The sequence below is a fragment of the Phoenix dactylifera genome, chromosome 18 (genome assembly GCF_009389715.1).
Source record: "Phoenix dactylifera cultivar Barhee BC4 chromosome 18, palm_55x_up_171113_PBpolish2nd_filt_p, whole genome shotgun sequence".
Taxonomy (NCBI): Eukaryota; Viridiplantae; Streptophyta; class Magnoliopsida; order Arecales; family Arecaceae; genus Phoenix; species Phoenix dactylifera.
The window spans coordinates 4,430,992-4,502,020 of NC_052409.1; the positions used below are offsets into that span (position 1 = coordinate 4,430,992).

Below are 71,029 nucleotides of genomic sequence, written 5' to 3' on the forward strand. Positions count from 1 at the left end.
AGAATGCAGATGGTGCCACAAAGATATGGATCAAAATCCAAGACATTGCATCCCCTTGTGGCCATCCAAGCTAATCCATTTCATTTGTGTGGCCATCCTCATTCAGCAAGCCAACGCCACAACCTCTTGCAATAAATATTGAACAGAAACATAAAAGCATAGAGCAGTTGAACCTTGGATCCTCTTCTGCATTTGACCAAACAATAACAACCGAGAGGGACTGCTCGCTTCACATGCTGTCACCTCTCCATTAAAAGCTTTCATGGATGGATGGTGGGATGTGAGGTCATTTAGGTCCCAAATGACCATGATTTCCACTAAACTTTGTTTGGAGTGCAACTTAAAAGAAGACTCAATGGCTTTTAATGCCTTAAATTAATGAGTTAGCCCCACGGTACAGCTGCTTTTATTTCTTTCGGTGGGCAAGAAGCTTCCTTGCAACCTCGAACACTTTATTCTGGTTGGCAACACTTCACATGATTAGCTTTATTTAATGGTCACAAAGCTGAGTCTCGGGCTTTGGCCTTTGGACCATCACATGGTAAATATTTAGTACAGCATAAAAGGTAAAACGAGAGCAAGTACATGAAACTGGTCAGGCGATGAGAATCTTGTCCTGTGCCTCGTAATTTAGATTTCCCAACATAATTTTTTAGAGAGACTGCTTAAATACATTGGATGTAATTAATGTGATAAATTAATTTCTGCAAATATTTTTGATAAGTTTGGACTTGTTATCTAGCTTTTGATTTGATATTTCTTTAAGCAAAATAATTTGGCTCAAGTGGCAAACCAAAATGCCCATGCATATGTGTATATATTGTAGATTGTTTGCAGCCCTGCTGATTTGATATAGAAAATCATTTAGATTTTCTGAAAAGAAAAGAAATAATTGGTAGCGAAAATTATTTGGATGGAGTTGAGAGCAGACATAGATAAATTTGTGTGCGGCCTATGTTGCTATTGCCTATGAGGATTATCATCTATTGTTCAACAAAATAAAATAATAATAATTAAAAAAATTAACCTTGAGATAATTGATCCACAATAGAATGAGTTCAAGTTTCTACTAGAGACTGAATTCCCCATTCTAAGTCTTGATGATCAACATCGCACTTAACTGACAATTTGTTAGTAAATTTTCTGAATTGCTTTTCCTTATCTTCTTCCTTTGGGATGAATGGAAGAAGAGAAAGTTGATGATGAGTGGGGAAAAAGTAAGAAAGTCGGATGCATATCACATGAAAGAGAGAAGGGAGATAGCAAGCAAAAGGGAAGTGGACAAGCGTCCTCTTGTTTTATCATCCAAGGATCTGCTCATGGGAAAATGATGACTAAAAGCTTTCATCGTACCATCAAATTAACTTTAGTAAATGGGTTGAGTTGAAAATTGTTTTCGAAAATATTTTATATTGCACTAGCTTGCTTGATTGCTGATCTTCTCAAACTGTTGATGTATTAGAAACAAATATTCTCCACATGTAGATTATTTTTTTTATATTTATACACCTTGCTTCTTGCAAAACTTATATTAGAATTAGATTTGATGTGATAAAATGAAGAAAACAATGATTGAGATAGGAATTAAGACCTTATAGTTGTGTACTTGTGTCAAGATATAAATGAGCAAGAAGCAAAAGCAGGACATATGTAACCAAGTTTATAAACTAGATCTTGGCATTATATTATTTTGATTTTTTAATGGGACCCAGTAGCCAAAATTTTGGAGCATCAAAATATTTTTTAGGAACTACAGAAACAACTTACTTTTTTTTTTCTAAACAATGTAATTATTAACATTATTGCATGACCATCATATACATCTTTAATTATGCACATTAATATCAAGATGCACTAAACTTTTCTTAAACTTCATCCTAATAACATACCACAGAAATTCTCCCTCGGGGAAGATGATCAAAGATATACAAGATGAAAAATACGATTAATACAATCTCTCGACACAACAATTGCACCCGAAATGTAAGCACGATAGATCTTGGATCCCCAAATCAATCATCAATCTAAGATATGAATTCTCTTGGGTCTTTATCAAGCTTGCTTTGCTTGAGCAAGAGATCAACCACCTCACTTCGATCTAAACGGCTAAACCCAAAATCATTCATTAGCTGGAACACTAGACAACAAAACACAAATGTTACAATCAAGTAGAGTGAATTATAAGTCTTGTGTAGGATTCTCATGATCTCAACAAACAGGGGATGCATTCAATCCTTTCATCAAACCTCAATAGGTTGCTCCATGTATCTTGCCTTGGGGTGCAACTAACCATCATTTCTTTAGATAGCGACCTAATCTTTATAAATATATATATATTTGGACTGGCCAAGTGCCCAACGACGATAAATCCCCGAAAAAAACCTCTAAGAAATCCAAACTCCAAACATCCGCATTAAACCTTCCCTCCATTGCATTCAATTTCTGAAGAACTCGCAAGACATCCTCCACTCTCTCTCTCTCTCACCCCTGTTTCATTTTTTCTTTTTTTTAAAGCCTAGGGTCCCTGGTCTTCTTTTCTTTGCCGATCCTCTGCTCGCCACCTGCTCTACTCTGTAGCACATGTGGGTGCTCTCCTTCTACCGTCTCCTCCTCTCCAATGAGAGATTTTTCGCTCATATTCTCTGCTTTCTTGATCCGTTCTGGGTGTTGGGGAGTGGGAATCCGAGGCTTTTCTATGGGAGGATTTGAGTGCAGCGTGTGATCAATATGATGAGACCGGTTGGGTTTCCGCTGCTTCTTCTTCTTGCCGTTAAATGCGGTGTTTTCTTCGTGTCTTCCGAGTCCTTTTTACACGATGAAGGTATGTTTCTATTCTACTTCATTTCTGTTTTTCACCCGTTTTTCTAAGTTTTTGTTCTTTTTACCAATTCTTGGAGAAAGTTGTGATCTTGTGCCTGGATTCGAGGGTATGGGACCATTTCTGATTAAGAAGGTTATGGGTTATTTGGTTTCTGGGATTGCTTTTTTGAGGCGAACGGCGGTAATGGTTCCAGTGGGGCAGCTTCAAGTTTTTGATTTTGAAGTGATTCTATCAAGTGGGTTCTTTGCATACTTGGCTTTCTTCTTGCATCGTTTTTGTAAAGTTTAGTCCTTTATCACCTATTCTTGATGATGCTCTTGGAAGTTAGGGCATCTGAATCTTTTTGGGCTTCTGAATCCTCGGAGTTTCCAGCTGTGCAATTGCTTTTTTAGGAAAAAGAATTGCATTTTGGGTTGACATAGGCAACTTCAGGTTTTTGATTTTTGAAATGATTTTTGAAGTGCTCTAATTGAGATGAACTTATGGAGTGGGGTCTTGATTCTTTGCAGTGTCGGCACTGGCTGCTTTCAAACGGGCTATACTTGAAGACCCTCTTTCGGTTCTATCTGACTGGAATACCCTAGATGGAGATCCTTGCAACTGGACTGGTGTGATCTGCTCAAAGCCTCAGAATCATGTGATCTCTCTGTAAGAAATGCCTGGCCTTTTCCATTTCTTCTTTGGCCACCTCTCTTACAGATCCCAGTACTACTGCTTTAGTACCAGAGTTACCAATCTAATGGATTTGTTGATAATTATAGATGAATATAGACAATTTGTTAGTATCAACTGATGTTGCCCGTATAACCATTTATTATGAATAGTAAAACTCCCCGAAATGTTGTTTCTCCATCATCTGATGAAGTATAATGATACTATAGTCAGTACTTATTTGGTTTAAGTTCTGCCATACATGAACATGGAGGATATGTTATGTCACGGTACCGTTATATGTTAAGTTTCTGAAGCATGGAAACTGGGTTTTTGCAGAAATATTTCCAGTTCATCCTTGAAAGGATTCCTTGCACCAGAACTTAGATCACTGAGTTCTTTGCAACAACTGTATGTGTTCTGTTACTCTATACTGCCTTATTTTTAGTTTTACTTGTGTGATTTGGATGATATCTTCCTATTCTGCAGAATTTTGAGGAACAATTCGTTTCTTGGGACAATACCTAAACAAATTGGCATGCTGAAAAGTCTCACCGTACTGGACTTGAGCTTGAATAGGCTCACGGGCTCTATTCCTCCTGAGCTTGGAGACTTGACCAGCATTACAAAAATGTAAAAAGTGAATAGTTTCTAAATTTATTCAGGTGTTATTTCTTTGATTGCTTATTTATTTTCTCTGACCTTTTTTTTTATATTTGCATGCGTGCGTGCGTGTGCATGTGCCTTTTTGCCCCTCAGAAATCTCCAATCCAATGGCTTGACTGGCAATATACCCCCTGAACTTGGTAAACTGAAGAATCTTATTGAGCTACGGTTGAGTAGGAATAGACTCAAGGGATCAATTCCTGGAAGCAGCAATTTGAGTTTTTTTTATGGCATGTAAGTGGTGCTTTCTGGTATTGTAGTATATTGGGATCTTTGACATGCGAATTTTCTTTGGGTAAATTTTTGCTGTCAAACACAAGATTAATTATTTATCATGCGATTTTCTGAATTCCTACTGAGCCGCACATATTATGAGCTTTGAAATTTCACCACTTTTTCCTTGAACATTTTGTTGACAGTTTTGAATGAAGAAGGGACATCAAGCAACCTCAGTGAAGTATCTCATAATCTAGAGCTCTAGATAAAATAAATGAAACCTTTTTATTCAAAAAAAAAGCACTTACTAAATCCATATATATAAAAAAATATCTGTACTATGGTACATATTGCCAATGATACTGCATTAATTCCAGTAACATTTGATCCGCCCAATAATGTTCACATGGTTCTTTTCAATAGTCCATTTATAATCCTTAAGTTTCAAGCATGCAGTTTTGACAAACTTCATATATCAAGGGCATCACAGTCTGAAGATGTTTTCCATCTACTTCACCTCAAACTGTCCATATTATTTATCTAAATAATGTAGTAGTTATCTAACTAAATTTTTTTCTTTAATGGACTGGAATAAAGTGAGGAATATTAATCCCCACTGGTTCAGTAGTGGCATGCCAATTATGGTTACATGACAAAATAAGTTGGTGAGAGAGATTCTTAATAGTAATACATCTTGCTTTCACTGGAAAAATTCATCTGGACCATTGTAGATTCAGAACTTATTTTTGCATCTGCAGAAGTGATTTAATTGTATTTCCTTGCTTGCTGGGAATATTTACATGAAACCGGAGCTGGTACTGCAGACTGCCTGAGCAGTTCCATCATCTCTCCCTACCTCCCTCCCCTCTCCCCCCCCCCCCCCCCCCTCCTCTCTCTCTCTCTCTCACACACACACACCACAGAGACACACACACATAATGGTGGGAGCACCACCAATTGGAAATACTTTGGCCAAACTCCAAAACACTCCCTAAGGAAGGTCTAAACCAAGGGCCTCTTCCACTTGGGAGGAGGGATGCAACTCCTACACTATAGCCCAGTTTGCGGTTCTGTCGTAGCTATCCTCATGTATGAAGCTGTTTAATAAGGAAATAGTCTCTTTTATTAAAAAAATATATATATAGTTTTCATCTCATGGTCTGAATGTGAAGTATGCTTTAACTTTTATCTGCAATATCTTTTTTCTGCTTCTTTTTGCCACTGAGTAGTTTACAAGTGGATGGAGCACTCATGATTTTCGATCCTTTTTTTGTGCTTTCTATTACTAAATTGCATAGAACACTTCTAAAGTTGAAGCTCTGGGTAAACAATGTTCAATCTTTATTTATATATTTCAAAATCTTGGATATTTGCTGCTGTTTTTTTTTTTTACTCTTAAATGGTTTTGATGGTTATTTTATATTAATTCAGGTTTTCCTCTCGCAACAATATCACTGGCCTGTGCCAGTCATCTCAGTTAAAAGCTGGAGATTTCTCATACAACTTTTTTGTTGGAAAAATACCACCATGCTTGAAGTATCTTCCAAGGTTGAATTACTTGCATCTTAAAGCATTTCTTCAATATGTTTCAGCTGAACCTCATCAGCCTTCTTTGTATCTATCTACAGGTCAAGCTTCCAAGGAAACTGCTTTCAGGATGGCTACTCTGTCTTGCAGCGGTCTTCTCAACTTTGTCGTGGTACCTCAACCCTTTTCAGAGCGCATAATTTTAGCTTGTGTTACCTCGCTAGCATGTTTAACTACCGGTACAAGAATTAATGAAATAAGCAGTTTGCAACCATAAATGCTCGTGAGGTCATGCAACATAGATAGCAGATCAGAGAAGGAATCTGTATGATTTTGACATAAATTAGAGGTCATACTAATCCTACATAGTAAAAATTGTTTCCATTTCTCGTGTATTAGTACTTTATAAATGTTTATTTACTTAAATTATCACTGCATGTCTATATTGCATCCCTTGAACTTCTTGTCTAGATTTTTGCATATTAGTTTCATTTCACGAATTACCTTTTCTTCCTTTGGGTTGGTTCCTTTTAGGGCATGTTTGGTTGGGGCCTGTTGGACTCTGGAATGGGAATGGGAACGAGTGACTCCCATTCCAGCCATTTGGTTGGAGGGAGTACCATTCCCATTTCTATTCCTGAGGGAGTGGGGATGCCCCAATCTCCCAAAATCCAATCCTTATTCTTCCCTAGTATTCAAAGCTGATTTTGATTCCGGTCACGAACCAAATGCATTGGGGGATACGGCCATTCCACTTCCCATTCCAATTGATTCCGATTCTGGTCACGAACCATAGATTCCCTTAAAGTCTTACACATTCTATAATCCGTATAAATGCAATCAATCTTCCCTATAGTTTCACTGGTGTGAAGTGTATAATTTGATGAACCAGCTTGTAATTGGAAGGTATTGGTTAGAATGACAATTAAATGGTCTTAGCAATTTCTAGACGACCGAACAGAACTTGATCAGGTCTATCTGTAGAACTCTTCTTTTAGATGATTAATGTTCATATTGTTGTCATAATATTTTCACTTGTCATGCTTGATTAATGATCAATCATTGGATGCTCTACTTTAATGACTTGATGCATCATTACATTGGTTGAAATAATATGTTTAAGCATACGTAAACCCTAGTTCATGCATTTTACCCATTGAATACTCTAACCTACAGCTGCATTCCATAAAACTTATATCCATGAAAAGCAGACCAGCACTTTATATCTTCTTTTTAAAAGTTTTAGGGTTAAGGCAACATTATCATTAATAAATTACAGTCTTGACATTCAATTTACAAATGTTAAAGGATTAATATGTCATTATATCTTAACTTGATCTGCTTCTGTGTTGGTTGGTTAGCCATCATCTGCATTTTATGTATTCCAATAGTATAGGGGCACATGCCAATTACACCTCTTCATCCTTTTTCTGTCACAGTCCTTTCTATAAATGTGAAGATTATCTCTGATTCAGTCACTAAGAAGTTGAATATTGGATATCTAAATTTTTGCATCTGCATGCACAAAGGGGAAGCTTGCTGCAAGCTCAATTGAAAAAGAAGATGAGAGCAAAAATGATACCACATGGCTATGGAGATCAGCAGCTGTTGTTTTTAGACTGTGATGTAATAATATGAAACGAGATTCTTTTATATGATATTCCTTCTTTTTTTTTCTAAATTCTCTTTGAAGCAAATGTTGATTCAATCATCGTACTCTTCCATTATTTGGTAGATATGAAACATCAATTAAAATTAACTCATGGATTCTGTATATTAGTTCCTCAATATGTTCTGTTTTAAATGTTTCTGAAATTATAATCTAGTTTGTTTGCTATGTAGGTGGTTCTGCAAAAAGCCAGGGGGTAGCCAGAGAAACATCTAAACAGTATCATGAGGGCAACAAACATCAAAATCTGCAGCAACCAGTATGGCTTCTGATTTTGGAAATTACTACGGGAGTTCTCGTGGTAGTTTTCCTCACAACTGGTGCTGTGACTGCTGTAAAAAGTTGTAAACTAAAAACGTCTGTCAAAATCCCTTGGACAAGAACCATGACATGGAAAGATGAGATAGCAATATCAATAGGTTAGTGCTAAGATTAGCTTTTTTGACTTTTCATCAACTGTAGGGCTGCATTGTGCGATCTGCAATAATCAAAGGTAGTGACAGTCTTTATTGGATGTTTCTGCAAACAGATAATGAAATGCTGAAAAATGTGTCAAGGTTAACAAGGCAGGAACTGGAAGTTGCTTGTGAAGATTTCAGCAACATAATTGGCTCTTCTCCAGACAGTATAGTCTATAAGGGCACCATGAAGGATGGACCAGAAATTGCTGTCATATCATTATGCATCTCAAAAGATCAGTGGACAGGCTACCTCGAATTTTTCTTTCAGTCTAAGGTATTTAGTTTTTGCAAGATCAACATCAGTTTACAGGAAATGTTCTGCTAGAATACTGAGACAGAATGGTAAGGATTTCAGGTTGTGGATTTGGCACGGTTAAATCATGAGACCACAGCAAAGTTACTGGGCTATTGCAAAGAGAGTGATCCATTTTCAAGGATGCTTGTTTTTGAATATGCATCTAATGGGACACTGTATGAGCACCTTCATTGTGAGTCAAAAAGTCTTTATTTTCACTAATGATGATCGCACAGATTTACTTGCTTTGGGATTTCAAATATACATGTTACTTTTTCATTTTAGATGGTGATGGATGCCAATTATCCTGGCTTAGACGGATGAAAATAGCAATTGGAGTTGCTCGTGGACTTAAGTATCTACACACAGAGTTGCAGCCTCCTTTTCCTATACCTGAATTGAACTCAACTGCAGTATATCTAACTGAAGATTTTTCTCCAAAGGTATGGGCCAATACGTATATTGAAAACATTGTATCGTCTATCTCTTTGATATTTTCGAAGTTACAGAAAAAAATAGTAAAATCAGTATTTTAAAAGGTAACTAGGTGAAGAAGAAATTGTCTTTGATTTCTTCCTAATATGTTATCATATTCACCTTGAATCCACTACTGTTTTTTCTGGGCCTCTTACTATGTTGCTTCTGAAACCCATGAGAGAATTGTGCCAGATTTTTTTTTCCATCTGGCACCAATTACCTACAGATATGTTTGTTCCTATAATGGTTACCATGTGCAACAGATTTATTTGGAATTAACGAACTGTAGCTTTTCTTTTTTCCTCCACAATCCTATATGCACTGCTCTATAATTAATTAAATATGACTTCCGAAGTGTTCAGTTGAAGGCCATACGTGACTGCATTGCAAATGCAAGTTCTTTTTAATTTTGGAGAACAAACATTTTGAAGTTTTGTTACAGACCCTTTCAGTTTAAGAACTGGTTGGAAAAATAAGCATTTACGAGCACAGTGAGGCAACACATGGCAAAACGTATTGATGAAAAAGTTTCACAAAACCAATGTTAGAGGGAACAAGTATTGTTGTTGATACTAAAAAAATTTAAAAAAAGATATTGTTGCTTTTGTTCAGGCCTTTTTGGGTAAGATTTTAGGTTCATGCTTTACTCACTCATGCTGCTGCTGCATCACTTTTTGCAGGTATATATTATCTGTAGTATAAGAGACTCTATGTCCCCTAATCTGAGTGCTTTAATCTTTACACTTAATGCCCTCCCACTTTTCTAGTACTGGACTATTTATTTTCCTCTATTGAAGAGTAACTTCAGAAGATACCTGGTACCTGCTTTTTGCTACTGACTTCGATCTGTTAGATTGATGGCTTGTGTCTGAGCTATTTTGCAGTGTGCTCAGTCATAAGATTGTAATGAATGCAGTTTCTGCCCCTGGCCTGAGTGGCTATTTTTGTTCCTATTTCATGTGCTTTGTTGATGTACTTTGTCTTGTATGGGTACCCGGCTTTGGTATTCTCCTTTGTAACTAAATTCTTTATTCACAGCAAAAAAACGAAGTAGAAAATCTAACCACATGTTCACATATGCAGTTGGTTGATTTTGAGAGCTGGAAAATGATATTCTCAAAATCTGGAAAGAATTCTGGTTACATCACCGGTGGTGGTTCTTTTCATGGATATGTGGATTCATTAGAGCAACTGAATATGGATGTCCAGGGCAACACACATGCTTTTGGAGTGCTTTTACTGGAACTAATCAGCGGAAGACCTCGATTTTGCAAAGATAGAGGTTATTTGGTGGATTGGGTAAGGCATCCATCCATTTATGCCATTACCCTTTGGACATTGACCCAGGATCATGTTTGTCGTCTTTATTATGAAGATTAATTAGTCTTTTTGCAAAAAGAGACTAGAGGCACATGTTCTCTTCACTGCTTATGCATCCTGAGAGGATAGTTATCGTGTCTTATGGATCGATTCTTTTGTCCGTTAAAGGTCTAGTAGCTGCACCTTAGATCCAAGGGCCAAGCGGACTTGGTACAAGTACTATCTACTCTTCGGTATTTTATAATATATCATACCAGCAAGTCCAGTGAAAAACATAAGCTAATGTCTCTGGAACTTGGTGGCAATAGTTACATGTATTATCCTTTGCATGAATTGGAGCTCAGTTTTTTTAGATGCTTTAGTTAAGCATACCCGTGGAATAGAACTGATCATGGGCTGGGCCTTGGGCCTAAACTTTTTGTTTTTAGTCGGGAATTTGACATTTTCTATGCCCAAGCCTGGCCCATAATCAGCTCTACTACGGAATAGATAGCTTGCTCAGTAACTTAATACCATTGGGTCCTTGCTGTCTTTTTCCTTCAAAAAAGCAATGGTTACTGCCCATTCAAGAAATAGAAATCACTTTACACATAAAAAAAACAACTTAAGGTAGGTCAACTTTATTTGTTAGAATGCTATAATTTTTTTATTCCTACAGTCTGTGTATCCATTGACACAGAAGCCAGAGTCTGTTCGGTTCAATTTATCCACTGCTGCGTGAGAACACTCTACCATCTATAACATTATTCTTTTTCTTGCAGGCTTTGAAGTATCTTCAAAATCCAGAAGAGAAAAGCAAGCTAATAGATCCTGAACTGGAAAATGTCAAGAGTGATGACATTGATGTAATATGCAGTGTGGTGAGCCTTTGCATTGAACCTGATCCTTCTAAGAGGCCGTCAATGCAAATAATAACTGCCATGCTGGAGAATGGAATTGACTTATCAGCAGCAGCCCTTCTCAAAGAGTCTCCTTTGGCTTGGGCAGAGCTAGCCTTATCCTCATAATCATAGATCATCCACACTGTAAATTGATAACATACACATGAAATATCTTGTTTCACATTCTTTTGATGTTTTCATATCTTTTAGTCCTTGTTTACAGCAGTTGCTTGCATTCTGAAGCTGCAGAGGTGCATACAGGAAAGTGCCGGCTTTTATTGTATACTTTTGATTGTTTAGTTAACCAGTCAAACTATTCACCTTATGAAAGCCAAGGAGCTGTTTTCTGGATTCTTGCCAGTCCATTTGAATGTTATGAAATAAGTTGTCTGCTGTTTGTTTGTGCTATAAATATAGAAACTGAAGGTGGCTGAAAAGATAGGCAAGCTAGTATGTTCTAAACTGAAAAATGTCAAGCTCCGAAGACTGTGTTGTAATATGCTGTGGCGAGTCTCTGTGTCAAACCTGATACCCCAAAAGGCCACTCATGCAAACAATGTTTATGGAAAACTTAACTTCGCTGCGGCTTCCCTTTTCAAGGAGCCTCTTTTATCATAGGCATTGTTAGTTTTATTATTGTAACTATTAGCTTGCACGCTGCAAGCTTCATAACTTGCACATGAAAGACTTTTTTCACCTATTAAACCTGTTTTCTCTTTGTTGTAAAACTATTTTTTTGCAGTGTGAAACCATAGAGATGCATGCATGGGGACCTGGATTTTTATTGTATCCATTTGATTATTTGCTGGCCTTTGAAAAGCATTTAAATAATTTTAGAGGGCAATTCTTAATAAGATACGGGTGGCTGTCTGTGCTTCCTATGTATGAATTCTTCTTTTTTTTAAAAAAAAAAAAAAAAAAAAAAAAAAAAACTTTACATGTGAAAGGTAGAAAAAAACAATGTAATTACTGAGATTGGAGGCGTGCTTTATGCTCAGAAGTGAATGATAAACTTTTCTTTGGAAATTATGAGACAGAAATGCTATGTTATCTAGTGCAAAGCTCCAGAATCACCTTATCCAATAATTTCCACCTAGCTGAGAATGTAAGCTAGATGACTCATCTTGACCATTTAGTGGATCTAAAAACCTGATTTATCAACCTAGGATTGGAGAGACAGAAACTAATGTTAATGTTGCATTATTTAAATATACCAACAATAAAATCAAGATTAACTGAATCTTTACAATTAGCGGCAACAGACTGTTGTTTCAGTCATAAAAATTCACGCATTTAACTAATTCTTCAGCCCAATAATCTTATTTTATACTGAACAAATGAGATGGGAAATAACACTTTCATTTTATCATACAAGTCATGAGATCATCTTCCCAAAATAAGAATGTATTCAAAATATATTCAAAAATAAGATTCTAGAAGTGTTACGACATACAGGAAGAATAATGAAACAAAAACAAAAAAGAGAAAAGAATAAAAGCACGCAATATTTATGTGGTTTTATCAATTAACCTATGTCTACTACGGGAAAAAATGGTGTAAAAGTTTTACTATAGAAAGCTGGAGATTATAGAGTAATAAGATATTCTTACAGATTTTAGCTCTCAATACACCCAATCTTTAAAACACTCAATTACTCTCTTTTTTTTAAGATTACAATAGATATATATAATAGAGTAAGTTGATTTGAACTCAAATTGGTATCCTGTAATAATCAAGTTAGGCTTTTTTTTTTTTTTTTTTGTCATTCTAGAGCTTGTAAACTTAGGATATACTTAACATAGAAGAAATCTAAATCCAATTACAAATCCAAGCACCCTAACAGGGTAAATCCATAAGCATTATTCAAATTTATCACTATCCATATTGCTTGCTAGCGTGGAAACTCCAGATTTTTTTTTTTAACCTAGTAACCTTTATGGTAATGAGCTGCCATAGATTAGGGTTGCTAGCATAAATGGATGGAGCAGTTCCTCGCATAAGTAGGGCTATAACTTTCGGGTGGCAGCTTTGGCTCAAGATTGAATAGGTTGGTTAGGGTTGTAAGGATCAACTCAACCTAATATGTGTATTAAATAGGACGAATTTAGGTTCAAAGTTTGAACTCACTTAATCTATTTTGATTCATTTAATAGTTGGATCTAGTCATAATTGGACTCGTTTAACTTGATTCGACCCATTAATAAACTGGTCATATAGGCCAGGCTTGACAGTTATTTGACCTAACTTGTTCCCATCTTATTCCATATCCGATCCAACTGCCACCCTAGGGGAGTTGGGGCCATGTGAACCCTATAATACCTTTGCTTTCTTTGCAAGCACGAGAAGTCTTGATGGACACGCACATACCATCGAACAGCTAAGAGGCTTTGATGCTCCTTCATGAACACATTCACCCCTCGCATGAAAGAAAAGCTTCGGTAAAACCTTTTCATGCAAACTGGTTACTTTGCTTACCCGTATCGCAAATGCATCACTATTAATTTACAATACATTTCGATGCATCGCGGTGCCGTGGCTTTTGGTTCTTCGTAACTCCAGTCCATAATAAAGTCGTATTTGGACCAGCCCGAGAATTCGTATTGGCAGGTGCTTTGAGGTCACTGGTATTGGATGCGCCTTTCTTTGGTCTTTTGCCCCTCCCACTACCATCTCCTCACGAGTAAAGGACACGACAAAGAAGAGATCAGACCACCGCGGTGGGATCCTTCCACCGGACCGGAGAAGTAAAGCTGAGAGCATCATCCATGCCGTGATAAAGTTGAGAAGCCGATGAAGCTTGAAGTGGAACGGAACGAAAGCGAGGCATGTGGGGGGGAGAAAAAGGTCTTAACAATTATTTAATGCTAAACGGCTCATATTTGTAGCTTGAAATAGATTAAATCATGGATTAAAAAATCAGCATTTTTACTTCAAAATTAGCCCAAATCCTACAACAAAATTCGCCCATACAAACCCAATTTTTCAATCACAGCCTTGGTGTTGTACCTTGCCGAAAAGTTGCCCGTTGCAAACTCATGCCGGGTGCGAATTGCTGGGGAGACTCGACCATAGTGATCAAGTAGGTTCGGAGTAGGAGATGCGCGGCTGAGAGGAGGCTGCTATTTTACGACATCCGCCGACTACTAGAGGAGTATGACTCATTCTGGCCACGCATGTTTATAGAGAAACAAACTCTGTTGCTGACTTGTTTCCTCTTTTGATGTTAATCACACTTAAGATTTTATCTAGAAAACCACTTATTTATATCGGAGCCTCCATGCAACTTTTTATTTTTTAATTTTGTTGGCCTTATTTACATCTCTTTGGGTGTGATCCATCATTGTCCAAAATAATAATAAAAAGAAAGAAAGAGAAAGAAAGGAAGGAGGAGGGGGAGAAGATATAAGAAGAAAAGAAAGAAAAGGCGGGGGGGTTATGGAGCAACTAACTGCAAGTGGAATAGCAATCCTCTATCTATGTAATTTCTTTGAAAGAAGTGCTAAATCAGATAGATAGATCGACAACCATCAATCTCGTCGTGTGCTGTTGGGGATGAATCACTCATTTGTACGATTTTTATTTGTCCACATGGACCTAAATCTTCGTGGATGTACAAGTCCAACTCAATTTAATAAAACCAAAATTCCTGAATAAGAGCGGGAGGGTTTGTTGGAATCTCCGTCGCCACCAAATACCATTTCAAAATTCAAATTCCCCCCTAAAACGAAACGCCCACTACCCTGCAGCCGTCAAGAAACCCCCATCCCGCTCCCCCTTCCACCCAAACGTCCGTCAAGAACCGTCCACCTTCCCATTATATGAACCCCTCCTTGCCTCTCGCTCCTCCACCGCTCCCTCCCAGATCTCTACCCTCTCCTCCCACCGCCATTGCCGACCTCCTCTCTTAGATCACTAGATCTCCTCCGCCGTCCGAACTACTTCAAGATGAGGGAAATCCTCCACATCCAGGGCGGCCAGTGCGGCAACCAGATCGGGGCCAAGTTCTGGGAGGTGGTGTGCGCGGAGCACGGGATCGACGCCACCGGCAGCTACCACGGCGACTCGGATCTCCAGCTCGAGCGAGTCAATGTCTACTACAACGAGGCGAGTTGCGGCCGCTTCGTGCCCCGGGCCGTCCTCATGGACCTGGAGCCCGGGACCATGGACAGCCTCCGATCTGGTCCCTACGGCCAGATCTTCCGGCCGGACAACTTCGTCTTCGGCCAGTCCGGGGCCGGGAACAACTGGGCCAAGGGCCACTACACCGAGGGCGCCGAGCTCATCGATGCCGTTCTCGATGTGGTCCGGAAGGAGGCCGAGAACTGCGATTGCTTGCAAGGTGAGATTTCTTCACTCTCTTTATCGCTAATAATCTCGAATCTTTTATTTCTTTTGAGGTTCTATTAGCTTTTACTTGATTCTTTTCTGGGTTTTCTTGGAGTTGATTACTCCGTCTTGTATTTACATGTAGATTTGGTGCTTAGTTTATTTGTACTTGCTTTTCTGCTTAGATTATAACGCCCCTTGTCCGATCTGTTCTTCTTCCATGAATATTGTGTAAATCTTGAATTTTTTCTTGTTTGTGATGTTCATTACTTACATTTTTTTTTTTGCCTCCGTTCAAATTCCTCGGGAGCCTCAAACTTTCAGTGATACTTCTAAATATGGTTGTATTTCATGCTGAGTGATTTACTAGTGTTGCAATCTTTTAGATTTTATTTACTTTCGTCATATATGTTTCTTATTTCAAGTCCCGAGCTTTGTATTTGGTTATTGACATCAGATATTTTAGTAGAGCTTTGATCTACATGACAGCGCGGAAGAAATTTTACACCAATGCTAGGCGACAGTGGATCACTATGCTAGTTTTGCAGTTATTTATGCGATTTGACTGCACAATAATAAGTCCCAGCTGAATATTTCTTTTCTAATTTATGTGTCTTGTTCTTGTATTTATAGGACATTTATATTCTAGAAAACGTCGAGGTGTTATGCATCTGTTTCTCTCATTTTCTTTTAGCAAGCTATCGTTCTTCTAGGGCTGTAAATCTGAGCACTGTCATGAAAATAACTCAATGGGCAGCTCTTCCATTTCCGAGGTTGGCTTTGGTTTGATCCGCATATTTTTCTCTTCTGTGACAATTCATGTGAATATAGTGAGAATGTCTCTGCAGTTGCAAACCTGTGCTTTCTTGAATGCAGAATCTCTCATCTGAAACTCTATAGCTTTTTTTTTTTTTACCTTGCTGCACAAATGATTGCTCTATTTTCTGATTCAGCATCCAAAAAAAAATTATATATCTCATATGTCGATTGTCTCTGAATGCCCGTCGTGAAGTGCAATGACTTTTAGCATCAAGTGTCCTATAATATTCAGGATTTTGGTGGCTGTCATTTTTACATATGAAGTGCGTGCATGTATTGTTTTTTTAATTTTTCAAGCGTAGGTGAAGGGAAGATATTTGCATATCAGTCAATTGATTTTGTGATTATATTAAAGAAAAAATTATTCATTTAACATGATAACTCTGATGCTTCCTTCATATGAGATGATGTGCTTTGGCTATGCAACAGGAGCCATTCTCAGAAGCTCCTGTTCTCATGCACATCGGGGTTGCTTTTAATCGACTGTTCTCATGTCTCTAGATTGAGTAATGCATGCAATCAATCCAGTCTTAAGATATTTTTTTATCCGGAAGATCCTGAATTGGTAGCTCCTCATGTGTACCCTGCAGTACTGCAGGTTACTTAAAACTGTTCTGTCGCTTTGTTATATCTTCACCAAAGCTCTATTTATACTAAAAAATATTTTATTATGCTCCTTTGCTTTTGTTAATTTGAGGTATGGCACTTTCTCCCCCTCTTACGTAGTCTTTATGATGCAGCAAACTATGCAAAACGGCCTGTGTACTGATAAATTTGTTACTGGTTTACTGAAAAACTGCTAACGTGAGGATGCAACAACACTCTGCTGTTCTCCTTTATATATATTAATAGAAAAAACATCCTTTCAATTGAATTTGTTTCTCATATGTTCGATTGTATAGGACTTTTACTAATGCTTCATTCCATTTGACTTCTTTCAGGGTTTCAGGTGTGCCATTCATTGGGAGGTGGAACTGGGTCGGGCATGGGCACATTGCTCATATCTAAGATAAGAGAAGAGTACCCAGATCGCATGATGCTCACATTCTCTGTCTTCCCGTCTCCAAAGGTGTCGGACACGGTTGTCGAACCTTATAATGCCACACTGTCAGTCCACCAGTTGGTTGAAAATGCTGATGAGTGCATGGTCCTGGATAACGAAGCTCTCTATGACATCTGCTTTCGCACACTTAAGCTTACCACCCCAAGTTGTATGTGCCATTTACTTGATCCCTTCTTCATGCATTTGAAAATTGCATCATTTTGGGCTTCTTTTCAATTCCTAACCATGAGTTCTCGCTGAATGTCAGTTGGCGATCTCAACCACCTTATCTCGGCCACCATGAGCGGTGTCACTTGCTGCCTCCGCTTCCCCGGGCAGCTCAACTCTGACCTCAGGAAGCTTGCAGTGAACCTTATTCCCTTCCCTCGTCTCCACTTCTTCATGGTGGGGTTCGCCCCTCTCACGTCTCGTGGGTCCCAGCAGTATCGGGCTCTCACTGTTCCCGAGCTTACCCAGCAGATGTGGGATTCCAAGAACATGATGTGTGCTGCGGATCCTCGCCATGGACGCTACCTCACTGCATCTGCAATGTTCCGTGGTAAGATGAGCACCAAGGAGGTGGATGAGCAGATGCTCAATGTTCAGAACAAGAATTCTTCCTATTTTGTGGAGTGGATTCCAAACAATGTCAAGTCGACGGTGTGCGACATCCCCCCAACTGGGCTGAAGATGGCATCCACATTCATTGGAAACTCAACCTCAATCCAAGAGATGTTCCGCCGTGTCAGCGAGCAGTTCACTGCCATGTTCCGGAGGAAGGCTTTCTTGCATTGGTACACTGGAGAAGGGATGGATGAGATGGAATTCACTGAGGCAGAGAGCAACATGAACGATTTGGTTTCGGAGTACCAGCAGTACCAGGATGCAACGGCTGATGAGGAGGGTGACTATGAGGATGAAGAGGAGGAAGGTGCTTATGAGGAGGCTTAATCTCCCTCTTGTATGAACCAGGGTGTTTGGTTGGATGCCTTTTCATTGAATGTTCTCTTCATATACTTGGTTTTTATTGGCTTTAAACTGCTGTGGATGTTTAGTTTAGGAATTACTGTCGTTCGTCCCTGCAATTTCCAGTTGCTTCTGTTTATGGGTTTGCTGAATTTGCTAGTTGAAAACGTAGCGCAGTTTTCTGGAATGTAAACATCTGATTTTATTGGATAGTTTGGACCTTGATGTGCTAATGTGATGATGCCATGTTGCCTTGTGTTTGAAAATGTTAATTGTCACTTATCCTGCTTGTGTTATATCGTGTAATGGATGCTCCTGTAGCCCTCTCCATGGAATTATTTGTTTTCTAGTCTTGCTCCAGTATTTCCTCGAAATGCCTGGATCTTTGACAATATTAATGGGCCGTCTTGTGGTTGAAATTTAGGTGTTTGATGTTATGACTTTGTAACTTAACCATTTTGGTTGGCTTAATGTTAACTGTGAGATGATGTTCATTTGTCTAGGTGTTAGCACTCTCAATTGCTTCACCTTCGAGACGCTACCTTTTGGTGAGTGATGATGCAGGTTCAACATTTGACGGTCGTATCATTATGTCTTCTAATCCAGTACCTCATGAATTACTGTCTTTGAACATCACTGGCAACCAAACCTCTGTCACTGCCTTAGCTCTTATTTATTCTTACTGTTTATGCTCTATGATTTGTTGGAAATATGGATAAAAGTAGATCGGATATTCTTCTTATAGATTTGTTTTCGTATTCTAATATTTCATCAAAAAAAAAAAAGAAAGAATATAGATATGGATGCACAACTACTCATTCCGTATTTGAATATTCAATTTTATTTTAAATTTTATTTAATTTTATATAGCGCTCATAAATTTCTAAAAGAAATAAATGATCATATTAATATACTATTAACCTAATTTATCATCAACTTAGTAATAATATCTTTAATTTTATAGTCATAAAGTTTAATTATTCGATTTATATTTATATTTATATTTATATTTATATACATATTTTTAGTATTCGATTTGCATATGTATTTATTTAATATAAATATAAATATAAATTTTTATATTTAATTAATATATGTCTGACTGTATCTTAGTATCTATATTTGTATTCGTAAAATAAAATAAATATATATGAATATACCAATATACGATTCTATATTGACATGTAGATATGACTTGGTTGCCCATATGAAAACACACTTAAGCTTCGTCTCTTGGTTTCTCAATAGTTTGAACTGTCCAGTGAAACAAATATAGTGCAACTTTCAAAGAGGGGCAGAGGAAGCCCAATGTGATTGGCTAAGTTGCCAGATTCGGTCTAGCTGGCGAGAACGTGACATGTCGGATCCCTCCCGCTATGATATATTGATTGATTCATTATTGCAAATGCATTAAAGATAGATTATTTTTCTTTTCCGTTGTTTGGCTTTCCGGTATTTTTCAGGAGTTACCAGTGATTCCGGTAGTTATCATGCGTCGCCAATGGAAAAGGTGGTTATTGTGGTGCCTAGTCATGTATGTCCTGGGTTATGCCATAGGCCCATAGTTAGTTTTCTTGTACTCAATAGGTATTAGGTAAATAACAGTGGACTCCTCGTCTCAATCCATTCTAATTGTTTTCTTTTTTTTTTTTCTGTTGTTTTTAGATTTCATAATGCATAAACTAAGCTTCATTTACAGTCATATAGTATTGTTTATTATCTTATAAAGAACATGAGATGCCATGGGCCATCGGCTGGCTTCCATGGTCATACCATAAATCCATAACAAGAATGTCCTGGAGTGTTCATGGCATGACAATATTGGTGCGGTTCTCTCTCACTGGAATATTTTTTTTTTACTTTCTTTTTTGTTTACTTATCACCTAATCCATTATACATATATACATATACATACATGATCAAATCGCATTCGCACATATATCTGTATACATATATGTTGGTATGTATGTATATATATATGGTCAAATATTTAATATTATGTTATAAAGATTAGTATGTTTTGATAAAAATATTTAGATGAAATAGCAGTGTTTATGTATGAGGTTGGCCACTTTTAACGGTTGACCTTTCTGCTTTCAGAAAGATCAGATCATGTCTGATCACTGTCATTAACCGGTCGACTTCATGTCGCACCATGTTCATGCAATTTCATTATCTTCCGCAAAGGTGAAATGCTTTTCCCACGCTCAAGAGTCCTTCCGTCGTGTTTCCAACGCGAGGATCCAAAAAGCCAAAAGGGGACTTCTCCGAAGACTTGAGTGGGGATGGGGCGACTTTCGGGGTAGGCGTCTCGCGCTAAATAAATAAACTGTAGAAGAAAACGCGGATTGGCCCTTTCACGTGATGCACGCCGTGGGTTTGATGATGATGGTACGGGGTATTGAACTGTTGACTGCATCCTGGCCGTTCAATGTCGACACGCGTACGAATCAGGCCGCCGCACGTTCCAGAAGCGCCGTCCTGGGGCCACGACGAGGCTTCACGTGACTTCCTTCCTTCGATGAACCGCCTCGGTCGGTGCGGGAGGCTGAGGGAAACGGGAGAGTGAATTGACGTGAATACCCTCACGATGCTGGAAGTATCACGAGATTGCCCTCCTGGACGGAGATGCGTTAGCTGAGAGTAATGCCAAGGCCATATAAAAAAATAGATATTTAGGTGAATATATCCAAAAGTATATAAATACTATAATTTTTTTTTATCCTATCTCATATAGGATTATTATTTCTCAATGTTCTTTTTTTTATGTATAGAGCCTGAGGGATGAGATTCGAAACAATAGACGAGAATGATCAATAGAGTCTACATCTATCTCTTATGTAAATTATATTTTTATTTTTGAGAAAGAAGCAAAATATTTTATCTTTTATAGACGAGAATTTTTATATACCCAAGTTTATTACCAATTATCTTTCATGTATTGCTAGCGATGATGTGTGGGAACAAATGCTTTGATATAATTTATACCGCAACTACCTGTGAATCATATAGATTCTCTTATGTTCCATATGTTAACAATGTATGCAGATGCATGTGCATAACCAAACCCATTTGTTGCTCTTAAATATAATTTATTTTATTTTTAGTATCAAGCACTTCAGAGGTGATCATTATTTTAACATAACTTTGGCAAAAAATGTAGACATCAAAATGCTTTAGGGATGATCTGAAAATTTTATTGGGCACAAATTCTAAACAGTTGATTGATATCTTTTGCGCAAAAAAAATAATTAATCTTCTTTTACAGCATCGACTATTAAATTACACTCTATAAAGCTATCAAAATATTCCGAATGACTTCATCCATCAATCTGCAAAAATTCCAAGGCGATTATAGCAATGGTGATTTTATACTAATGAAAATGAATTCTTATTTTCCGCCGAAGATACAACCCTAGAGTCCGGTTTTCATACCCACATTACATGGGATGGAAAAGTATTTTTTGAGTTTCTGACATTTCCATTTTGCGTTTTATTTTGGCAATCTCAGAGAAAGACCTTGCTTACTGGATGCTCCCAAATGCATGTATAGATGGAACATGTCACACTTTTGATGGTTGGCACGTGTCTTCTCGACATGTAATAAAATACAAATGTATCCAATTATCTCATCCCACACAGGTCGGATAGGACTTTCTGTCCAACCAGGGTCTGAGCTGATGTCTCTCCCAAACATCACCATCCACCATAAATAACTCCTCTACGTATATGTCATTGTAGCAAATCCCATTCCCATAAAATCCAATATTATATGGCGACAGATCTACCTCTCCTTTCTTTGGCATACCTGACAAAATGGTCTAATTCGAAGGCTTCGGTCTTATTCGTCCGCTCCATCTTATCTACCAACCAAACAAAAAGAAAGATACTCTCTAGATTCCTTTTCTTTCCGCGCTGGATTGAATAGTATCGTCTTCGGATTTTGACTCCTGACCCGGTTACCCGGCGGCTCGTGCACTGAACCGAACCATCTCCAACTACATCGGTACTTCATCGGAGAAATTGCTTGCAGTCCACCTTGTCCATTTAGTGGATGCAAGTGTTATCAAGTTTGAGTCGATCAAATATGTCGCATGCACATTAAGTCCATAAAAATGTCACAAAAAATAAAACACACACATATATATACATATACATGCATACACACAAAATATCTAATTTGTAATATAATTTTTATCCACTTATATCTTCATACAGGCATATTGTCGTTGCCCTTTCTCTCGTGCAGTTGTCTATGTGAAGCCTTTTACTCAATATCACGAGTAGTTCTGTTTTTATATGCAATTCTAAAATTGTTTCACATAATGATCGAAGTTCTCGTAAAAATTATGTCTTTCATTTTTTTTACCTTGCAAGGTTTTGAAGCTGCAGCAACATGTCGGATAGTCGAGCAAGTAACAGCAGAGATAATTAACTGGTCATTTTTCTCTATGATATATCAAACCACTTCCTCACTATTGCACCTCTTTTTCTGTCTGATGCATTCACTAGGTTTCGGTTCGTGTGGAATCAGATCGGTCGGGTCAACCAAACCGGCGGTTCAACAGTTTGGACCGGGTCCATAAAGGACCGTACAGTGCTAGTTCCGTTATTTGGTAGAAATCTCAGAGTCAAATCCGTCATTTGACCTTTTCTAAATCGCCCTTTTCGTATATTCTATCCGTTTCGAAGAAATTCGCCCTCATTGACTCCGTCAAAAAGTTAAAACGCCATCGTCACGAAACTTAAACTCTAATCCAAATCCTCTCTTCACCAGATCCACCGTCAATTCCTTGGACCCCACAGAAACCATTATAATACAGACGGCCAGAGATCCTCCACGATACTCCCACCGACGGCTTCAGTTTGTTTGTTTTTGAAATTTTCCATATAACGTTTAGAAGCCCCCATTAATATTTGATCCCGCCCTCTAATTCCAGCCGGCCACTCGATAAGAAGGAGAAGAAAAGAGGGGGAGCAAAGGAGAAGTTTTTCTTGTCCACGGAAGCTCGCCACCTGCTTCCCCTGCGGGCCTTCGTTCCTAAAGAAGGTTTCTTTCTCTCTAAAGAGTTTTTCTCCACGCGGCGAGCGGACGCCAAGGCCATGGACGATGACCTCCTGCGCCTTCTCTGACCGGTGTTTCGGCTCGCTTTTGCTGTTGGAGGACGTCTAGAGAGCTCGAGATTTGGTCCAGATCGGGATCTGAAGGGGCGGCAGCGGAGGTGGAGGTGATCAGCTGAGAAGGTGAGGAGGTTTCCGTTGTCGGTTTTGATTCTTTTTGTTTGTTTCGGGTCTTGTTCTTGGCTTGGATTTTCGGGTTGAGGTGGGCTTTTTTATGGATTTAGTGGCTTGGTGTTTGATTTTGAGCCATGTTGTGGTTTGTGTTCTTCAAAACAACGGCGGAAAGGTTGTTTTTTTTTTTTCTTCTGGAGTTTGAGGGTTTAGATCTCGAGAAATTAACAAGTTCCGGTGTTTATTCTCGTCTTGAACTGATATGAGCTAGGTTAGATGCTTTCTTGTCCGCGTTTCTTGTTCTTGAGACGGGGAGTGCGGCGATTTCTTCGATCCATTAATTCATCTGAAGTTGGACAAGATCTTTTCTTTGATAATGTTGATATCCCAAGTTTCATATTTGCACCCAAGTTTCGCTAGTCGCTAGCTTGAAGCATTTGGGTACTTTTCTTTCCCTTACCTTGTTCGTGCACTGTAGTTTCTGTCTCTTTGCTTCTGCTATTTTACTGTGCTGGCCTTCCATTTTGGTCCAGATCTAGCCATAGATGTGAAAATGTGGCATTCTTCTGTTTTTGCATGCTTGCAGGGACTGAAAGTTTGTTGATTTGTTGCTTTGCTGTCCATCCCTGATTCTTCATTCTGTCCCATTGAGACTATAACAAGAAACTTCGCCTTTCTCTTTAATTAGATCTCTTCCTAGAATGATCTTTGAGGTAAAATGTATGTAGAAGCTGAGCTTGAGATCTTTTCTTGGTGTTCCTTCTGGCACTTTGAACTGCCAAACTTAAGTTGGTAAGAGGAACTCAAGCATCAGTTTTGGAAACTCCACCATTTAACTGAATCTTGAACTATGCCAATGAATTATGTTCTTTGATGCCGACTGCCTTGTGAAGTCGCACAATGTAATATGTGTATATCTTTACTATTTGTTCACTTTAGTTTTAGGATGAGGCCTTTTACTATGATTTAGGCATTTTATCAGATTGAATTAATTTTAACTCTAAATAAAAAGCTTATATGTTAAATTTATCTTCTTCTGCTGGGCTTTCTTCAATGCTTCACTTTATGGGTTACTGGTTTTTGCTGGACACTAGTGGAACAAGTTATTGTTACAGAATTTTGTTTTGAATCATAGTCTGCATGTCATGATCTTAATATGCTAACGTGCAAATCAATTTATCTGTTACAAATACAACATGCTTTTATGTAATGAAGTTCCCAGTAATTCTCTGAATACCGGTAACGACTTTTAGATATTTTAGTTCTTCAAATGTCAGTGATGAATTTCCCAGTAATTCTACGAATACCATGATATTTTAGTTATTCAAATGCTTTTGTAGAAGTGCAATAATTTATGTTCTCAACCAAAAGAAAGAAACAAACTTCGAGGTTCTTAAGCTGTGTTGTGCTATAATTAAGTTCGGTTACTATGGTATATCAAACTTATATTCTAGTGAATTTGCTTATATTAATGCTATTTATTTTCGGTTTTACATTACTATGATTGTGGGATCTCTCCATTTCAAAGTAGTTAAAATTGGTAGATAAACTCCATTAGAAACTCATGCTATTATCCTTCACTATAGTCCTACTTTAACACGATGCAACAGAGTTCTTCTATTAATTCCAATAATTTGAGCACAAAATCCTACACTAACTAGATATATAAAACTATTAATTCCAATAATTTGGGTTCCTTGCAAATCCATGATGCTTTCGTTCACACTTTGCCATTATATATACTAAATTAGATTTCGGTCACACTCCCAATCAGAATATAAACTTGAAAATGTGAGTCTAACATCGCATAATACCTTGCCATTCCGTGGTGTTTACTTTTGGATTTAGATACTGCTAAACTGTATATATTTTTGTGAGAAGACTTAACCTGGAGAATCTCCTAGAAGTGTTTAAACGTATTGAATAATTTGTTTACATCACTTTGAATTCAGTTGCAATTTTAAATATTTTTGGCACACCAGAAACTCTGATCATCGTCATGAACTTATAAGCTGTATTCATGCTGTAATGATATGTTAGATACAAAATACTCCAAGAAGATTAGATTTCCATTGTGCTCCCTTTATGTCTGAATGCTGGTTAACATTGGTCCTAAGATGGTCAGACTGTTGGGTTTCTTTGTTTGTTAATATGCTTTTCAACATAGAACATTCTTGGATAATCTTGTACTTCTGGCAAGGGCTTCTCATGGTGAACTTGTTTTCTGCTTATTCACATGGGTTGCTTTGTGCTATCGTCTCAACTTTGGTACATGTTGGTTTATGCTTCTGGCCATCTCTCTCTCTCTCTCTCTATGTTAGTACATTAAAACTTTGAAAGCTACATTTGGTCATACCCTTTTTATTTAGGTAGGAATACTGACATTATTTCCAGTTGTATTTACTAGGAAGAATTATATCACGAAGAGCCATCAAGTTTTAGCGAAGATGAGCAATTATAAGCTGGGTGTGGAAGTTATAAGTGCCCATGACCTCATGCCCAAGGATGGGCAGGGTTCTGCTAGCCCCTGTGTTGAGCTTCATTTTGATGGCCAGAAGTTCCGTACCACCATCAAGGAAAAAGACCTCAACCCTGTCTGGAATGAGCGGTTCTACTTCAACATTTCTGATCCTGCTTCTCTCCATGATCTTGGGCTCGAAGCTTTTGTGTACAACATCAACAAAGCCACGCATTCCAAGTCCTTCCTTGGCAGAGTCCAGATTGCTGGGACCTCTTTTGTGCCCTTCCCTGATGCTGTAGTCCTGCACTATCCATTGGAAAAACGTGGAATATTTTCACGTGTGAAAGGAGAGCTTGGCCTCAAAGTGTTCCTTACTGATGACCCCTCTGTAAAACCTTCCAACCCACTTCCAGCTGTCGATCCTTTCCCAAATAATCCTCCTCCAAGTCAAATGCATCAGATGCCTGCCCAAGTCCTAAATCCAAACCCAAATCCACCTCCAGGACAGAAGTCTGAGTCAAGGCACACCTTTCACAGTATCCCGAAAGAGGACCACCAGCACCATGCTGCAGCTCCAGTTAGTGAGCCAGTAAGGTATGTGGCTGAGCAGATGAAACCTGAGCCCCCACCCCCGAGAATTGTCAGGATGTACTCATCAGCATCATCGCAGCAACCAGTGGACTATGCACTCAAAGAAACAAACCCTTTCCTTGGCGGGGGACAGATTGTTGGCGGCAGGGTCATCCGTGCAGAGAAGCCAGCTAGTACGTATGATCTTGTGGAGCAAATGCAGTACCTCTTTGTGCGTGTGGTCAAGGCACGAGACTTACCAGCCATGGATGTTAGTGGGAGTCTTGATCCTTATGTTGAGGTGAGAGTTGGGAACTACAGAGGGATCACGAAGCACTTTGAGAAGAAGCAGAACCCAGAATGGAATGAAGTGTTTGCTTTCTCCCAAGATCGGATGCAGTCATCAGTTGTTGAAGTTGTAGTCAAAGACAAAGATCTTGTTAAGGATGATTTTGTTGGACTCATACGCTTCGATTTAAATGATGTCCCAACACGTGTCCCGCCAGACAGCCCACTGGCTCCAGAGTGGTACCGGCTTGAGGACAAAAAGGGTGATAAGAGAAAGGGTGAATTGATGCTTGCAGTTTGGATCGGCACCCAAGCTGATGAGGCATTTCCTGATGCATGGCACTCAGATGCAGCAGCGCCTATTGATGCCTCTGCTGTTAGCTCTCACCTACGGTCGAAGGTCTACCATGGACCCAGGCTGTGGTATGTGCGTGTCAATATTATCGAGGCCCAAGATATTATTGTAGCTGACAGAACTCGCTTCCCAGATGTATATGTGAAGGTACGAATAGGAAACCAGTTTTTGAGGACGAAGGTAGTTCAAGCACGGACATTCAACCCTCTTTGGAATGAAGACCTCATGTTTGTGGCAGCTGAACCATTTGAGGACCACCTCATCCTGTCCGTGGAAGACCGAGTGGGGCCGAACAAAGATGAAGTGATTGGCCGTGTTATAATACCATTGGGATCTATAGAGAAACGAGCTGATGATAGGATGATCCACAGTCGGTGGTTCAGCCTTGAAAAGCCAGTTGCAGTTGATGTGGACCAGATGAAGAAGGAGAAGTTTTCTAGCCGGATTCATCTCCGTGTTTGTCTGGATGGAGGTTATCATGTGCTTGATGAGTCTACCCACTACAGTAGTGACCTGAGACCAACAGCAAAGCAGCTATGGAAGCCATCAATTGGGTTGCTTGAGCTTGGCATCCTTAATGCTGAGGGGCTTCATCCTATGAAAACACGAGATGGGAAGGGCACATCAGATACATACTGTGTAGCCAAATATGGTCAGAAGTGGGTACGTACTCGCACCATCATCGACAGCTTGAGCCCAAAATACAATGAGCAATACACATGGGAAGTCTATGATCCAGCAACAGTTCTTACAGTTGGTGTGTTCGACAATTGCCAGCTTGGTGGTGAGAAGGGTCCTGACGGTAATAAAGATGCTAAGATTGGCAAGGTTCGCATTCGTCTATCCACCCTCGAAACAGGACGTGTGTACACCCACTCGTATCCGCTTCTCATTCTGCACCCTTCAGGCGTCAAGAAGATGGGCGAACTCCACCTTGCAATACGTTTCTCATCCACAGCATTCATCAATATGATGTATACTTACTCAAGGCCTCTGCTACCAAAAATGCACTACATACGCCCGCTAACTGTGATGCAGCTCGATATGCTACGCCACCAAGCAGTGCAGATCGTGGCTGCACGAATGAGCAGAATGGAGCCACCCCTTAGAAAGGAAGTTGTGGAGTACATGTCAGATGTTGATTCTCACTTATGGAGCATGCGCCGAAGCAAAGCAAATTTCTTCCGGCTCATGTCGGTCTTCTCAGGCTTGTTTGCAGCGGGCAAATGGTTCAGAGATGTGTGTGCATGGAAGAACCCTATCACGACCGTATTGGTGCACATTCTGTTCATAATGCTTGTGTGCTTCCCAGAGCTTATACTTCCTACCGTATTTTTGTATATGTTTCTGATAGGGGTGTGGAACTATCGGTATCGTCCACGTTATCCTCCACATATGAACACAAAGATCTCTCATGCGGAGGCTGTGCACCCAGATGAGCTTGACGAGGAGTTTGATACATTTCCTACCAGCCGAAGTGCGGAGCTCGTGCGGATGAGGTATGATAGACTGAGGAGTGTTGCAGGGAGGATACAAACTGTGGTGGGCGATGTGGCGTCTCAAGGGGAGCGTATCCAGGCGCTGCTCAGCTGGAGGGACCCGCGGGCCACTGCAATCTTTGTGTTATTCTGCCTGATAGCAGCACTGGTGCTGTACGTGACACCATTTCAGGTACTTGCTGCCGTGGCAGGCTTCTATGTCATGAGGCATCCAAGGTTCCGGCACAGGATGCCATCTGCACCACTAAACTTCTTCCGGCGTCTCCCAGCAAGGACGGATAGTATGCTGTAAATGGGAAACAAAATGGCTGGGTTGCTGCTCTTGTTTCCATCAGTTTAGCTGCTCGTTCGTAATTTACTTGCCCTTATTTCTTTTTTAAGCTGTTGTTCGTGTAGTAGTTGAAGTTGGTGACGATTACTGAAAAGCATAAATAAATTATTAGAAACTTTTGTGGCATTGGCTTACAGGTTTTCAATCCTTTGTTTTCAACCTGCCTGCCCATAAACCTCTTGGTTGGCTCTTCATCATCGAATCCTGACAATAGAGAGTCCACGGAAAGGTTTTTATCAAACTAATCGATGTGATCTATGTAATTGTGAGGGTGAATCTCTAGCTCTGGGTTTAACATAGTATTCAAACAAGCTTACAGTTTCCAGTTGCATCAGTTAGTGTTGCTGCCTTTAGTGTGGCATTATATTTTGATTAAACTCGACTGCGATGATCGAGACCTATTGGATCAGAGCATGTATGAAAATCTACTTACAGGAAAAGTAATAGGTAAGAAGGAAAGCAAGCTGTCCTTATATTGACGTACAAATATCAGTGCTTAATTGAAATGGTCTGTTTTGATGGTTTTTGCTGCAGCAATTGGTGCATAGTTCAATTAAGGCTCATACTGTGCTTCAGTAGAAGCCTAGACGGAGTTTCCGCGGCGTGCAGCGGGCTCTAATCGGATGAGGTATGGAGCAAGGGTTGAATCAACATTAAGATCTTCAGTGCCTTCACTCTCCAGGTTCCTTCCAGACCTGGATTTAAATCTCAAGAGACAGCAATTCATGAAGACATAACTAATACTGCTTTTATAAATCAAATGCAGCTGCAGTTCTTATTTACAAGCAAATACAAGTTTTTATTTTACTGCAGCTACATACCAAAAACTGAAAATATAGTTGCAAATTCAGCAGCCATAACCGCATATAACCCAAGAAAACATATTTCCAAACTGCGTCCAGAGGCATGTTCCATAAAATCTATGAATTTCCAAACTGCAGGTATTCAAACATACACTGATTGAAATCTCAGAAAGTCTTTCCATGCGCAGAAAATACATCCCGATTATTAAATTAATCAACTTTAGTAGAAATAGAAGATATTACCTAACAGATCTTTTTCAATTAATAAAGTTGCAGACGTCAGACAAGCTCTGGAGCTTTAAAATCAATCAGACATTCTGCTGACAATAAGATCTATAAAGTTGTCACAGTTTAGGCAATGATAACATCAAGCCCATAGCGCAAAGCTGCAAGACTCATATAATAACAAAACACAAGTTTTGGAATCTGATGGTTCCCCAGCTGCAAAAAGAAATCAGTACAAAAATGTGAACACGGAGTGAGGCTAAAGCCACAAAGATGGTCCTAGTTTCTCTCCAAGGCTGCCCACTGTCATCAGCAGTGAAACATGCACACGAACTGCATCTATTATATCTATATCCAAGCAAAAGCTACCCACGAGTCAAATCAATATCAATGTGGGTGTTCCTCACGTCCATTTGCCTTGAACCAGTCCAACCACCCATCACTGAAGGAGGGGCCAAATTTTGATTAAACACAGCACTGGTTGTTATACTCTGTAGTTTATCACCCACTGGATGTTCGGACTCGTGGCCTGATTCCTGACCAGTTTTTGTTTTGTTCTTTGTTTTTGAGCCACCATAAATAAAACTTCCAACTATCACCTGCGAAAAGTCCCCATTAAAGGGATAGAGCATTAATAAGCAATACACAAATGAGCACACAAGGCAAGGTCTCCCAGTTTGGTTGTTGCTGACATTTACCTTAACGCACAAACAGCAAATCAGAAAGACTCATACAACAATATTCTTCATTTTTAAGATTCAACTCACTTCGAATCCTACCGAACCAAGAGGACTAGCAACTTAGACAACTCATGAGCCCATCAAAAAAAATATTTAATACAATTTTTTTAGAAAAAGGAAATTGAAACACCTTTATCTTTCAAATCTTAAAAAAAAATTAAAACTAAAAGAAAAGGTCCATACTGCAGGTATCAGAACAGCGACCATCAACAGAACAACTTTGTTTTATGCATGCAAATTGTTTCTGCTAGGAGACAAGACAACAAAGATCTAATGGACCTTCCTAGTGCCTGCAAAACCAGAAAAATCCCACCTAAGAACATGAAAGTTGATTTGAGAGAAATCTGAATTAACCTGATTTAATTCAGGTTTCTAGAAGCTGATTTAATCTGGTTCTGGCTTGGATCACAGGGTTGTCGAAGCTCATACCACATCATACTTAAGAAGAATCCTCTGATAGAGTATTAATTCAGTGTAAACATTCATATTGCAAATTCATCCTAACACTATTGTGGTTCCCCAGCATCCATTTATGCTTGTGCACTAATTAGTGCTGAAGGAAACAATATGTCAAGGTTAAGTTGCCAATTTTGGAGGACTGATGGTACATGGTGCTCAAACAAAATTGTTTACGTACTTTACAAAGATAATTCTCTCCACTGTCTTAGGGCTTCGGTTATCTCACATAGGACAATTTTCAAATTCATTTCAGATATAAGCTTGAGCCTCATGAACATAACCCTATTGACAGAAGAAGACTACTTAGGATTGCCATTCAACAATAAAGTAGAACAGAAACTCGAATCAATTACCTGGACAGGGCTTGCAGCCCTGAGCAACCCACCAACACCACCACCAATAACTCGACCGTCAGGACTGGAGAGGGAAATGCTTAGGCCCCCGCTTCTGCTACGTGACCCCCCATTATCAGTCAGCAAGTAAGAGCCAGACAAGCATAGTATTTCAAAACGACCCTGCACAAGCACCGCCAAGCATGTTGTTAGAGACAAACTTACCTACTCTACGGAATACAAACAGTGTAAATGAGAAAACAGGCCTAAGTAAAAGGAAGCAGAACCCAGAACTTAACAGAGTGCCTAAATGAAACTTCTGACATACATTTGTCTAGCAAACAGTTATCAGCAAAAGAGGAGCAAGAAAATGCATGTATATTAACTCACAACTGTGAGACAACCAATCAAGAAGCCTAGTCCCCTCTATATCGGGTTGGCTCCATGGGGTTGACTCACAAAAACTTGAGAATCTTTTATAGCTGGCTTCCAAATGTCATGCTACCCTATGAACTGGTACCCAATTCAGAAAGTGGACATGCCATGATACCTAGAAGGTTAGAATGTAGGTAGCAAACCTAGATGAAACCTACATAACTGGATGCAGAGCTTTTTTTTCCTTTCCATTTTAATATAGAATAACAGTGCATACACACCACCATTTCATTAAGATAGAGAAATGATCAAGGTAAAAGAAAGGGAAAAAAGAGCAAATTTTAGGAACAAAAAAATGGGGGCAGCTGGACAAAAAAAAAGCCTAGGCCACCTATCTGAGTTTCCCTTGAAAAGGCGAACCTGACTTGAAAAATGGATTGGACCCTTTTACATATAGGCAAAACAAATGGCCTGAATGCTTTGATGGGAATGGTAGTGGGTCAGATCCTGGCAAGAGTTGTTAGCCACATTTGTTAGGTTATACAGATTCAGTGTTGATGATTGAGGGGTACAGTGGCAGCATCTTATGATTTTTTTCAATAAAATAAAATAAAATAAACAGGCCAAACAATGAAATTCCATATTACATCTTGATGTAGGCAAGGGAATTGATACACCTGGAAAGACATTGGGAACAACATCAGAAGCATCAGAATTTTATTGACAAGGACCTTATCAAGGACTGAATCAAAAGGCAGCTTGTTGTATGCTTGAAAAGAAAAAGATAAAAGAAAAGGAAGGATTTACCATGCTGCAGTTGATGCTTCTTCATCCAAACCACTTAATAGAACTCTTCGAAAAGAGCATTCTTGTTAAAAAGTAAACTCAAACAAGGATTCCTCTTTGAGAGACAGACCTACCAATATTCATTTTTCACTCGAATGGGCATCTACTATTGGGACCTAGGAAGTGGGCTACGTAGGTGACGGGAACTTCATCTTTTAAAAGGCCAACATGGGCTAATGAAGAGTTAATTATCAGGAAATATAATACAGAGGCAAGTCTCAAAGAAATTATAATCACCATGCTTCCCACTTTACACCAAACTCAAGAAATTTAGGATAATATCAAAAAGCTCTCATTATACATCCTTTGGTAACCAACTCCAAAATTTGTGGCAACAAAATTTGACGCAAACCCAACTGGGTACTAGATCCCTGATGGACCAATTAGAGATACTGGTGGTCAGTCCCCAGAGTCCACAGTTAACTAGCCCAGCCCACTTACTTCTCTAACCTGCCGAACTCCAGGCAACCTGCTCGACCAACTTTAAGATTCACTCTTTCATAATGCAACCATATGAATGGAACCTGCTATTCATGATATATGCTACTTGAAACAATTATCCTTTAAAAGAAAAATTGTAACACAATTTCAAGGATTGAATCAAAGAGAAATGTGCAATTATTCAGAAAGTGATATTCTTATAACCATTGACAGTTAGACATAGCAAATGAAATTTCGAGAATGTCATTTTGAGTCCAGAAATACTCGTCAATTTGTTAAGCAAATGAAGTCTAAAGAAGTATAGCTATCTGGTGCATCATGCTATCATCTGAATCCTCAATTTGGTAGACATACGATCAGTCAATTTGGTAGACATACGATCAGTCAATTTGGTCAATCTATATAAACCAATAAAACATGGCATTCAGAGAATGCCATGACAAAAACCTTGATATCATGGAGATTCTTGAAAGTCTACACAACCTCCAAGAGATTTTACTAGGGAAAAAGGAGTTCAAATGGCCAAAGTCACCTTTCTGGATGAAGCTCGGAGAATCTATCTTTTTTCTTTTCATCTATAAATTCCATCAATAAGGTATTTGCTTACCGATCATGTGCTAGTCCTGATGTTAAGAGCAAAAGCATTAATAATGACATGGTCAAAAAATAGTTTGTAAACTTAGTCTAGCATATATCTGGCATAAGGCATCAAATTCAAACAGATTTACAAAAACAGTTGACATGTAAAGACTAACCAACATTCACAAGACAACAATGTTTAATCATAGTTTGCATGGATTCCAACAGATTTACAAATAAAGAAATGAAAGAATCAATATTCAGCTATACAGCAAGATAGGATTTTCCCACCTCATAAGTGACTGTGCCACCAGAACTTGAAGGCTGACGAAGGGTCACTGTGGAAACTGAACCATTTGCTGAGAGTATGCACACAGCCCGTGGGCCCTGTTGAGAAAATGACATTATCTTTGTTGCAATATCCTGCAGAACAATAGTGATGAGCAGTCAAATCATTGTTATAGTGAAGCAGACTCAAAGCAAAAGAAGAAAAGCCATTTCTCCTACCAAACAGAATTGATTCAAGTACACTTGTCACTTAGGGCATCAGGATTTAAATAGTCATGCTTACTAATAAAAGAAAAAATAGATGTTCAAGAAAAATGCTGGGAATGAAGCAAGGAAAATGAAACAGATGTCATGTCTTAGATTTGGGTACTGAACTACAGTTCTGCCTATATATTCATATGCCAACAGTGAGGGAAAGCTGAAAGAAGCAATTGATGGAGACCCATCTACCATCTCTCCGGAAAAGACAGAACATGTATATCTCATTACTCTTCTTGTTCTTTTCTTTACATCATTGACCCCTTCATACACTTAATTGCAATTGATAGAACATAACTGATGGAGAAGTGCCTGGAAGAAGCCAATGGAGCTGTTATGTTGCTAAGCACCACCGCTGTTTGGGCAAGAATATAAAAAAAATAGTTGTCACTATGATAAAATTTTGATGCATATGGGCATCCTCTGAGAATCTTCCCTAAAGCTAAAGCAGCAAGCTAAGCTGCAGTCTGCAGTACTGATGGGCAAGCACCGAGCCTGTAGACAAGCACTTTGATAGCAACAGGGTATCTCTAGCCATTATAGTAAACGGATATTTAAAGTCCCTTGTTACTTGTTAACAGACGACTAGCTGAAAATGCAAGTAACATGTTAGAGATCTCTTCCATATTGTGTCTTTGCCTACCAAATGAAGAATTTATGTGGAACCACATGCCAGTCCTCATTTTCGTTCATAACTAGAGTGAAGATTATACTAAATTTCAGGGTCATTGATGTTTTGATTGGCTTGAGTTCGCATTAAAAGTAAATTATGAACACAAATTTGTCATATATAATATTAAACAATTTTTTATAATAAAGTAAAATATATATATTTCAAATATTTACTTTTGTTATATGTAATTATTATATTATATTACATGAATTATGAATGTTAGATATACTTATCTTAATTGTTATATAAATACTTTTGCAATTGTTATAATGTTCATATTACAAATTAAAAATCATTATTCTATACCTTGCAATTATTTGTTTACATTTTCAATACCAGCTATCTTGTCCCATTTATTTAATTAACACATGGCTTTCACCATGTTTATGTTCACGTGGAATGAGAGAAGGATTAAATGTCAGCATACATATTAAGAAAAATATGGTTATTAAGAATGTCATTAATTTCTGAATTAATTTGGTAGTACTAATGAAAAGTTCTTTTATTTAATATGGTTTAATAAGCTAATAAGCTTCTTATTAATGATATTATATTGTTATATTTTCGTAAATAACTGTATTAAATAAGAGCTTTACTCATTATCCTAAATAAAGATCTCTATTAATAACATTATTAATATAAGTGTCCATGCGACAAATGGAGAGCTCTGCACAAGCAGAGCTTCTATTTTAATATATATATATATATATATATATATATATATATATATATATATATAGACACACACACACACACACAAATACTTCTGACTAAGCTAAATGAAGTGCCCAATGGACTAGCAACACTGCATCATAAACTCGTTCATTAAGGTTTTTCCCCTTTAAAAACATCCAAATGATCATAGTTATGGAAACTAAACAATGTTACTTTGAGGTTGCGCTTGGTTCGGGAATAAGCAAAATGAATTAAGGAAAAGTTATTCCAATTGGAATAGTTATGCCATGAGCTATGCCTTTTCTTAGCTCCACTTTTTGAAATAACTTTTGGATGATGACCTATAGTCCATTAAAAAGTAAAAAGTAAGCATAAAAAGTGCCTTTATGCCAAGGAATAGCTTATAGCAGCTCCCTCCAGGATTAGTTATGCCAATCATGAACAAGTTTGACCAGCCTAACTATTCCTTGGTTATGCCTCCTTCTTGAATGCTATTTGGCAAAGCCTATGCCTGCTTAATGCTGATACCGACGTTGCCTAAGTGTCATCATGTTCCAAGAAGAATTTGACACATCAGCTATGTAAACGATATTAATATTAAAAGGGTAAGCCATACCTCCCCTATTGGAATTGTGATAATATGTGGAGTAAAACCCATTCCAGCGGAGCTGACAATCCATTCCCCTACAAGACAATTGATGGAAAACATGTCAAATCATAACAAAGTAAAAGATTCTCCAGTACCAGTCCACTTTAACTTCAGCATGAATGCTCAAGAACCAATAAAGTTGCGCCAAATAAACATGATACGGTTACTAAGCATAAATTGCAGTGGTGGCATGTCTAAGAATGAAGACATTTAAATCTTAGAAAGCATCGAGGAGAATAGTTGTCCAATTCTGATGCATCACCACTATTGGAGGACTGCTATGAATAAACCAATAGCATCTATTGCCCCTAACAACCTTACATGAATTATTTGTTTCTTCTGTGTAATGTGCGCGATGCTATGGGAAAGGAAGAAATGGGCAGAAAAATGGAAAACCAGAACAGAAGCAAAAAAAATTTGAAGATTAATCAAAGAAAAATTACAACTGAAACACAAGTACATGCAGGCAGAACAAAGACCACATGGTGTCCACCATTGAATATTTCAGTCTGTCCTATGCCCCAACTTATGAAAGCTTTCAGATATCATAGAAGAACACCTTGCATTATTTGCATGACTGTGCCAATAAGATGTACACACAGTGCCGGCCCGAGCCCTAGGCGATCGAGGCGGTCGCCTAGGGCCTCGGACCAAAGGAAGGCCTCCGCCTCCGGCCTCCGCCCAGCGAGCTCCTCCTCCAGGCTCCAGCGACCAGCGGGCAGCGACAGCGAGCCAGCGACCAGCGGGCAGCGAGCCAGCGACCAACGGTCCTCCGCAACCGGCATCCAGGCCAACGGCAACAAGCCCTAGCGTAGCCAACTAGCCCAAGCCCTAGCGTAGCCAACTAGGTAGCCCGTCTTCTCCATCCAACCATCCGCCTGGCACGCCACCGTCTTCTTGCTTCTTAAATCCCAAATAACCAAAGTGGACGGCGTCTTCTTCTTCATCCTTGAGTTCTTAAATCCCTAATCCTCAAGTCACTCAACAGTTCTTCCTCTTCCTTCCCGGCTTCCCGTTCCTCGAATCTCGATAAATCGGTTCTTGAGACTTGACGCCGGCGTCTCTTCTCCAGGTCTCCTTCTCGTTCTCGGCCCTCCGCGGCTCCGCAGTCCAGCTCCGCCCCTGTTTCCGTTCCGCGGCTCCGCCCCTGTTTCAGGTGAGTTCTCCTTCTCCTTCTGGCTTCTCCAGCAGTCCAGCTCCGCCCCTGTTTCCGTTCCGCGGCTCCGCCCCTGTTTTCCGTTTTCCCCTTTGTTTCCGCGGCTCCGCCCCTGGGTGTCTGGCAGTCTGGGTCTGGCCGTCTGGGGAGTGGGGAACGGGGGATTTATTTTTTGGGCAGAATGTGCCGGCTGCCGGAACTGTGCCGGCAGCCGGCAGCCCGGCACCCATTTCCACTTTACTATTTATATTTCAATGCTATCAAAATTTTTATTGTCGGATTCTTGAAAATAAATTTTATGTCTATTCTTAAAAATTGATAATAGTTTTTCATGTCTAGGGTCTCCATTAAAATTAAGTTCGGCACCGCTTGTTGGGATTTGAGTTCAGAGTTCGTCGTCGAGTCCGGCACCGCTTGTTGGGACTGGAGTTCGTCGTTGAGTCCGGCACCCCTTCTATTGGCATTTCGGGTTTTATCATTTTCAACTCTATTCTATTTTGATTTGTTTGTAGTGATTGTCTTAATTGTTTGGTTTGATAATATTATTTTTGGATTCAAATGTCTAATAGAAAATTTGAATGTGGGTATGAAAAACTCAAAAAGAAAAGAAAAATCGAAAAAACTCATTCAATCTCAAAAAGGTGCTTTAGATAGATTTATTGTCACAAATAAACAAAACACTACATCAAGTTCAACTCAAAACGAAATAGAGTTAGAAGATGATATAAAAAGAACGGAACAAATTGAGATTGACAACCAAACAATATCTAGTGAAGAACACAATAAGAAATTAGATGAAGATAGGATAAATAAGGATAGTGTAGAATTTAATGAAACTAGTTCTATTTCTATAAATATATATGATCCTGGTCAATGGAAAAATATTGATACAAAGTTGAGAGATCTATTAGTAGAAAGAGGTCCAATTAGAGATTATGATCTTCATTTTCCTAGGGATGAAAATAATAGACACTTTTCTACTATACATTATATTCGTAAGTTACCTAATGGCGAAAAATATGATAGAAGATGGTTAGTGTATTCAAAGGATTTGGATAGGGTATATTGTTTTTGTTGTAAATTATTTGATTCAAAGTCTAGCACGAGTCAATTAGTCAATGAAGGAAGTAGGGATTGGAAAAATCTAGGTATCAAGCTTAAAAGTCATGAAACAACTAATGAGCATATCATTAGCATGAAGTGACACCTCGATGACGCCAGAAGACGCCTGGCCGCCGAAGGGTCGCTCGCACCCCAAAGGCGAATCGACACCATTAAGGAAGGATGTCCGCCGAAATCCTCAGGTTGCCAGGTCAGCAGCAACCGCCATACGCCATAAAGAAGGCGGGAAGCTTGAAGCGCGCGCGCCTCTCCGAAGGATGGCGGCAATCTCGAAACATCACTCCCTTCACCTGTTCCCCTTCTGGTTCCAGGCTCGGAAGTGGGGGGCTACTGTTATGGGGGAATTGAGCCGCCATGCCCCACGTGATCGGCACGCGTATCCAGGAAAGCTACAGCTGCCCTATGATCCAGCACTCCGACCCCGAGTCGGACCTCCTCGGCTCCGCAGCCCGACCCCGGGTCGGCTGCCCTATCCAGTAATGCAAGAACATGTTCGACGCATTCAACATGGTGAAATTCACAATCATTATTTAGGTCATAATATTCAAAATGAATTGATTCAAATATCAGCGTCTGAAATTAAAGCTATAATAATTAAAAAGATTAAAGAAGCAAAATACTTTTCTGTAATACTTGATTGCACTCCTGATGCAAGCCATCAGGAACAAATGACCCTAGTTTTAAGATGTGTAGATACTTCAACAAGTCCAGTAAAAGTAGAAGAATATTTTTTAGAATTTTTAGAAGTAGATGATACCTCTGGAAAGGGCCTTTTTAATGAACTTATAAATATAATAGAAAAACATAAACTTGAGGTTAATGATATAAGAGGACAAGGGTATGACAATGGATCTAATATGAAAGGAAAACATCAAGGTGTACAAAAAAGATTATTAGATATAAATCCTAGAGCATTTTACACACCATGTGGATGTCATAACTTGAATTTAGTATTATGTGATACTGCTAACTCATGTCCTAAGGCTATATCTTTTTTTGGAGTAATACAACGAATTTATACCTTATTTTCTTCTTCTACAAAACGATGAAAAATTTTACAAGATAATGTATCTACATTAACTCTTAAACCTTTATCACAAACACGTTGGGAAAGTCGTATTGAAAGTGTCAAAGCAATTAAACATCAAGCTCCTAAAATAAGAGATGCCTTAATTCAATTAGCGGAAACTAGTGAAGATCCTAAAATAAAGAGTGAAGCCATATGTTTAGCTACATATGAGATTGAAAATTTTGAATTCTTATTAGGCATGAATATTTGGTACGATATATTGTTTGCTGTTAACTCAGTTAGTAAGAATTTACAATCTGAAGACATGCATATTGATGTTGCTATAGATCAATTAAAAGGTCTTCTTTCTTATTTAAAAAGTTATAGAGAAAATGAATTTATGAATGCTTTGAATTCATCTAAAGAAATTGCAAATGAAATGGAAATAGAACCTACATTTCGTGAAAAACGTGTGATCCGTAGAAAAAACAATTTGATGAAAATACTGATGATGAGACAATAAGATCAGCTGAAGAATCTTTTAGAATTGATTACTTTTTATATGTAGTAGATCAAGCTATTTCTTCAATTCAAAGTAGGTTTGAACAATTCACCATATATGAAGATTTTTTTGGTTTTTTGTTTAATTTTAGAAAGTTAAAATCTTTGAATGAAGAGAATTTGAAAAGGTGTTGTCTTAATCTTGAAAACTATTTAAAGCATGGTGAATATTCTGATATTGATGGTCTTGATCTATTTTCAGAGTTAAACGTTTTAAAAGAAATTTTACAAATAGAAACTTGTACCCCTATTGATACTTTAAGTTTTATTAAAAAAACAGATTCTTTTCCAAATGCATGCATTGCTTACAGAATATTGTTAACAATACCTGTAACAGTTGCTTCTGCTGAAAGAAGTTTTTCAAAATTAAAGTTGATAAAATCTTATTTGCGGTCAACTATGTCACAAGAAAGATTAAATGGATTAGCTATATTATCGATTGAAAATAGTATTTTAATGAATCTTGAGTACAAAAGTTTGATTAGCAATTTTGCATCTCAAAAAGCTAGACGGATTATTTTTAAATAAATTTTTAAAATATTTTGCACTTATTAAAATTTATTATTATTATTATTATTATTTAAAAAAAAGGCCTCTCTTAGAAAGTTCGCCTTAGGCCCCCAAATGCATTGAGCCGCCCCTGTGTACACATCATAGCTTACTATGAGCCCATTCAACCATTAGAATTTCCACAATGGCAAGAGACTAGCTTGAAAACTAAACAAGCAGAGAAAGAGACCAAAACATCATGCAATATTGAGCATGAAGATAGTGACAAATAAACACAAATTGCCTTAAGTCAATAAATTAAATCTTTAATAAAACTAATATATAGCCAACCACATACTCAAATTACCCACATCAAAAAAAAAGAATGTAAGCACAGTTAAGGGAAAAGCAATTCTTGCCCGAATAACATCAAAGAAAAAAAGGGTAACTCACCAAGAGAAGCCAACTGCTGCTTTGTCCCGGTTCCAGGTGGCCGCCCTCTACCCCGTTTTTGCATTTGAGCAGCCGACCCTGATCCTGACCCTGACCCCGATGCTGCACCAGGCACTAAACCTGACCCCGACACAGTAGGAGTTGAGGACAATGGCGAAAGAGCTAACGCCATTGTCCCGTCTGGCCCATACTTCCGTGGCCTTCCCCTCTTCTTCTTCTTGACAGGTTCTCCTGGACCCCCTCCGGCTGCCCCAGTCCCACCCACATTGGCACCATGCGGCGAAATGGAAGATGGAGTCTCCACCTGAAACCCTGATCCAATAGACATTCCAGGGTGCTGTAACGAAGATAAGCTCGAGCTGGGGTTAGTCATCGAGCGGATGCCGGGAGGTGGTCCATGTAGCCCTGTCTGCGGTCCAGTACTATTCCCACCGATACCTCTGTGTTGGATGTAGTATGGAGATGGACCAGACATCGATATGGCATCCCTCCCGTCCATGCATGGATTAGATGGCTTTCAAAGATGGTGGAAGATTACGAAGAACGAAACACAGGTTATAATCTCTGGTGGTACAAAACAAGAAAAATTTACAAACTATGCAAGATCAAAAAAGACAAGAATATACTTTTTTTATTTTTACTTCTAAATTTGTGATGCATTAAATAATTCAGAAATCAAACATTAAAACCAAAAAAAAAAAAAAACAACAACTGAAAGCTATGAACAAAGAGGAGAGGAGAGAAACATTTAAGATTCTGAACCCGAATGTCCCAAGAAGATTGGGAAAAAGAACGAGAGCGAGACAGGAAGGATAACCAGCCTTGGTTTGACATACGAAAGCTCGAATGGAAGCCAAGCTTCGATCTTTCCTTCTAGCTCCTTAGAAAACCCTAAACTCACAACACTACACAAGAAAAAGTAGAAACACCAGGACTGCAAGCCAGAACAACGCAAATACCATATCTTTTAGCCCCAGCAAAGCCCTAGTTCCGCCATAACGCCACAACTTCTTTTCGTTATCCCAGGAGAAAAGCCCACACTTGAGGTCATCCCCGCCACATCCGCCTCCAAAAAGAGGGGGGGAAATCCCTAACTGTTTTTCTCTTTTATCATCGTCGCAACAAACCCCAAACCAGAGAACCCTAAAACCTCAAACGATTAAGTGCGGAGAAGAACCCTAGAGCTCAAAAAAACCAACCTTTTGGAGAGGAAACAAAGGAAACGACGGAAGAGAGACAAGGCGCAAAGGTACAAGCCCTGGCGTTAAACTCCGAACGGTTCAAAGACCGCCCAACCACCAAAACCCTCCGCCAACAGCAATGGCACCAACCCCACCCTCTGAAGCCTCGCAGACACGCACCTAAAGACCGCAGCCGCTGTCAAAGCCCGAATGGCGAACGGTTCCCCCAAAACCCTCGCTTTAAGCCCTCCTCCTCCTCGCCGAATGCGACAGAGAGAGAGAGAGAGGGAACGAGGAGAAACGGAAGGCCTTCAACGGCGAAAAGAAGACCAGGGGAAGCATTCAGAGGATCGGGGGAGGAAGGGAGAGAGAAAGAGAGAGTGACGGTGGGAGTTCGACAGACACTGGAATCACCGATAGGATAATTACAAATCTCCAGATAACAATAAATAAGCACAACAAATAAACCAAAACAAACAAACGAGCCACTTCGCTGTTCACCTCAAAACACCAATCACAGCACTTCAGCCCATCAAAGCCGTCCATCCGAATGCAAACCCCATGCGACCCACATGAAGTTGGGCCCCACCTCCGGCGTTATGTGACAGCGCGAGCTCTGACGCCTTTCTGGCCTTCAGAAGACGCTGACACGTGTCCGATACAACGGTGTTTATGCACGAAGTTGGAGGACAAGTGGAGGACCGTGGCGCCCAGTCTCACAGTACGGAGATTTCTTTTTTGATTGCTCACTGGAACATATTTTAAAGGTTACTTTACTCTTGGGATCATAGCCGTCGGATCGTGCGTGCGGGAAATCCCAGCTTTTGGCTTCAGGAGTCGTGAACTCGTGATGGTTGTATTCCTGCCGTCTAGAGGATCCGCTGTATGATATCGACCTCCTTTTTGATATTCTATCCAATAGATGTGTGACACGTGATCACGTAATGTAACGTGCGGTGCAGCTTTAGCCGAAGAGAGGATGCTGTGAGCGTCTTAGATCTCGTGCTGGTTTTTTTATTTATTTCGGATTTGAAGCATCAATATAATAGAATTTTATCTTTTAGCAAGGAAAAAGGTGAAGAAGAATTAAAGCTGGCCTCTTTTTCCTCCTCTCTGTCATTTTCTAACCTTTCCGCCCTTCAATCCTGAAAATATTTTGGAATTTAAATTTTAACTCTCTTAATCTTAATAATCATGATGATGATAATAATAATAATAAAATTTAATCACTCATCATTTAGGAAGAAATAAAAATAAAATAAAATAATTATTTTCTATTTATCATAATGGCATTTTATGATTATAATTAGATAAGAAATATTGTTTTATCAAAAGAAATAGACTTTTTGAGAATTCTTTTGGACTTAGCATAGTTGTCTTCTTTATCTAGATATTGTTAGCTATGCTCACGCGAGATTAGCATGAGCAGCCAATATATCAAAAAAAAAAAGTCGGAAATATTGGAAATAGTTGCAGAAATATTTATATTATGGTATGTTGATAGGCAAGGATTAATTACGGAGAAGGAACATATCTTTTGAGGTAATGTGATTGGTGGGTTTGTCTGCGAAGTCCAGTGGTCCCAAGCGGGTCTTGATTTGTTTGATGGGGACATTAGGAATAAACTAAGTTCTAGCCTGCCAATTTGCTTCACATGTTCACATTATGCATGGTGGCTAACCCAAATAGGAAATGAGAAAGTAGCGGCGGCGAGTTCCTTGAAGGTTCTTTTCAAGCAATTGACCTTAGCAACTCTCCCTGCTTTTATCCTAAAAAAAATTCTCTTCTTTTCAAAATTATTGATGATGCTTTTCTATTATTCTCAGAAATAATTTAAAAAATAAATAATTATATCATTTCAAGTTACCTTGAAGGATGTAGCTCGCTATTTTTCTTTTTAAAAAAGTGACTTCAAATTTTTATTAGCGACAAGTGAGACCTATTTTCTGTATCTTTTATATAACATTGACACGATCAAATCTAACTACAAACTAGTCAACTACAATCATGCTCTTATGTATCTTTTTGATGCAAAAAAAAAAACTCGTCCATGAGATGTAATGCTTTGGTTTAGACAAATGCACCATAAAGGCTTTGGTTCGGGCAAATGCACTATAAAGAGGGTTATAATTTTTAAACATCTATGTTATTAGCATAACTAGCTCCACTATTTTGCATTGTTTGATACCCAAGCAGTGAACCAAGTCTTTACTATCATCACAAAACCAAAGTTCAAATTTTATTCAAGCAAACAAAGAATGAAACCTCATCTTCACATTAGTAGAGTCGCCTTTAATCTCCGTCGATATCTATATTAAGAGCAAAATGATCCAATTCTTAGCTTGAACTATAAGAAAAAGATCCAATTCGGTATCTGTGTAATAATTTATGTTCCAAAATTTATATATACATATATATTTTGTTATAACTAAAATTAAAAAGGATTGATTATTGAAAATAATTGATGTTGATAAGTCGTAAATCAATTTGATTTTGTTATACCATTAAAATTCCAATTTAGTGGGCCTTTCGATACAATCAAATAGATGGCCAAAAGGGCATCATATTCTAGGACCCCAAACTGTGTGATCGAATAAATCCTCCTCTATTTGTTGCAGGTTGACGGCTCCTTCCCTTTCTTCAAACTCTTATTCGTATTTTTTATATAGAAATCTCTGATCAATGATAGAATAAGATTCATTTTGCATCGTATCTAATTTCTTTCTTAGTTTGGACCGAAGAAGTAATGTCACTCGATTATTATCAAACTAATTGCAATTTTTTTCTGTTTCATGTATCGTTTAAAAGAAAGCTTTTCATCTCCATTATAGCCCTCAAGATCCATGTTGGGAGCTAATCTGATCCCTTAAACCTCGTATGATCCTTATTGAGCTCATTTGGCATCCTCTTCCTACTTAAGTTCTAATGAACAACAACAATGTTTCAGCAAGCATTTGTCCAAGAATTCGACTGAAGTTAAATTACTGCCATCAAGTTCAAAACGCAACATAATCTTTCAAAAAGAAAATGTCATGTCTTGAGATAACAGCATCATTAACTGTTCTTTGAACAAACTGCACTCTTGATTCAAATATTCCACCCATGGCTTCCACTAAGAAGGAAGCACCATCCCGTTAAGCGAAGGCCACTAGCTCGATGGTGGGCCAAAGACCAGACCAAAGAGAAGATGACTCGTTTGGCATTAAACGCCGAAATATCCTGCACGGCAAATGGATGAGGATCTCTTTCAACATGGGCCCCTGCTTGTAATTCTTGGGAGCCTGAACCTCGTGGCTTCCACCATCTCCTTATCCTTAAGAACAAAGTAGCCTCCAAGTTCTCAGTTTGTCATCTATCATCATTCTATTACCACCAATCAAGAGAGAACCTATGCCTCAATGTTCCCTGATTCAAGCTCTCTGGAGCTGGAAGGGACCACTGATGTTCGTTTCCTTGATGGATGAATATCCCACCAAGAGGATAAGGGTGGAGGAGCTTACCCCACCAAATGGGTAAGATCATGACCCCCTTCCCCTCACTTTCATACACAAAAACGGGACCCCTAATATGTTCCTCTTTTTTTTTTTTTTGAAGTCAATAATTTGGGTTTGGCTGCTAGGTCTGGGAATCGCACCAGGCGCCACTATGCCTTGCAGCTCTGCTGCAGCCGGCCTCCGGACTATACAAAAAAAAAAAAAAATGAAGGCTGGGAGGTCTTGTCTATAGTGGTTTCCGTCCGCCTTACAAATAGACCGTCCCCCTTAATGAATCGAACGATTCTTCGGCCTTCCTTTGATTCCGACGGCCGGCATAGATTAAATCTCATAAAACCCGCCCACTATTACTATGAAAAAAAGCCCTACTCTCACTAGACAGAGAGTAAGTGACTTCAGCACCGGACCGTCGAGTCCAATTGATCGTGTCGTGTGCAACGTCCATCAATGATGGTTCATTAATATGACAGACCAATGCAAATGTTTTCGAGTGGAAAAATTAATATACAGCACAAGTAAAGCTAACTATGAAGATTTCACTGAATGTGTTTATAGTGTATAACATGCGATCTGACTAACCAAATTTGCCTAGATACAACAATTGTGCATCATAATCAATTTCAAAAGGTATCCTTCAATATAACCACCACCTCCCAACTAAAAGGAGAAGATATTGCTGATTTTCTACATCTAGAATCCAAATATACAAAGCAAAAGAGTTTTCGGATTCATCCAGTGAGTCTTTTTTCTGTATTGTTTGTTTGCAGAACAAAATTTAGCATAATATATCTGGTTCTGCTGGCGCAATGTCCACCAAATTAAAACCACGAAGATAGAATTATAAAATGGCATGAATCATAAACCTTTATGAACAAGCAATATCAACCGTGCAGGTTCTTTACAATCTATAACAATATATCATGAAAGAAGCATCCGCAATAAAGCCAAAAAGAAAAAAAAAAACAGAAAGTCGCTCCTACTTTACTCCAATGCCTGTCATGGGGCAATCAACTCTTAGGTGCATTATAGACCATTTAGAGAATAGTGTAATTTTCACACCATCAACACAGCCAAGTCAACCAGCAGAAACATGAGATTTCAATTCGATGCTATCCACTTGCAGAACAAATGGCAAGTACACTAGCAGAAGGAAGATAGCCAAAGGTCAGAAAGTGCCGCTGCAGCTGCAAAACTGTGCTGAAAGGGTCAAAGTAAATGGCACACTTTACTGAGTCACCGTAGTATAACAAACTACAGAATGGTGACTTAACCATATACATAAATCTAAGACTGTTTGTCAATCTCCATTGCTTGGGCTGCTTTAGCCTTCGCCAAAGCTGACAATCTGGTTTTCACCTTTTTCTTCCCAATCTGAAACATTCCTGAACTTTTCTTCTTTCTTTTCATGTCACTAACATCAATCTGAATCAAGAAAACACATAGAGTCCATAAAAGGCTAAAGTAATAATATGCATCAGTAATTGCATATGCAAACATCATGGTCACAGCATGACAACCATCTCTCATCAGCTAAGTAGACGGAAAAACTAAAGCAGTAAGAAGATTGAGAAGGGGGGAAGTGGCGGAAAAACATAGACAAACAACTTTTCGGTAACAATGACAGCAGCAGCACTGAAATAGTTGGGATCCACTTTATTGCTCAGCATTTGGTTAAGAGTTATTATTTGTTCTTCAATGTTAGAAACATGCAGGATTAGACTTGAGAATCTTAAATCAATTAAAGAATACTTCCTCCAATAAGCCACACATTCCTTTATGTTCATAATATTTTATCATCCATAATCTCATTTGGCAGAGCTTTTAGAGGGCTAAAAAGCACTTTTAGATAAAATAAGGGTATTTGGTAAAAATTTCGGAAAGCTGTTTTAGCTTTACCAGAAAACTAAAACATCTTTTTGGGAGAAGCTTCAATTTGGAGCTTCTTCGAAAAAGCACTCGAAAAAGCACTTTTAGGCCCTATCGGAAAACTGTTTTGAGTTATAATTTTTTTTTTGAACCAAAATACCCATAATAAAATATAATAATTGCAAAAAATGTCCCTTTATAATCATGAAAATCTGCAGGAGTCACAACAAGAAATCCTAATCGGCGAACAGATTCCGTGAACAAGGTATTCCTTTTTTTTTCTATTTTTATATCCATCATTTTGAATTTTGTTTTAGCAAAAAAAATAGCTTTGTTCTCCCTTCCTTCTGAAACAATCATAGAGTCGTCCCTCTCTTCCATCAATCTCTTTTCTCCTTTTTCCTCTCTTTCTCCTCGTCCTCCACCTACTCTCGCAGTCAGCATCAAAGAGGATAGAGAGGACCGCGACATCGCGGTCCACCTCTGAGCATGGACCGCGACATCGCGGTCCACCTCTCAGCATGGACCACGCATCAGAGAGGATACTGACCGCAATTGGTGATAGAGGAAGCCGCCTCCGTGATGGCTGACACCTTGTGGAGATCAACGGGGAAGAGGAATTATGGTTAGGGATCGCATTGAGAAGCCTTGTCGCGAGAGCGGCAGAGTCCATTCTCTCTTCTCTATTTCCCTCTCTCGCTCTCTCTTACTTCGTTCTTTGATCGGTTGGGGCGGGTTTCTTAAGGAGAGTGTTTATGGAAAGGCGAATTAGCTTCTCTCTCTACTCTCTCTGCTTTTTGTTTGTCTCTCCCCCAACTATTTTCTTTTTTTGTTCTCTACTCTTGCGGAAGAAAAAGACTAGGCGTGGATATTACAATCATGGATGACGAATGACTAGGATCATCTGCAGTGCGGTGCAACATCAGCCGATCATACTATAAATATAATATTATATTACATTATATCATAATACATTGATATATTATGTTAAATAATTTAATATTATATTAAATTATTATGCTATAATATATAATATTATATTACTATATTATAATAATATTATATTACATTACAGTAATATTACACTATATCATATATTTATGTATTAATATATATTATATTTTATTATGTTTTATTGTATAATACTATGCAATGTCCTTTATGGTCGTTTTGTCATACCAAAAGTATTTTCTTAGTTTGTTTACCAAACACATGTTAAAGTTTCACGATACTTTAGAAATATAATTACCAAATAGTAAACAACATTTTATAAAAGCTCTACTGCCCTTGCCAAATAGGGCCTTATTGCATTTTTATTTTTCAAGACTTGGATTTTCATCATGACTTGCACGTGGTCCAGAGTTTGGGCAAAACAATTTAAAAACAGCAGGGAGCTTCAAGCTTACAAGTCTTGATCCAGAGTACCATGAAATGTACAGCATGATCAAAGAGCAAAAGAAAGGTCCAGTGGGTACAAGTTTCTGGAAAGCATAACTGAAAAGGCATGAAGAGAATACAATATATTGTGTGGCAATACTTTGTGCAAAATAAGAAATGGACACACTAATGCACAACACGAAAAAAGTTGCCTTCCTCCCACATATCATCACTCGTTATTTCAATCCATGTAATAGAGAGCATCCTTCACTAGGCAGAGGCATTTGTGGCCATTATGCATGACATTCTCTTGCCCTCATGCATGGTTACAACTATATCGGTTGATACGATTAGACACCAAATATCTCATAATGGAGAACCAAGATTTGCTAAACAGATGACAGTAGTAAGCATGGAGCAAAGAAAGACTTATTTAATTTCTGAGCAAGATCAAACAGAACTTTTCTAAACTGGATCTCAAGGTATAAAAAATTCATTTACTAACTACAATCCATTAATAAGAGGCCAAATCTTAAATGGAATCATATTAATAATAGTATGTAGCATGCATAACCATAATCATCAAACCTTGTTCTAACCATGTGGGGTCAATTTTATGAATCCAAATTTGTCAAAAGTTGATATTTAGGCTTCCATGTCATTTCAAGCATTTTTATATCCTTCCTAACAACTTCTATCCATGTTACCTTAGATCTTCCCCTCATCTTCCACTCTTCTTCAACAACTAATGAAATACTCCTTCATATTGAAGATGCCTCAAGCTTCATTATACATGTTCCAAACCATCTCAATCAATTCTTTGTCACTTTGTCTTTAACTATATAACTCCACTAATATAATCATTTCTTGCTATATCCTTCCTAGTATACTAGCATGCATAAAGCTTTGATTTGCAAAATCTTTCTAACGAAGTCTCTTGCACAATGTCATACCACTCAGTAAAGTTTCACAGCCAATCAAAGAAACAACTCAATATGTCTTCCATCAAGAATTCCCGTAATTTGTCTAGTCATATGGGAATCCTATAGTCTAAAGATGTCCATACATCAAGATTTAAGTGGTTCTATTACGAGAAATAATATGTCAGCTTATACGATGTTAGAACATGTACGACACAAGAAACTATCATAATAAAGATAGATCAAGAGTATACTGTTTGTTTAAATCCAATAGTTACCTTAGATATTGTGGGCAACAAAAGCATACCATCAAAGTATAGTGCATGCAGAACAGCATACTCTTTTGCTGCCATGAATGCTTGAAATGACTAGTGTTACTATAATACAAGAGAACGACAAAGAATGTTGTGCTTAACGTGAGGTATGGTAGCTTGTACACTACAGTGATAAATTTGTCTTGTTACAAGACAATGAAAAAACAAGGATGCATATAATGTCTCCATGCATTGTTTTACACCAATAATATACATAGAATTTATAGAATTCAAAACGAGCGCCCAAGTACTTCACAATCAAAGTGCATTGATGCAGCAAGGTCATAATCATGCTTGAAGCAAAACGTAAATCTTGTGGAAGGCGCATTCCTAAACCCAGGGCTGAAACCCCAAGTTCAGTTGGCACATGGTATATAAACTAAAAGGATCCCAAAGAAGAGAAGGATTGGAAACAGACTATTTTTAAAATGATCTAATGTGTAAGCAAAATAACAAAAAGAAACCTGCATCCCACAATCAATGAAAGTGCCGAGAACCTTATCATAAGGTCATGTAGTTATTGGAATATGATGTATATCAGTGTATAGTACCATCTAGCCAGAATGTAACACTTTTTCCGCCGCACCAACATCAAATATACCAACTTAAGTTTTGAGGTAACATACTGGATTTTATTCTGTGGTACCAAAGCATGGCAATCAGTACTCATAAGGTGCTTACATTGTCCTGTACCATTTGCTGTGGCCTAAGATCAAGGTTCACAGTATCGCACGTCGTATCTGTATAGACCAGAAGCTTGCATGATACAATGTACCGTGCCATATTATGCCATTTATTCACACAAATGGCATCGGTCTGCACTCTGATAAGTTCCATTTCTCAGTTCTTTCTTGGTGAATGAGTCCTTCCAGTTACTAAAGTAAAGCAGCTTCAACCTAGACATATCCAATATCTTTTGAGAAGTCTCAGTAAGCTAATTTAAAAAGATAAGAAAATAAAGACATTCCTTCTAGCTGACGAAGAACATGGTTCATATTTATCAGTTAGTAAAGATGTCTCTCAGGCATAATCTCCTGAATAACTGGAGCATTTTGCCAATAGTTATTAAATGAAAACAAATAACAAATCGAAAATAATCCAAACGACATAAAAGGAAAGAAAAAGAAGCAATTTTGATGATCCATATCAAAACAGTAAACCCTAAGAAGGGAAAAAAAATCCAGATAATATTAAAATTATAAAGAGATGAAGGGGATATTAAAAGCAATGTTCTCACCTTCATCCTGGACTTCTTTGCTTGCAGCTTCTTTTCTCTCTTTTCTTTTTCCACCTTTTCCCCTAATTGTACCAAACCAAAAAAAAAAAAAGATAAGAAGATGGGATTAATCGAAACTACAACAGTAATATAAATCAGAAGGATAATTCTTTCCAATCCAAGGTTTACTTTGGAGGTCGAACTCGTGCTGTTTTTTTCTCTTCGCTAGATTGTTCTTCTTCGACATCTTTTTCTCTCCCTCGCTCTCTCTACTGCCTGCTTTCTTTGCCTCTCGGGTCCCTGTAGAAGCTATGGATCCTTGTGCCGAAAAATGAAGCCCTGGATCCCCCATGGGTTAATATTACGGAAATGCCACTCTTACAGTATCTGGGTCCCAGTCGGATATGGACCGGCCCAAAAATTTATCAACCTAAATCTGGCCTAGCCTATTTATTAAAAAAATAACCTAATTTGACCTATATAACCTATTTATTTAAATAAATTAAATGGATTCGACAGATTTTAAATGGATTAAATTGATTTAAACAAGTTAAGCTAGTTGGGTTAAATAGGTTAAAAATAAATCAAGTAAGTTTTACAGAAATTGAATAGGTCAAACGGATGGGGTCATAACCCAACTCAATTATTAGATGAGTTAAAAGTTTAAATCTGATTCAAATCCATTTAATAAACAAGTTTAGGCTAGTTGACCCATTTACGATATAAATTCATTTATATCAAATCCAAATATACTAAAAGCGGGTCGTTTGCGGGTCGGATCATAAATTACCATCCCTAGATCGGATGTGGGTTAAATCTTTATCGGTTCCTTATCAAACCCAACGATTGACCTGTAGGTTGGGATCAGCTCGAGCCTGGATTCAGTAAGCCAGAGTCAATAACAAGTTGATTAGATTTTAACGGATGACCACTGAAATGCTAGTTGTTAATTTTGAATGCAACCTTTAATAAGTTATAAGAGTTGATCCATGGCTTGCTTCTTTTTCTTGTTGTTAGTGAGAGAAGAGAGGGAGGTCCTTCAATACTATCATTATTTAGGTCTCAACGTGCTCTAATTCCTGACTTCCATACGAGCCCGGTGAACTATGGTGTTCTGTAAATGTGAATATGACTCAGTGGTAGATGCTTGCAAGAGGATTCGATGCGGTTAATGAAAAAATCAAACCTGAAACTAAAACCCAAATCAATCATTGCCTCTCAAAATCAAAACTAAAATCAAATGATTTATGAAATAGAAAATCATTGTCGCTATTAAAAAAACTACCGAAATTAGTAAAGTTGATTTTTTAGAATAGTTTAGATACATATTAATCTAGATTTATTTAAGGATCATTAATATATTCATATACTTATATGCAATTAATGTGAATGCATATACTAGAAGTTTTCATAAAGTCTGTAATATACTTTTCTATCGGTTGTATTTGGAATATAACCACAAGTTGATTGTTTTCCATCTTTTTATTGAGTTGCTTCAATTAATTGTTCACACTTATTCATCTTTGGAGTTCTTTATGTATCTTGCTCTCTTTTTTTTTTCCACATTATGGTTGACGGTCTTGGGCTAATATGATTTTGGTTGCATTATTATTTTCTTGCGAAAACCATAAAGCTAAAACCAAAATCGAAAAAGCAAAAACAGTTTAACTTTTTTTCTTCATTTCAAAATTTTTACATATAAATAACCAAATTAATAATATTATTTATAATTTTTATGACATAATTCGTAACAGCTCATCTAATAAAGAGTATTATGGATATTAAATATCGAGTATATTCAATTTCGGATTAGATTTCTGGTTTAGTGTTGGGTTCGTACCGGGTTTGGTTTCTGAATAATAAACCACCCAAGTCGTAACCAAAACTAAAATAGAACAATTTTTTATTTTTAAATTTATCACCAAAACCATCTTCATTTAATTTTGAATAAAATCATCTCATTCGGTTCGGACTTCGGAGACAAATAAAATATTTGGATATCGGTTCCGTTGATATCCTATTCAGTTGGGCTATCCTACCCTTAATTCAGAAAATTAGTTTTGAGACCAGACTCTGATAAACGAGGCCCAACTTATAGTCGTCCAATTGTTGGGCCTAATGTTTAGCTTTTAACGGGAGGAAAGCACGCAGGTATGGATTAGAAGAGCGGGTCCGTGCCCATGGGTGGCCTAGAGCATTCTAACAACAAAGTAGTTTATTTTCTATTTGGTCAAAAGATGATCAAAGGTATGTAAAAAAAAAAAGGAGAAGATTGACAGTTGCATCCTCCAAGATCATCTGTATAAATATTTGTTAAGATGTGACCTCAAGTTAGAGACACTTGATATGAAAAAGTGTAGATTTGCAATGGGAAATGTTTCTTTTAAAAGCGCTCCTAACAAGGAGTATTTTTCAAAAGTGATCACAAGCATCAGTTTTGATGCCACTAATCATATTTTTTTTTCTGTTTTTCAGACTGATGATGGGAGTTAAAAAAAAAAGAAGAAAATGGTTTTAATAGAGTAATTAAGAATTAGATAGCTACTACAAGGTGTGGTCAATCAGGGCTAGAAATTCGGAAGGAACAATACTCAAGTCCTTGAGATTTCTGTGATTAATGAAGCCTTGATCATATGTGGAAGATTTGGATTGAAATGGATGTGTCTTAAACCATACTGAACATCACATGTTTATTGGCGAGTAGTTACTTCATATAATTGTGCATTGCTTGAACATTTTGCATTGTTTTTACAGGGGAAAGCAACTTATAAGCTATGGCGAGGTGACATAGTACAAAACTTTTTTGCTTAATGATGATGATGATGCTATTGGTGTTGCTGATGATGATGTGTTACTGAACTTCCTAGGTCTTGACCAAAATAGATTGAAGGTATAATTCCCTTGCCTACAAAAGTATATTTTGCAACCCAAATGCTACTAGCATAACCAAGTATTTTCTTCCAACAATCATTTGCCAGAAAGGAAAAAAAATCACTATAAGTCAAAGTTTTAAGCATGATGCATGTCATCCTTGGAGACTGAACTTTATTCCTTGACAAAATTACTCCATCAAAAGGTTAAACTATCATTGTATTTGGATCCTCCACTCTTCAATGTTAAGCTGCTTATGGAACAGCTTGAGGGCCCCAAAAGTTCATCACATCAGAAGAACTAATAATGAGCCAGCTAATTAGTTAGACAATGCAGCAAGAGAGAAGAGACAGGCAAATTGTATGACCTAGTTTCGGTCGGCTTCCTTTAAGCTTAAGAGCCTTATAATTACAGCTCATTATGTTGTAAAATCTTCCAACAATTAATAAAAATGCCTACATGCCATTATAAGTTGATATCTCCTAGTTTAATTTACCTGTTATGATTCTGCATTCACTTCTGTTTGGCTTGTTTAACTCCACAATTCAACATGAACTCCCACTTTCTTAAAGTTTCCAATCTCCTTGACATGCAGTATTAAAACTACTGCATCCACTCTTATACTGTAAAATTAAGTTCAGACAGCTCCCCAGAAGTATTAAAAAAAAACACACAATATATTGAGACAACTTTCCTATAGCAAAAAAGGTTCTTTAACTGCTTCTTGAACAGCAATCACTCCACAGGATTTCCGGTATATGTCTCATAAGTCTTCTGTGACAAATTCAGTCACACATGCAACTAATCCTGACAATGCCTTCCCTCTCACAAGATCTTCTAGGTGTGGAATTCCTTCTCTTCCACATCCGGTGCCAACGACCACATTATTTGTAGTTGGGATTCGTTTCGAACAAATTAAGACAGATCAATATTCCTTATGGGTGGAGTTTAGCCAAAGAGAAAATGGAGAAGTGGCACATCCAATTAGAGGAACTTCTCTAGCATCACTATCATCTCCACTCCATTCATTGTTCTATGTGGCACAAGGGAATCGATGTAATGCACGAAGGCCAGTGAGGTTGGTGTGAGGACTGTGCCACTCACCAAGCACCATGTAGGAGCCATGTCATGTAGGAGGAATAGTGCTGCTGGATTATAGTGTTTATGAAATAATTACAATTACTGATAAATTAATCAAAGTCACTTTGGTGCTGATGTTTTTCTTGACCAAATGAGATTGGATCCTCTCCTCCTGTTTCTTTTTTTTTTTCTTTTTCTTTTTCTTTTTTTGAGGGAGAGAAAAGCTGAAATTCATCCTGCTCACAAAATATAAATGTAAACAAAATAATAGCCATGATCACGTACCCTCTCTAGCTAGTTATTGAAGGATCCATTAATGGTGGGTGCTTGAACAAGAGAGGATGCTCATATACCCAACTGGTTCAATCGCCAGTACTGTAGGTTACTGATTCATGCATGGATCGATGGTGGGGCTGAATAAACTAGACCCTCCGGTTCAAACATGAAGACACTTAAAACTCAAGAAGATTGGGGAAAATTGTCAAACAAACAAGTCGACCCAAGGGAAGCCTAGCTATGTGAAGAGATCAATACTGATTTTGTTAATTGTGGATTTAGCTTTAAAGTCTATTCTATTCATATGAAAGATAACTATAGGTAAAAATAAGAGATTTTGCCATGGAAATATGCTTACCACTGTATTATCCATGGCAAAAAAAAAAAAAAAAGAGGCAATTGCGTGATGTATTCAAGACGTACGAGTCACAAACTTGATGAACCACCTGTAATGATCAAACAAACAATGACAAAATGATAATGTGCATTCATGTCTATGGCCAACTTCGGGCCTCAATTTATATATATGTTTTCAGGCCAGATCATTGGATTGGATGTATCCAAATTTTCAGATACTCCTATCCAAATTTAGATCCGCACTGATATCTCTAAACCATGTGCAGCACTCATGAAGGCTGTTGTATCTGCCTCGTCTCGTTATGACATGAATTGAGAGTACCTACAAATAGATCAGACTGCGAGCCAAATTACATCTTCTGTAATTTATCAGGAAAATTCCTTTGTTTTCTTTTTAATAAAGACCTCGCTTTATCCATTCATATAATTATATTACTTAAAAAAGATAGAAATTATATATTTGAGAAATAATAGAAAATTAAATAAATAATTCTCACATTCCCATTTACAAGAAGGCATCAAGTCTTCTTCATATATATGTCATCTTACGTAGATCAAGATTAGAGCACATACCTTCTAAATGATGCCTCCAATGTCTAACTGGAGAGACAAACAAATTGTCGCGCCAGTTCACATGAAAGAAGAAGAAGAAGAAGAAGAAGAAGAAGAAGAAGAAGAAGAAGAAGCAACAGACGGATAATTCCAAAGGAATCGCATGATCTCGCTACGTTATCAACCGAGAGAGAGAGATCAATGCGATCCCTTTGGAGTTCTCCATCAGCTGCCCACACCAGATCTCTTCAATTCTTCCACGACACATATCTCTCTTCTCAGCTTTATTCCTCCTCCCCGTTCTCTCTCTCTGCACCTATACGCATACCATGGTGCAGTGGAGTGGGAAGGTTTGTGGTTTTATTTGTATATCAATAGAAGCATATATATGCATATATATAAAGAAAGGGGAGAGCTTTGGGGGGGATGGGGGAGGTTGGAATGGTGAAAGTTACAGAGCGGGAGTTGCAGTCGTCGTTGCTGTGCTTCACTACGGTTCGGACGTGAGGCCGAGCGGGAAGCGGGGGCCATTTAAGGTATGCTGTTCCCGCGCCACACGACCTAAATGCCCTCCTCTTAACCTAGTTTTGGCTTCTCTTGTTTCCGTTTCCCACCCCTTCTTATTTCTATCAAACTAACATCCTTATTCCTCATTCAATCATCATACTTTTATTATTTGGTGAAGGAAAAACCCTCAGCTAACCTACTTGGGCTTTTCTTTCTAGGAATGTAATAGTATTCTCATTTTTTGTTCAACTATAACATTAGTTTATATATATTACAGTTGAGGAATTCTTCTCTAATCTACTTGGCTTTTCTCCTTCGTTTTTCCCATCCCTTTTTCTTTCTATGAAACTAATATCTTATTGTTTGTTCGATTGTAATACTTATATTACTTGGTGGATTTTTCAGTATTAAAATTTGCGAGACTTTGTAGTGAAGGAACCTGGGATATGTGACGTATATACATGCTTAACTAGAAGAATATATACTAAAGCAGGATATAACTTTTTTTATATACTTGTATAAAAATGATTTTTTATATTAATTGGACACTTGTACATGGTAGAGCTGGAATATATAGCTAGCCGTTGGTTTTTCTAGCTCTACTCGGAAGTTCCTGGATAAAATCTTGGTGAAAAAATACGAAGGCCTTGCTCTGTATTTGTGTGTGTAAATATTGACATGATGATAACCATTCCATTGAGAATATGAAATATCTCATTCACAGCCTTAGTAATTGTTTTCTCAAGAGATGGCATTTGATAAGCATATATCTGTCCATAAGAAAATATGTTTTAAAGCAGTGTTGGAAAATTAATCCTTGGCGTGTAAGTTCTTAAGCCCACAAATTACCATAAAAGAGTTCTATTGCAAAATACTATGAATTTGATTGTTGCTTGGCCATTATCAATCGCTTGAAATGGCATGAGTTAACTTCCATGATCTATTACTGTCGGACTCTCGGATAGTTTGAGTACGCAAGTTGAAGGTTTTTTTTTTTTTTTTTTTTTGAAGAAGAAGAAAGTAGGCTAGTTGACGTTACTAGGAGTATTTTTGTAACTGGCAACCACAATGGGTGTTACATCCATTGTTGAAAGGTGGCCCATGCTCTTCAAGCAATATAATGGAGGCGGTCGCTTCCCACAGTTGGATTTCTTCCAGCTGCTCTGCCTTAGAGGGAAAGAACTTCTTAAGACAAGTTTTGCTTTAAATGCCACACCAACTGGGAAATATATAACACCCTTCTGGTTCCACGGAATTGTTCAAAGTACCATCTAACTTAATCTTTCTGCCTCTGAATAATGATGATATGCAATGTTAAAAGTAATCAACATTACTAATTAATTCAACTGTTGATCTCATTAGCAAGCTTGGGTACTTTGTCTTCTTGTTGTATTGTTTTATTCTCCTACTTACAGTACTCTTGTTAAAAAATTGGAGCACTATTCACTTGATTCCGGTTCAAGCTAAGCTTTGCTGTGATCCAAAAAAAAAAAAAGGTTATAAGATGGAATCTCTCATAGGAAGAGACAGGACAGCACAATAAAAGAAAACAAAACAAGTACTCTTGTCAAATAAGTGGGGACGACAGTATGGCGAATGTCGGTAGAGACGATACAAAGAGAAGGGTATAATTCTCGCTATGCCAACGACCGGCATGAGCAGCAATCAAGCTCCAACCTCGATAGGAAGAAAGTGGAGCACTTCATCTGTCCAAGAAAATGACATCCGGTTGAATTATATTACTATCTTGCCTCAACAGAAAGCTTAAACCTTCTCAATTATTCTATCTGAACAATGCCGAGCAAGGAAGGATAATAATAAAAAAAAAGTGGGGTATAAAGATTACAACTAGCACTACCAAAAAAGCTCAATCAGAATGCTCCCCATCTATCACTCTGCCATTATGTTACAAAACCAAAAGTACATGTCTCAGCCTACAAAGTTATGAACTTATGATGTTTGAGAGATAACCAGAGAAGCTAGGCTGAGCTCTGAAGTCTGATGGTTTGGAGGATATGGGAGGTTTGGAAGGTTGCATCAATGTGAGAGGGGTTATAGATGGGATTGAAGTGGCTTTGTCAAGTGGGCAGCTTATGGTTGTTGATCAGGATATCTCGGGGAGGGGAATAAGCTGGAGAACTTCTCTTTAAGTTCTCTATCCTCCTTTTCTTTTCTTTTTTCCGTAGTTCTTTAGTTGTTACAAGATTCTCGGGGCAAGTCTAAAATCTGTACATAGATACGTTGCTGGATCATGTCCACCCACGTTTGCCCACTGAGTAAATACTGCACTCTTTCGAGAGGTACCAGCAAAAGCAACAAAATTGCTGTAATTTGATGCGTTTCAAAACCAAGGGGATATCATAAAACAAAAACCAGAGCAAGAAGCAAAACTAGCAACATGCGTATTTAATGCGATATTTTTTTTTTTTTGGTACATCATCGGTGGCTCACACACAACAGTTATGAGTATAGCTCAAAGAGTCAGATAATAAAAAACAATATAGTAGAGCTAAAATAGAATCATGCATGGTTCTTTCCGATAAAACTTCCGGAGTGATGAGCCGCATAGGAAGACTAACCAATGTATGAACACTTTCTTTAGCTCAATAATAAGAAGAATAAATTAGTCCCCTTTTTCTTTTTTTTTGCTGCTATGATGGAGGACTCATATAATTTTAGTATGAATACATCCAAAAAAGTCAAAACATAATAAGTTGTTGAACACTCTAGGCAGCTCTCTCTCTCACAGGTGCAAAAAACTTTTTCGGAATCATTAGCCACAAAAAAAGTCATCTAGACCGGAGCTTCATTGACCTTTCTCTCACCTAATTCCCTTTCTCTCTTGACTATTGTTTTTATGCCGTTAAAAGGGCAAGAAGATCCACCTCATGGAATTAGCCTACTTTAGATACTGCGAAAAATTCCGGCACTTTTTGAGCATGAAATCTCCACCAAGCCTTGGTAGCGTGCAACTACTACGTACATTATTCACAAAAAAGGAAGTTTAAAGATCCAAATCTCAACATTAATGTGAGATCCTTGATATCGAATTAATGTGTATGATTGCAGACGTGTAGCATTCAATGCATGGGCCGAAGATGCGTCAAATGACGGGAATGTGCATGTGCACTAATGCAAGAAATAGGGGACAACGAGCCGAGCCGAACAGGACAGGAGCTCAAGATGGAGAGCACAACTCGATCAGGCAGCAGAGCTGGAAATGATGGCCAACTTGATCATCTAGATGTGGGCATGTCGTTTATTGCGACATGGTTGTACGAGATGGCCAAGTTGCTCGTACGATTCAACTACACTTAGTTTCCTGATCTTTATGATGAAAAAAAGGGGAAAAAACCTTGGCCACACGAGGTATAAGGTGAAGTTTGTGCGTTCCATCTTGCATCAATAATGCATGCGGAAAGGAAGGAAACCAGCCTTTTCTCTTTTTTTTTTTTTGGTGAAAAATAGAAGGGGAGGGGAGGGACCAACTCACCCACGTAGCAGCCCTCACTGAGCCTTTCTTCAACTAAGAAATGTTTGATACAGGTCGGAGATTTTCGCGTGCCATCCCCGACCCGTGGGCTCACCGCCTCACGTATGGGTATGTAACCCTAGCACCATCTTGGTACAGATGGAAGGAAAGTATATCTGCCAGCAAGCCATCCGGATGTGGGATATCTGGTCCTCTAATTTAATCGACGTCCGTACGTTTCGAATTCGGACAACTCAAGCAAAATTATCGCTTTCTTACCACGAGGCTACCACCTTTGTGGCGAAGGAAACCAGCCTCGCGGCTCCACTTTTTCTCCGTTAGAAGGGCACATCATCGACGCCACTGGGAGGAGGGAGAGGCCACAAACCCCTCCATTGTGTACTTGGTGGCCAACTTTTCTCTCACTCCGGCAAGGCAGGGTCATGTGCAGGTGTTTGGAGCGAAGGGCACCGACGCCATACCCCTACAGCGACCCGCGGCCGGATGGTGAGGCCGGCGAGCCCCACGCGCGCGCGTCGCGCTTACGTCCGCGTGCGCCCCGGCCCGGCGCACTTGGGGACAGCTCGCTTCCCCCCGCGCGGTGGGGCGCACCGAGGGCCATTACTTCTTTCCCTTTCGTCCAGCTAACCCTGGTACCTTTTCTTTAGGTTCCCATGTGCAAGAGCTGGAGCCTCATCTCCTGGGCCATGGCCGACGGCGATGCATGTCGAGCTCCAGGTGAAGCAGACCCATCAATCATACGCGATCGTGCCGAGGTTGATGGCTACCTTGTCTCCTCTTGTACACCCACGAGGATCAGGACCTACCCACAGCCACTAAAATTATTTGAGCCAAGAACAATGATATCATTGCATATATAATTTGACAAACTTCGATCGACATGGTTGGTGCTAAACCTCTCGTTCCCAATGAGTAAAAGCTTGGGGTTTTCTTCTTTAGATCTTATCGTAAAATAATTCTCAGTGAGTATTTTATCCACATCATATCAAATAAGATGAAAGCATGCACCCATGTAAACTGAAAGATAGCGGCTGCATTGTTATGTTGGAAGCTCTCATTATATTTATATTCAGCATATGGATTAAAGGGAGATTCTCCAGTATCACAAGAATCTCAGCACATTATCACATTGCGTTCTATCTTTTCCAGTGGTCGGCATCGTGGTGAATGCATTAAGAAGATATTTCTGTAACAACGGAAGTGATGATGAGATATGATCCCTCATGAAACAGTCCTCGCATCAACTAATAACAGCATATATATTACTTTTCCCAGCTTAAATTGTAGAATGGACCGCCAGAAACACTCGAGGGTTGCAGTCAAACACCTGAAGAATAAAGTGATCATGGTGCAAGAATATCCGAAAACAAAATCAACTTCATCCACAGAAGCAAAGCAACAAGTAGTAGACTTCTTATATATGATGCATTAATTCAGCCTGGCATCAGACCATTATGCCTAAGATATGATAACCTCATATTTCTGTAGGACTGATAATTTTCTCACCAGATGTGGATAGATTTGCTAAATGAATTAAAAAGTAAATGGCCCATCAGTAATTCACCTGTTCATTTTTGTATTTTGGAACAAAATGGAAATGAGAAAAAGGTTGATTGAAAAGGTTTAAGGGAAACCAGACACCAGAGGCACTGGGGGAGATGGAATATCAATGGCCAATATTAATGATTGACATGCAGCAAAGTAGCCCAGCACAAGCACACAGTGGCAGCAACTCCCAGCAGATGATATTGAGAGCCCATTCATATACAATGGGAATTGGGAATGCTATACAACCAACAAGTAAAAATGTAAGAAAATATAAAATATATAAATAAATCTACCTCATTTTATCAGCTTAAGCTTTTGGGACAAGTGGTGATTTCAACAAAGTATCAGAGCAGAGGTCCTCACCCAAGAAAGTCTGGCCCACATGGCCACATGTGAGGAGGAGTGTAAGAAAATATAAAATATATAAATAAGTCTATCTCATTCTATCAGCTTAACCAGTTCGTAATGATGCCCCCTCAAAAGGGGGCATGAGAAGGGACATTGGTTGAGGAGACCTATTTCTTTCCTTCACACATTCATCACTCCTATATAAAAGGACTACTTATTGTATAAAAGTTAATAAAATAAAAAAGGTTAAAGACCTACCTCAGCTTCAAGAAATTAAAGGGCTGAAACAAGTCTTATATGGGTTGATTCTAGGTTTGTGAAGTGATGCTAAAGGTGTGTGCAATGCAGCCAAGATAATATGAAAGATGCTATGATCTTTTTGCTTATTGAACCTGTGACATGTCAATACAAAGAAAGAAAAAAACAATGAAACAAATAAGTCACAGGAATTATTCATTTACATGTTGGAACCGAAAATAATTCAAATTTTCGGCATCTTCTATTTGTTCTTTGAAGAGGCCATTTGTTTTCTTCCACAAATGATCAATTTCACCGTAAGATCTTAAAGAATTGATCGAAGCAACTTTAACCTACATCCTTTGATGTGAACTAGACCTGCAGTTGTATCATATCACCCTAGTATAAATACAACCTGGGGAATGCGAGCACAAAATATCCTGAAACTGAGCCGAACCTAACTTTTATAAGATGTATTTTTGTTTCACTATGGCAAGCTGGGGATGTGCGACGCTCTTTGTCGGTGTATGATCTGCAAAACAAAATTTAATAAAATCATCAGTTTGAACATGCTGAAACGATGAAGATTTTTACATAAATGAAGCCAAAAAATAATTGGCGCAAGAACATTTTACAATTCATGAAGGAAAAGGGTACGTTGTTACCTACGTGCAGAATCTCAACATTATTTTTGTAACAATAGGCTATCATTCCAATCGATGTAAAGCGTGAATATCTAATTTGCGGATCATAATAAAGGACCACAACTAATCTCTCACATCTCAAAAGAATGTGTGGTTTCTCACTGCATTATATAGTGATTAGTTTCAAAAAAGCTACATGAGAAAAACTAAGATCTTTTTATAACTTCGTCTCTTTTTCTTTTTTCAGAAAGACAGGTGAGACACTGCCATTGGAATCACCCTTGGGGCACATTGTCACCAAGGTTTAAATCTAGAACCTCCTATCCCTTAGAAGAGAGGTACAACTTTCGGCATGTAGCCCAACATGTGATGGTATAGCCTGAAATGTAACACCCTCACTCACCATTATTCAAATATCGCGGAACAAGGAATGAACTCCGCTGACACTGCTCGAGCCCTTTCGGATCCAATTGATCACCGTAGCCAAGTTACCCTTTCAGACTAGCTTTTTTTGGATAAGATTCTAGGTTGATATGCATAATGCGGGACCATAGAAGGTCTTGGGAGTTGGTTTGTGCAGATTAATGGAATCAAAGTGGTACCACTCATCATACTGGTCACAAGCAATGGCCCTCCAATCATAAGGCTTCCGGCAAATGCAAGAAAGTGTTCTCCGAGCTCCTAATAACTGCACTTACCACAGGAAAGGAGGGTGGCAAACTATATTTGTGTTTGGGTTTCAGTGCCAATATGGATACCTTTAACTCCTCAGAGTCAACAGGCAGAGATTCACGCTCAATACTTCACTCAATGCAGGTCCCCCCAAGTCTGAAATAACCTGCCAATATACAAAAAAAAAAAAAAAAAAACCAAAAGTATATGGCTATCTTGTAAAGTTATTCAAAATTTGGAGATTAAATGCTTATTTTTCACCTGTTTAGAAATATCTGCCCGCCGCAAACTGATCTGTTTTACTTTTGTATTTCCTGCATAAAATGATCTTCAGTTGGTATGCTTATAGCTAAACCCTGCAACCTTTTCATGGACAAACCATCATATTTTCAATTTTTTTTAAGGAAAAAAAGCTTGACCAAGATTGTAGAACAACGTAGGCATTTTCTATCAATAACACTAGTAATTTCCAGCATTCTCTGATGCTAATCAATTTCCCAAGCCGACAGCATGATATATGGACTTGCAAATGGAAAAACTTTACATGGCAAGAACAGGTAAATACATGATAAAATTTCATAAACATATTGGTTTCCAAGTAAAAATCCAAAGTAGCAATGGATAAATACTTGTCAGTCAGAATCATCAGTATAAATATCCTCAGGACAGAGGAAAAGCAACCTAAAACATGGAGCAAATATCTGTTGGCTAAGAAAGTTCCATTTATTAAAAGAAAAGAGGTGTAAGAAGCTCTTAAAATTAAGAACACATCAATAAGCAACTCGATGGCAAGCTGCATGAAACAACCGGTTAAATATGCTGTAACGCAAGGTGAAACTGCATGAAAAGAAGACCTTCAATGCACTTAGAAGACTGTCTGCGACAGAGCTGAGATATTTGTCATGGTGAGAAATTGCACTCCAGAGCCTTCCTCACAATTTCTTGTACCAAGGCCAACTATTTAACCCTGGAAGAAAAACGTAAGCTAATGAATTATTTTGCCATCATTATGAATATAAACTACAGGTAAATATTTACAGATATGAGAAACAGAAATATTGCATCTCAGGATCCAACAAGCCATGATTTATGTCTTGCATGCCATGAGCTGATTTTTTTTTTAATGGGTGTGGGTACAGGCAACAAAGCCAGAAAAAAGAAGAAAGTATAAAAGGGTAGGATGCAGACACGTGGTCTTTCAAATAAAACCTCCGAAATGGTGAGCCGCAAAACCAAGAAAATATTACAGAATTTTATATTCATGAGTCAGAATAAGCTTGTGCAGTGACATAGCACACGATTAATTTATAAAGATTTCTGGTTGGCTGCTCCATTAAAATGTTATTGCATCCAGCGTGCAAATATTTTTAAAAATAAATGCATAAATACATATATATATATATATATATATATATATATATATATATATATATATATATATAAATACACATATAGTATTAGTTTTGTTTTGTATATTCAAATTATAAAACTTAGTTCTGCTATAAAGATTAATAAGCAATAACAAGTTTGAACATGTTTTCTACCAGTAATCTTTTCAATTTTCAGACAACAGTTGTTTATATATAAGTTTGGAACTTGGCAGGACCTGAAAATTTTATAGGCTTAAGGTTGGGCCCAAATCCGAAATTCATTTTGAGATTCGGGCCCAAACCCAAACCAAGCCCAGCAAGCCCATACGGGCCCGCAACCCGACTCGAGTCCAAGCGGGCCCGAACCAATCTAGTATGCTTCTGGGTTTAGTGAAAACCGGACCATAGCATTGACGCTTCTAGTTCCTCCTGTCTTAAATAGGCAACTAAAAATTTTGAGGGCTCGAACCCCAAGTTATTTTGAGACCATATTGATATCAAAATCTTTACAAACATACCACATCTAAGATGTTTTCCTTTTGGTCCAAAACTTACAAAATAGAACTACACAAAATCTAACTACAAAATTCATGGGTAGATGCAAAGAGCTTCCATTAGATCCCTTCAGAACAACAATTCTATGGTGTTGATTTTAAGCAGAATTATTTATGACTGGTAATTAAAATCGTGTGATTTTGGCTGCAAGGATTTTTTTATCAAGAAAGATATTAAAAGGTTCTTAGATCAAAATATAGTTGTCACTGTAATAAAACAAGAAATATCACGGCAATGACTGATGAAGGCTAGAAAAAAATGTGAAGAATCATTTTCTAATTTATCCTTGCTAGTTTTACCAACTACTCCAGCATCTATGCATCAATGCATGCATTAAACAATCTCAAACTATGCAAGGATTCAAAGCCAAGTTTAGTTACTTTCGCTTAATATATATCACCTTCATGCTAAGCGACAAGATAGTCTCTTAGTTTAATTGATGATCAAAACTTTATCAACAACGAGGCACTGAATATCATTGGGTGATGCATGGAATACAAAATAATCTTTATATATACTTTATAAGATAGGAGTTCCAAATTTTGGCATATTCCTTGAAAGATTCTATTTATTGCTTTTTTTATAATAAACACCCTCAACATATTTGTTAAATACATAACCATGCAGTCAAACTTTTGCCCACCATCACTTATCTCTCTTATTTTATCTAGTCTATAACCAAGTCAAGTCAAATAAAACTCCCACTAATCACCTCGCCATCTTAGCTTTATCTTCTCACATAGTTAAAGAAAAAGCAAAAGCTAAAAAGAAATCTAACAATATGTTTGAGCTTGCAATCAACTTTCTATCCTACGTACAATCTCTCTCCCACCTTCGCACTCTTTGATCCCTTTTAAGTAGGCATCATCTCCCACCCTACCCTTCAATTTTCTTCCCACCTTCCTAGCTTTCTATTCCATCCTCCCAACTCTCTCTCATCCCCTAGCCTGTTGATTCTGCCATCTCCCTCTCTATCTCTCTCGTTTTATTTTTAATTTATTTAATATATTTTGTAGTTTTAAATTATAGATTTTGTACTTTATTTTGTTATATACTTTATTTGTTTATTTATATTTTTTGACATATTTTTACATTTTCTTTGCTTCTTTGTATCTTTTATTTATTTGTACATTTTATTCATTTTTTTGTTTTATATTCAGCGATTTTTGTAATACATTTTATTCATATCATTTTTAATTAAAATTTTATTTTTTTCATATTTTTATACCTTATTTTGTTTTATTCTCCTTGCATTCTTATTCATGTCTTTAATAGATTTTTATGTTTAGTTGCTTATATCTTTTCTAGTTAATATATATTATTTTTATGTTTTATATGTTTGACATATGTATTTGATTTTTAAAGATCATGTTTATTTTTTTCATTTTCTCTATTATTTTTTGTTTTGTTTTAATTAATTTTATTTGTTTTGTTTGTACTTGGTCTTTTAAATTCTTTTTTTTTTTATCTTTTGTGTCGCTTTGTTGTTTTCTATTCCTTTTAACTGATATTTCTAAAAAAAATTATTTCAATTTCTTTATTTCATTTTTATATTATTCTAGCTTTCTATTTTATAGTTTTCGTTTTTAAAACTTATGTATATTTTTTATTTACTATATCTATTTCATTATCAACTTGCATTAGTATAAAAACAATGTTTGAGTTGCGATTAAGTCCCAAAAGGTGAAGCCCATGCACGAATATAAATGGCCCCGTATTCTTTGAGATAGAGATAGCAATCTTCTAACATCCCATCTCTCTATCCGTCTCAAAAAGGTCACATAGATGGTATGTGAGAAATATTAAGTCAAGATGGTGAGAAGAGAATAATGGGAAACACTTCAAACGCCTGGAGGTCATGTACTTGCCATTCCTCGGACTCTAAAAAGGGCCAGCTATAAAAGAGCTAAGGAGACTTGCTATTCTTTGATCATGTGTGGTGGTAATTCACTCTTTTTCGCATGTCCTCTCTGTATGACATTAGAATAGGGGACATGCCATGCATTTGGCTCATAAAAAGTGTGGAGATTTAGTGTGGATCTCCATGAACACTTATCTGTTGAGTGAGTCATATAGTAGAATTGGTGTATCATAATTTCGTAGCATAAGTTCTTCCTTCTCCTTCTTCTCTTTTTTTTTTTTTTTTTTTTTTTTTTTTACAACAACGGCTCAAACTCGACGGATAAGAATGCAGCCAATATGATCAGAAAACAAAAAGCTACAAAAAGGCTCAGCACAGACTTATGATACTTCCAGATAAAATTCTCTGAATGATTAGTAGCAAAAGAGGCAACCTAATCGATAGCACTGTTTGCCTTCTGATAAGCATGTGTGACCAAGTAAGACCCATACTCCCCCAGTAGGGGGCGGATATCATAGAGCAATGGCTACTCCCCAAATGCGCATCCTCGCCCCCGAATATTATGGATATAGTTCTATTTTCTATTCATGCTTGGAATCCATGAAATCACCTCCTTCTTTCTCTCTTTTTATATTGCTACTTACTAGACTATTTTTTGAAAAAAAAATTATTTATTTCAGCTAGCCGATACTAATAATTTTTTTTCCGAATAAATTAGATTTATTAAATCAATCTAGAATATATACATCTATAAAAATCAGAAAATAAATACTTATGAATCCCTATGCAAAGTAACACACCAAACTTCGAGCTTTTTTTTTTTTTGTCAATTTCTAAATCAAAGAAGAAACTATCTGTGAGGATTTCTGAAGTTCTTAATAATCTCACTCAAAATCCTTATCATCATCACCTTCATTAATCAGTGCAATCATCGCCATTCATCAACTATGTTCTATCTTAAATTAATTGTAGAACCTTAGTATCCGAGACCTGACAGCAAAGTAGCTGGACCAGCCACACACTAAGGTCCCCAATTCTCCATAATTCATCTCCACTTGACCTCAGAACAGACCAAGTTCAGGTTGGTTGGTGGCGGGAGCAACCGCAGCAGTGCCGGGCCGGGAGGGAAGGCTGAGTCCACCGATCCGACGGCCAACAGACGCGCCCGACCGTTTCGTTGATTCATCCAACGGTGGCGATGCAGTTGCGGCGGCGGAGGGGCGGGCGGAAACCTACGAATCGGACAGGTGACTCCCAGTCCACCGAGACGCGTTTTTAAGCGGCCGTATTATTCTTTTTATTTTTTTTTGCAGTAGAAATTATACTACGGCGGTGGAATACCAGGAAAAAAAGTTTTTTTTTTTTAAAGGCTACCAATAGAATAATCGTTATTCATAATTTTAAGCTCTGGAAGGACGGCATGTCGGTATTAAATTTTTTTAAAATAATAATTATAATAATTATGTTTTCCAGAATAACTCGAAGACGAGATCGGATCTCTCTCTCTCTCTCTCTCTCTCTCTCTCTCTCCCTTCCTCGTGCCCTCCCCTTACGCGGCTTTGAATCGGGCAGCGCTCCAAGGACTTCGATTTGGTTGGGTCGGTAGGTCTTCGATCGAGGGTTGTCTCCGGTTTTGTCGATCCAGATCTAATAGCTGGGGATCGATTCTTTGCTCCGATGCGGTTCAATCGAACAGCAGCAGTGGATTTAGGTAGTTTCTTTCCCTACTTTCATCAATCTCAGATCCGGACGAGTAGAGCGACTTTTTTACTTGGTGTTTCTTGAATTGGTGTATTTGATTCCAAGATTTGGTTTCGAAATGAGATGAAATTCGCTTCGAACTGTTGAAATTTGGTGGACTGAGTGGGGTTTTTTTTTTTGAATTCCAGTTCGCTGCAGCTAGTGATGATGTTCTTGTGAGTGGATTCGTATTCTTGATTGTCTTTATACAGAACCTGGAATGGGTTCTCGAGTCTCTAAGTTGACGTGCTGTTGGGGTTCTCAGTACAAGGGGACCGTTCTTGAAGCTCCCGATGTTGGTGAGTTTACATGCCTGATTTGAATTCGAAATCTTGTTTCAGAGAGTCAGTTGTGGGTGGTGATGGTGGTGTTCGTTTTGCTGCAGAGATCGAGGAGAAGGGGGACGCATATGACCTGCCCCCCTTCCAGGAGTTCTCTTTTGAGCAGCTTAGGTTGGCCACGTCTGGTTTTGCAGTGGAGAACATCGTGTCGGAGCACGGGGAGAAGGCCCCGAATGTTGTTTACAAGGGGAAGCTGGACGCTCAGAGGAGGATTGCAGTGAAGAGGTTCAATAGGTCGGCATGGCCTGATCCTCGACAGTTCTTGGTACTGAAATTCTCACCGTTATTATGTTCCGGACATAAATTTCCATCCCTTGTTTTCCTTTTTCTTGAAACTAACGTAGGAGTAAAAGCTAGGCAAAGTTTAAGTTTATGTTATATCAGCATGTAATGGATTTGAAAGAGATATGGATGGATTACATTGAGGTATTTCTTTGGAGTTATGTTATCCTTGCTCCATGGAGATGAGAGCATGACAAGGCAGAAAATATGGTATTCTTAGATGCATGCTGCGGAGATGAGACTCATAAAGCGGAAGTCGGGTAATAATAGTAACACCACTGTAATAATTGATTACATAAAATGGCCACAGAGCTGTTTTGTCGAGGAATAAATTTATGCATAACTTATTATGATGGTTCCATCAACTCAAGGAACAGAGTGGAGTGCTTCATGACCAATTTTGACGGCATTTTTTTTTTCACTTTAGGAAGAAGCAAAAGCTGTAGGTCATCTTCGAAACGATAGATTGGCAAATTTGCTTGGCTGTTGTTGTGAAGGTGATGAGAGGCTGCTTGTGGCAGAATTTATGCCCAACGACACACTTGCAAAACATCTTTTTCATTGTAAGTTCCTGGTGGCTGCCACAACCTTACTTTGTGTGTGTATTGTTGCTGTTTTTATTGTTCGAAGTTTTATTTACTAATCAAGAATGCTTTTCTTTTGTTTGAATATGGAAGGTGGGGAATAAAATTTTTTTGAAATCAATGCTACACTTGCATTGTCCCTATTTAAAAGGACTAACATTATTTTGTGCAAACTATAGAACTTTGAAATTCAAAAATTTTAACAATGGATGCTGCTATTATTGAACCAAGACTTATGTTTTCAAACGAAGCAAGCTAATTGCAATCTCTATTGAGACCTTTAAAATTGCATTGTCCCGTTGTGGGTCTTGGCACAATGGTAAGATTGTCTATTGAG

General features: G+C 38.2%; 6 protein-coding genes across 9 annotated transcripts in view; 4 read left to right on the forward strand and 2 right to left on the reverse strand.

Moving 5' to 3' along the window:
- The first annotated feature begins 2,347 nt into the window (after positions 1-2,347).
- Positions 2,348-11,337, forward strand: LOC103698483 (probable LRR receptor-like serine/threonine-protein kinase At1g63430). Its single transcript, XM_008780516.3, has 13 exons — positions 2,348-2,821; positions 3,331-3,469; positions 3,812-3,883; positions 3,962-4,105; positions 4,232-4,372; positions 5,786-5,902; positions 5,983-6,053; positions 7,724-7,969; positions 8,080-8,285; positions 8,367-8,499; positions 8,592-8,749; positions 9,867-10,082; positions 10,865-11,337. Exons 1-13 carry the CDS (start codon positions 2,728-2,730, stop codon positions 11,108-11,110), a joined length of 1,983 nt encoding a protein of 660 aa, XP_008778738.2. The 5' UTR covers positions 2,348-2,727; the 3' UTR covers positions 11,111-11,337.
- Positions 11,338-14,774: 3,437 nt separating this feature from the next.
- Positions 14,775-18,403, forward strand: LOC103698491 (tubulin beta-2 chain-like). Its single transcript, XM_008780523.4, has 3 exons — positions 14,775-15,323; positions 17,071-17,340; positions 17,440-18,403. Exons 1-3 carry the CDS (start codon positions 14,930-14,932, stop codon positions 18,120-18,122), a joined length of 1,347 nt encoding a protein of 448 aa, XP_008778745.1. The 5' UTR covers positions 14,775-14,929; the 3' UTR covers positions 18,123-18,403.
- A 4,650-nt stretch (positions 18,404-23,053) lies between these two features.
- On the forward strand, positions 23,054-29,007 carry LOC103698500 (FT-interacting protein 3-like). Of its 2 annotated transcripts, none has more exons than XM_039115462.1 (2): positions 23,054-23,381; positions 25,764-29,007. In XM_039115462.1, exon 2 carries the CDS (start codon positions 25,817-25,819, stop codon positions 28,832-28,834), a length of 3,018 nt encoding a protein of 1,005 aa, XP_038971390.1. In that variant the 5' UTR covers positions 23,054-23,381; positions 25,764-25,816; the 3' UTR covers positions 28,835-29,007. The 2 variants fall into 2 exon arrangements, with proteins under 2 accessions (XP_038971390.1, XP_038971391.1); XM_039115463.1 differs by having other exon boundaries at positions 23,069-23,381; positions 25,777-29,007.
- A 908-nt stretch (positions 29,008-29,915) lies between these two features.
- On the reverse strand, positions 29,916-42,611 carry LOC103698509 (AT-hook motif nuclear-localized protein 9-like). 3 transcript variants are annotated; one of them, XM_008780537.4, is made up of 6 exons: positions 42,206-42,611; positions 41,007-41,570; positions 36,184-36,251; positions 33,965-34,096; positions 31,454-31,615; positions 29,916-30,500 (listed from the first exon to the last, which is right to left on the reverse strand). In XM_008780537.4, exons 2-6 carry the CDS (start codon positions 41,503-41,505, stop codon positions 30,267-30,269), a joined length of 1,095 nt encoding a protein of 364 aa, XP_008778759.2. In that variant the 5' UTR covers positions 41,506-41,570; positions 42,206-42,611; the 3' UTR covers positions 29,916-30,266. The 3 variants fall into 3 exon arrangements, with proteins under 3 accessions (XP_008778759.2, XP_026657462.2, XP_008778765.2); XM_026801661.2 differs by having other exon boundaries at positions 42,368-42,609; XM_008780543.4 differs by having other exon boundaries at positions 41,007-41,520; positions 42,206-42,609.
- Positions 42,612-46,527: 3,916 nt separating this feature from the next.
- Positions 46,528-51,741, reverse strand: LOC103698522. The gene is made up of 3 exons (XM_008780554.3): positions 51,564-51,741; positions 51,396-51,457; positions 46,528-47,103 (listed from the first exon to the last, which is right to left on the reverse strand). Exons 1-3 carry the CDS (start codon positions 51,724-51,726, stop codon positions 46,966-46,968), a joined length of 363 nt encoding a protein of 120 aa, XP_008778776.2. The 5' UTR covers positions 51,727-51,741; the 3' UTR covers positions 46,528-46,965.
- Positions 51,742-69,202: 17,461 nt separating this feature from the next.
- LOC103698531 (probable serine/threonine-protein kinase BSK3) overlaps positions 69,203-71,029 on the forward strand; it is an 11,848-nt gene continuing 10,021 nt past the window's right edge. Inside the window, exons 1-4 of the mRNA XM_017841135.3 lie at positions 69,203-69,456; positions 69,635-69,784; positions 69,871-70,091; positions 70,536-70,671. Coding sequence (XP_017696624.2) covers positions 69,706-69,784; positions 69,871-70,091; positions 70,536-70,671 — 436 coding nt within the window. The 5' untranslated portion in view covers positions 69,203-69,456; positions 69,635-69,705. The remainder of the gene's footprint in view (positions 69,457-69,634; positions 69,785-69,870; positions 70,092-70,535; positions 70,672-71,029) is intronic.

Excerpts from the sequence above, each read along its gene's own strand:
- LOC103698483 (XM_008780516.3), top strand. The coding sequence starts at position 2,728 with ATGATGAGACCGGTTGGGTTTCCGCTGCTTCTTCTTCTTGCCGTTAAA. Across the intron at positions 4,373-5,785 it reads TTGAGTTTTTTTTATGGCAT|GTTTTCCTCTCGCAACAATA; the intron begins GTAAGTGGTGCT and ends ATATTAATTCAG. Across the intron at positions 10,083-10,864 it reads GAGGTTATTTGGTGGATTGG|GCTTTGAAGTATCTTCAAAA; the intron begins GTAAGGCATCCA and ends TTTTTCTTGCAG.
- LOC103698491 (XM_008780523.4), top strand. The coding sequence starts at position 14,930 with ATGAGGGAAATCCTCCACATCCAGGGCGGCCAGTGCGGCAACCAGATC. Across the intron at positions 15,324-17,070 it reads GAACTGCGATTGCTTGCAAG|GGTTTCAGGTGTGCCATTCA; the intron begins GTGAGATTTCTT and ends GACTTCTTTCAG. Across the intron at positions 17,341-17,439 it reads TAAGCTTACCACCCCAAGTT|TTGGCGATCTCAACCACCTT; the intron begins GTATGTGCCATT and ends GCTGAATGTCAG.
- LOC103698500 (XM_039115462.1), top strand. The coding sequence starts at position 25,817 with ATGAGCAATTATAAGCTGGGTGTGGAAGTTATAAGTGCCCATGACCTC.
- LOC103698509 (XM_008780537.4), bottom strand. The coding sequence starts at position 41,505 with ATGGACGGGAGGGATGCCATATCGATGTCTGGTCCATCTCCATACTAC. Across the intron at positions 34,097-36,183 it reads TCACAATTCCAATAGGGGAG|GATATTGCAACAAAGATAAT; the intron begins GTATGGCTTACC and ends ATTGTTCTGCAG. Across the intron at positions 30,501-31,453 it reads GGGCTGCAAGCCCTGTCCAG|GTGATAGTTGGAAGTTTTAT; the intron begins GTAATTGATTCG and ends GACTTTTCGCAG.
- LOC103698522 (XM_008780554.3), bottom strand. The coding sequence starts at position 51,726 with ATGGGGGATCCAGGGCTTCATTTTTCGGCACAAGGATCCATAGCTTCT. Across the intron at positions 51,458-51,563 it reads GCACGAGTTCGACCTCCAAA|GGGAAAAGGTGGAAAAAGAA; the intron begins GTAAACCTTGGA and ends TGGTACAATTAG. Across the intron at positions 47,104-51,395 it reads CAAAGAAGTCCAGGATGAAG|ATTGATGTTAGTGACATGAA; the intron begins GTGAGAACATTG and ends TTCTTGATTCAG.